The sequence below is a fragment of the Trachurus trachurus genome, assembly GCF_905171665.1.
Source record: "Trachurus trachurus genome assembly, chromosome: 17".
Lineage (NCBI taxonomy): Eukaryota > Metazoa > Chordata > Actinopteri > Carangiformes > Carangidae > Trachurus > Trachurus trachurus.
The window spans coordinates 3,699,425-3,766,818 of NC_139900.1; the positions used below are offsets into that span (position 1 = coordinate 3,699,425).

The 67,394-nt window shown below is 41.3% G+C and overlaps 2 protein-coding genes across 4 annotated transcripts in view; one reads left to right on the plus strand and one right to left on the minus strand.

The window, feature by feature from the left end:
• The window catches only part of LOC311000065 (verrucotoxin subunit beta-like), a gene marked incomplete at its 3' end in the record, with an annotated part of 11,480 nt that extends 5,240 nt beyond the window's left edge, over positions 1 to 6,240 (plus strand). Inside the window, exons 2-3 of the mRNA XM_083990700.1 lie at positions 2,615 to 5,413; positions 6,104 to 6,240. Coding sequence (XP_083846826.1) covers positions 2,615 to 5,413; positions 6,104 to 6,240 — 2,936 coding nt within the window. The remainder of the gene's footprint in view (positions 1 to 2,614; positions 5,414 to 6,103) is intronic.
• Positions 6,241 to 35,319: 29,079 nt separating this feature from the next.
• Positions 35,320 to 60,391, minus strand: slc39a6 (solute carrier family 39 member 6). 3 transcript variants are annotated; one of them, XM_083991995.1, is made up of 12 exons: positions 60,293 to 60,391; positions 52,123 to 52,349; positions 49,933 to 50,452; positions 48,677 to 48,815; positions 46,888 to 46,980; positions 46,610 to 46,779; positions 45,363 to 45,551; positions 43,943 to 44,027; positions 42,674 to 43,072; positions 41,111 to 41,191; positions 39,917 to 40,107; positions 35,320 to 36,659 (listed from the first exon to the last, which is right to left on the minus strand). In XM_083991995.1, the coding sequence occupies exons 2-12, from the start codon at positions 52,347 to 52,349 to the stop codon at positions 36,507 to 36,509; spliced, it is 2,247 nt and encodes a 748-aa protein (XP_083848121.1). In that variant the 5' UTR covers positions 60,293 to 60,391; the 3' UTR covers positions 35,320 to 36,506. The 3 variants fall into 3 exon arrangements, with proteins under 3 accessions (XP_083848121.1, XP_083848120.1, XP_083848122.1); XM_083991994.1 differs by lacking the exon at positions 60,293 to 60,391 and adding an exon at positions 59,915 to 60,067; XM_083991996.1 differs by lacking the exons at positions 52,123 to 52,349; positions 60,293 to 60,391 and adding an exon at positions 59,915 to 60,020.
• Positions 60,392 to 67,394: the final 7,003 nt, after the last annotated feature.

Sequence of the window (67,394 nt, forward strand, 5' to 3'; positions counted from 1 at the left end):
TTATTATTTTGGAAAAAAAATAAATAATTAAAATTCACTTTTCATCAGGGGGGGCGGCGCCCGAGCGCCCTCTATTGACCAGCCGCCACTGCACAATAGTAGTGTCAACATTTTATAAAAGCAGTTAGCAGCTGATTTTGTCTTGTGGGACTTCACCTGATAATCTGTCAGGAGGAAACTGGCGTGTATTAAAGAGATTACTGAAGACCTGTAGTCATAGAGTGAGAGAGTGAATCACTTGTAGAGGGTTAACATTTAACCTGTGAAGGATTTCATGAATGACCGAGGAGTCTGTCATTATTTCAGAAAGAATCATTTTGGGAAAACAACTCGTATATTCTATGTTCTCTGATAACCTACCATCTCATTTCTACAACTCAACTATTTTGCTCCTTTGTGCAGCTTTACTTAGAATTGACCCAAACTCCATAAATTGGCAACATTAGAGATGGTTAGACCAGCAGAAAGCTCTACAGATACACAGATTACTGGGTAATACAAATAAATATTACAATACATGGCTGTTAAACTCTCCTGAAACCAACTCGTGTAACTCTACAGCTTGAGTTACATAAATTGGTTGGTTTTTGGCCAGTTTGGCTGCTTTGTTGAAAAAACATTCATCAGGTGATTTAATTTCAATTTTGGATTTGGATTTAATTAAGGATTTAGAATCTGCCTAAAGTTTCATTGTTCACCTCTTTGGTGGAAGAGAATAACTTGTGAAATAAGTACGAGTTGACTGTAATGTAACAACCGTTTTCTCTATCACACTACCTCTCATATATCACATTAAAGCAGAAGTAAGCGATCCGGTGTTTTTGGCTAACTTCTTGTCAGCCGATGGAGTTAGCAGTCCCCGCCCTCGTCATGGATCTATTGGTCCTCGTCCCTACGTCACCACATTCACGCGCATCCCTTGGCTGCACACACAGAGAGGACTGCCCCTTTATGCCGTTCTCTCTCCTCATTGGATAAAGGTTGTAGGATACAAGGAAAGTTTTCTCCTCGGCTTACAGCAGAGCAGTGACTGACAGACCCGTGTTTCAGACCAAACACTCTATGTAAGTGATTGCCGTCGGAAGATATAACTATTTATCTCATTGAGTGCCAACCACGTAATTTCTCGTTTTTCGTTCCCATGCGTTGAGTGCCAAAAACGTAATTTTACGTTTTTTGCTTTTTTTTTTAAATTATGAAAATAGACTTTAAAGGAGCATTAACGCAAATCCAAATTCTTAATTCGGCCACCAGATGGAGCCAGTGGCGGAGCATATCAGATATAAACAAGTGGGCAGCTGTCAGAGAGAGAGCAGCCTCGTTTGGTGATAAGAAAAACAAGTCCCCTCCCTTCCCCTCCTCCCTCACCAAGCTGAATGAACGTGCAATTGGGGAAAGGAAAACCAGACCACAGTGGGACGACTCCTCAGTCCATGAGTTTCATGTCTCAGACCGGATCATGCAGCTGCAGACACACACACACACGTCTGTGTGATCACGTCTGGAGAGAAGCAGCCTCTCGCGGTTAATGTGCTGTTAAAATCATTTTGCGTTAACGCGTTAATAACGCCGAGAGGACAGCTGAAGAAAGACACAGGGACGTGGAGAGAAGTGTTCTACCGAGCGAGTCAGTGACTGTAAGCCGCCTAACACTGCTACATTACAATTTACTATTGCATTTTTCCGATTCGGAGGTCAGATTTGCGAGTTCCGAGTGCAATCGAACGCAGCAAGCGCCGGGCCGGCTTGTATCATAACAAAGACAAATTCTGCATTTGCCTCACGGACACTACACTGTTGGCTATTTTTTTTGTAGGTTTAGTTATGGCTCCCCCCAACCTATCTTTTGCATATTTCAGCTTATTTTATGCTATTACTGCTGTATTTGCGTCAATGCTCCTTTAACACACCTTTATGTGTAAATTTGGGGACTCTACGACGAGCAGAACTGAAGTAGATGACGATCAAAAACTCATGACAGCTCATGATCTGGAAGTTTTTATAATGACTCGGCTTTTGCAAACGGAGTTCTGCATGTGGATGCAGCGCAGCTGCTCCGCTCTCACCCGCGAGGCTGCAGCAGCTCGGAGCCGAACAGGAAGCTCTCAGCCGACAGTCCCGCCCGGTCTTCATCTGGAGCAACACCGTGTCCTCCCCAAAGTCCTCCCGCGGTAAAATGTGATGGTCTCTGGGCCAAAGCAGGCCGCCGGCACCACCGACCGGTACCACAGAAGGACCGGGACCACCGGTGGGACAGGTGTTCCCGACCTGCTTTTGGCCGAGAGACCATCACATTCCGCTGCAAGAGGCTGTGACACGGCACGGTGCGTCTGTGTCATTGTTGTTTAGTGGCGTTTCACCTTTCAAATGAGCCACAGTATGTGTTGGTGGCAATAATATAGAATGCGCTGTGGCTCTACAAAAATCGTCAAAAAGGTCTAAATTGCTGGTACACTTGACTAAAACTTTGCAAAGGAGCGCGGTACTCAATGAGTTAAGACTTATATTAACACAAACATTCCGCTTACTTCTGCTTTAATTTAACATTTCTCTGTCTAAACCTTAATGTCGCCATAAAAGACAACAAAAAACGTATTCTTTTCTTTTCTTACAGGAATGACACTGTGGGACCGTGATGTCCTGGAAAAAGATGCAAGAGAAAAAACAAAACCTTACAGTGACTTTGAAATTGTTGCATCTGAATCAATTGAGGATAAATCTTCCTCTCTTAATGTTGAAGCTTCTCTGAAAGCAAGTTTCCTGTGTGGACTGGTTAAGGTTGATGGATCTGCCAAATACCTGAATGATAGCAAGGATTCCAGAAACCAGGCCAGAGTAACAATGAAATATGAGACAACCACAACGTTCCAGCAGCTGTCCATGAATCATCTAGGAAGTGGCAATGTGAAGCATCCATATGTTTTAGATAAAGGAATAGCCACACATATAGTCACAGGGATTCTTTATGGGGCACAAGCTTTTTTTGTCTTTGACCGTGAGGTGTCAGAAAACGAAAACCATCAAGACATTCAGGGAAACTTGAAAGTGATGATTGAGAAGATCCCATGCATTTCTATAGATGGTGAAGGTTCACTGAAGATGGACGACAAGGACAAAGCAAATGTTGACAAATTCTCCTGCAGATTCTATGGAGACTTTTCTCTTGAGAAACCTCCAACATCCTTTGAGGATGCAGTAAAAGTCTATCAAAGTCTCCCACAGTTGTTGGGACCCAATAAAGAAAATGCTGTACCAGTGAAGGTCTGGCTGATTCCACTGACAGTTTTAGACTCTACTGCTGCTAAACTTGTCCGTCAGATCAGTATAGAATTAGTTCAGGAAGCTCAGAGCGTCCTAGAGGACTTCAATGAGCTGGAAATGAGGTGCAACGATGCAGTGAGAACAACAACTGTACAACAGTTCCCACAGATTGGGAAAAAACTTAAAGGTTTCAAACTAAAGTGCTCATGGTTCAAACTGGAATTTCAACAAAACTTGGCAAAGACACTTCCTTCAATCAGAGGAGGAGGTGAAGAGGAGGTCGTGCTCATAGAGATCCTGAAGAAGATACACTCTTCTCCTTTCAACAGCGAAAGCCTGAATGAGTGGGTGGACTGGAAAGAGACTGAAATCTACACCTTGATGTCTTTTACCAACATGATGAAGAACACAAAGGTCGTCCAGTCTCAAAGTCATCTGCACAAAGAAATCCTAAGTGTGGATCATGCTGTGTGTTTTGTCTTCACCTCACTGGGAAGTCATGAACCGTTCCTCTCAGCTTTATCAACCTACTTAAGAGGAAAACGCAAAGCAGACGATGCTCAACATCCACAAACTGGTGATGTGGAGAAGGAACAGTGGTTTGCCTCAAAAGAAGTAGCAGGTGAAATGAGGCATAAAGCAAAGCTGTTCATTGACTTTGCAGAGGCCAACAAGGAGAACGAGAACATAACGTTCCTGACAGTCGGTTTGACAAGTGAGACAAAGAAAGGTTCAAGCATCTACCTTTATAAAGACGGCTTCTCTGTCACTGAGAACTTTGAACCTCCTTCAAAGCCTGAAACTGTGACAGTGAGTGACAGAAACCACAACAGTGTGACTCTGAAGGTTTCTCCACCCAGGTTTGGAGCAGAGGACATCAGCTCCTACTCTGTAGAGTACCGTGTCAGTGGAGAGGATGGATGGAAGCAGCAGACAGCAGCAGAGGCTGGAGAAGTCACAGTGAGTGATCTGAGTCCTGACACAGAGTATAAGTATGTGTTCAGATGCAGAGCAGTGACCTCAGTAGGTGTTGGACCAGTCCTTGAAGTCACTGGTTCCACTAAAACTTTGCCTTGCAGCCCTCCAGGAAAACCCCAAGTTGAATCAGACTCCAGAGATATATCAGTCAAATGGCAGAAACCTGCTGAGCTTGGACAAGATGTGCAGGTGTTGAGCTACATGGTGGAGTACGCCCAAACACACAGCGAGGGGAAAGAAGAAGATCTCCAATGGAAACAACTGGTGTCGAGGGCTGAGGAGGCGATCATTTCAGGACTTCAGTCAGAGACTGGATATGCAGTCAGGGTCACAGCTGATTGTGGAGCAGCTGGCAGAAGCAAGGAAAGCATCACTGTTCAGGTCTGCACAACAAAACCCAAACCTCTCATAGAAGAACTCAAACGTACAAGTAAAAGGATAAAATCTGAATCCCCCTCAGTTTACAAACTGCCTCTGACAGAAGAAAGAATCAACATTCCTGGATGCCGGAGGTATAAGTTTGGCCCAGAAAGCTCAAGGAGAAATCGCACTGTGATTCTTCTTGGAGCAACTGGTGCTAGTATATCAACTCTGATCAATGGGATGATCAATTACATTCTAGGTGTTGAATGGAAGGATTCTTATCGGTTTAAGTTGATAGATGAGAATCAGTCAAAGTCACAAGCTGAAAGTCAGACCTCTGAAGTCACAGCGTATAAAATCAACCATCAGAATGGTTTTAACATCGACTACTCTCTGACCATCGTTGACACACCAGGCTTTGGAGACACAAGAGGCATAGAGAGAGACAAGATGATCGTAGAGCAGCTACGTAATCTCTTCTCCTCTGAACAGGGTGTCAGTGAGATTGATGCTGTGTGTTTCGTAGCTCAGGCTGCTTTAGTACGACTCACACCAACACAGAAATATGTGTTTGATTCAGTTCTCTCAATCTTTGGAAAAGATGTGGCAGAAAATATCAGAGTTCTGGTGACATTTGCAGATGGCCAACGTCCACCAGTTCTAGAGGCGATCAATGCTTCAGGTGTCTCATGTCCTAAAACAGAAGATGGACTGCCAGAACACTTCAAGTTCAACAATTCAGCTTTGTTTGCTCACAACAAGTCGTCTGCAGCAGAGAGCAGCAGTGAGGATGATGATGATGAAGACGGAGGTTTTGATAAGATGTTTTGGAAAATGGGGACAAAAAGCATGAAGAGGTTTTTTGTTGCTTTGAATCAAATAAAGACCAAAAGTTTAACGATGACACAGGAAGTCCTCAGAGAAAGAAAGCAGCTTGAGAATTCAGTTGAGAATTTGCAGAAGCAGGTTAAACTCGGATTAGCAAAGCTAGAGGAGATAAAAGAGACAAGTGAACAACTGAAAGAGCACGAGGCAGAGATCAGCAGAAATACGAACTTTGTGATTGAAATCACTGTCACAAAACCTTTTCAAGGGGACATTTCTGGTACTGGAGATTATCTCACCAACTGTCAGCAGTGTCATTTTACCTGCCATTATCCTTGTGGTATTTCAAATGATGACGATAAGAAAGGCTGTATGGCAATGGATGAAAATGGATATTGTACTGAGTGTCCAAAAAAATGTTACTGGAATGTACATTTTAATCAGAAGTACACATGGGAGTACAGGGAGGTAAAAGAAAAGACAACAGTGACAGAGCTTCAGGAAAAATACCTTAAAGCCACAGAGGCTAAGATGCCTGTGCAGGCACTGATTGAAAGGCTGAGGAAGGAATATGATCTTGTGCAGGATGAGGTGGTGAAGTTGATGGAAAAATCAGGCCAGTGTCTCAACAGACTTAAAGAGATAGCACTGAGGCCAGATCCTCTCTCCACTCCAGAGTACATCGACATGCTGATTAAAGGAGAGAAATCTGAGGCCAAAGCAGGCTGGAAGAGACGAGTTGAGTCCCTGATGGACATGAGAAAACAACATGAGTTCATGGCTAAAGTAGAGAGAGGAGAGAACCTGCTCTAGAGTTCATCTACTGACCTCAGTGATCAAATCGAGGCCAAACACAGAAAAAGAAGTTAAATGACAACACAGACAAAACTGACACCAACACTGGGGCGGCGTTTAGCTCACTGGGTAGAGCTGCCGCCCCATGTTGAGGCTCAGTCCTCGGTGCATGCGGCCCCGGTTCGAGTCCCTTTCCTGCGTGTCATTCCCCCACTCTCTGCCTCCCCATTTCCTGTCTCTCTCTCGACTGCACTATCAATTAAAGGCAATAAAAGACCCATAATATACTTTAAAAAAAAAAAACTGACACCAACACTGACATCAGTGAAAACCAGGACAAGGACTCTGATACCAAACAAGACCAAAACTGATGCAGACCAACAAGACAGAGACTGAACACAGTTGTAATGCAGATCCAGAGCTCGTTCAAACCAGAAGCCACGAAAAGACCGAGACTGATCGTAACAGAAGTGACACTTAAATTCATTCTAACCCAGACAAGATTAATCAACTATAGCATGATGGCAAAATGCCACTTTGTTGGATGATGATGTTTGTTGTTATTGTTACTATTGCTTTTCTAATTAATTTCTAAGTAACTGTATAATCAGTTAATTACTAATACAGTGAAATAAACACAGATGCTGTCGTATCCAGCTAATCAATATTCAATTTAAATCAAATAACTGACAGGAAGGTGATAGTGATTATAACATTATTATTTAGTTAATAAATTATTTATAGTGCAACAGAGCAGAACAAAGAATGAAAAACAGCTTTTCACAAGAAGCCATGACTCACAGGAGTAAATCATAGTAACGATGTACAGATGATATAAAGGCAAAGTTTAATATTTGCTCTTTTTTGTTAGTTTGTGTGGTTTAGAGATCAGTATAATCTTGATTTGATGTTTCTCTACTGTCTTATTGTTTGCAAAAAATGTTTTAATCATACTTATAATATACAGACAGGAAGGTGTGAGTGATGATGAAATTATCATTAAGTTGAAAAAAATATATAGTACAACTGTGCAGAGCAAAGAATGAAAAACATATTTTTCATAGTAACGCTGTACAGATGATATAAAAGCAAAGTTTAATATCTGCTCTCTTTCTTTGGTTTGAAGTGGTTTAAAGTTTAGTTTAATCTCGATTTGATGTTTCTTTTTTGTCCATGTTGTTTGCAAGATGTGTATCATGCTTTCTCAACTGCAAATAAAATAAAATTAAATACATTACGGACTAAGCAGAAATAAAACAACCTGAATCTGATCCTGAATCCTGTGGTTTCATTATTCAATTTCATTATTGATCACAGTTTTCAGTGTTTTTCTTTTCCTCATGAGTCAGTTTTCATCCTCGTCCTCACCAGTGTTAGATCTGAGTCGATCCTACAGGCTGATGTTCACACAGCTGGAATCTACATCAATGCAGAGACATTTTTTTTATTGAACAATAGATTCACAAACAAGATTTTAATTTGCCTGTTTTTCTTCAGCTTTCATCAACTTTTTAACTGATGGGATTCAGCAAATATTTATAAGTGGTCACATATCCACTGCCAACTTGTTTTTATTTCAGACGTTTGGGGGGTTGAAGGTTTTACTATTTAAATATTTTGCAGATGTGAATAGAAACACCTTGTATTTTGTGTGAGCAGATTAATTAAAGCGTCCTGACAGCTCTGCAGCGTCAAACAGTAACGACTTCTTAAGAGTAGACTGGCTAACACTGGCTCACTCACAGTTTGTTTTACTGTTGATTAGTGTTGCAAGGTCCCTGTCAAATAGACCAATAAATAATAGAAATAAATGGAGCAGTGAAGGAGATGAAAATGTAAAGTGAAACAGTGTTTTCTGGATTTGATTTTCTTTATTTTTGGCGTCTTCACGTCACAGTGAGTGAAACTACAGTCGACAACTGAAACCAATGAAACAGAAACTGGTACAGTGATGTACAGAAATATAAACATATAGTATCATATTGTACATGTCATATACACAGTGAGGTTCATTATTGTTTTTTGACCTAAACATCAGAGCAGCCGCTAAAACAAACTAAACTCAACAAACATGTTGGACATTTACAGTCTGTGGTGATGAACGGTGTCGAACACTGGAACAAACATCCGTCAGTGTTGAGCTGCCACATCTTCAACAACACAATAAAACACACCGACACACGTTTCACTGAAAGGTCAAAGGTCAAGGAGTTACTGACGCTACTGTCCTGTCGCCGGTTGGTTTCAAGTTTTATTATGAAAGCAGGAAACATGACGAGTCCAGAACTACGACAAGGTGCTGAACTTCGGCCCGGCGGCGGCTCGTTGTGGGCGTGTCCTGAGGCCTCGTCATCGCCAACAGAAACGTGAACAAACACAAAGAGTGAAATCTGAAACTTCCTCCTTCATCAGGCTCGTTTACTGGACGGACTTCCTGCCGACTTGTCAAAATAAAAGACACTTCACACGTGACGTCATGTTTGTGATGAGGAACATCTGCACAGCTGATGTTCGGGCTCCGAGGCCTGTGATTGGTCCAGGTCAGTGGTGGGACATCTGTCATCACCATCACCACTGCAACGATGTGACAAGGTTGGTGTCATGACAACAGCACCAGGTAACAGCTGTCAATCAGCTTCTGTCGTCATGTGACAGGAAAGGAGACGAGCTAAACACCAGGCGGAGCTCTTCCAGCTTCCTCCATAATCAATGAGATGATGAAGACCTTCTGAGACTCACATCATCAATAAAGTAGATTTTCCTCAAGAATCAGTCACATGTTTTCTTCAGTCCATGTTCCAGGATCTGATCTGACAGTTTCCTGGTGAAAAGTCCAGAGTTTGATGTTCAGAGCAGAGCAACACGAGTCAGTCTCAATCTGTTCAGCTTCCTCAACAATAAAACAGCCTTTTCACTTTTACTATAATTTCCTTTCACCCTTTACACCAACATTTTGTTTGTGCTGAGTTGATAAAGAGTAGATCACACACTCTGTCTCCTCAGTCTGAATCCAGAGCTGATTCAAACTGGTTGTGACTCTTTTTGTCTGACGACAGAGACAGACACAGGAAGATAATCAGGATGATTTTCTGTGTGCTGTGAAGGAATTCACTGTGGGAAAGTGGCGCCACCTGCAGCTCAAATCTGATACTGCACCAGCACCTTTATGGATGAACGAGACCCGAGACCACAATAAGACTTTCAGGCCTAAGACAGATCCACCAGTTTCTCCAACTAGTCCTAAAGAGCTTAAAACATCAGACATCAGAGTTTTAATCTTTGTTGTGCTCACTAACCCTAGCCCACTTCCACCAGCACTGGGAGATCTTCAGAGATTTTAACATTTAAAAAGTTGAGATGCCCAAAGACAATTTCAGTATTTAGGAACAGCTTGATCTGGTGTTGGTTTCACGCTGATGAAACTTAAACATGATGCATTCAATGTCCTGCAAAAGTGGGGGACAAGACCTGAAGGCCTGTGCATATTCTCATTTGTCCAGGTCATAGTATCTCAAAGGAGGTTAAATCGAAAGCAACTGGACTTAGTTATTTGTCTAGGAAGACGTTTCACCTCTCATCCAAGAGGCTTCATCAGTTCATGTAGCATCTGACCAGGCTGGGACTGGTCCAACTATCTGGTGTGGAGACCCAGGTATATAACCTGTGGGACAAGACAGTGATCATCTTTGAGCTTGTCTGGTGTTTATGTGTGGCAGCGTTACAGCGCCACACACAGGCCTGGTGGATGTACTACAGCATTTAGAGCCGTTTTCAGTGGATCCATGTGGACGTAGATATTTCTTTAAACGATGCTGGTGGTGTTTACGCATTTTTGTGTGGATAAGGCTTTTGTCTCTGCTAGTGCTTTAGATTTTGTAAAAATGAAAGAATGTGACTCTCGTGCACAGCGTTGCTGATGGTACCAGAGATGACGGTGTCAGCGGTGGGTGATGTCCTGCATGTGTGGTTTGACAGACTTCCTCACACATCCTTCATCAATGTGACAAAGCCGGTGTTGTGCGGAAAATAGACTCCTTGCCGAAAAATGACTGACCCGGGAACGCACATCGGCGATTATGCATTTACCCATGCATTTTCCTCTAAAACAACTCTGTCTCGTAACGTTCCGTTATTATTTTATAGCGTGGTGAATGTGCAGGTCACAACTTGTCCCACTCTCAAGTGAAAATACATTTAAATAATGCACATCTTTCACAGTAATCTGTTTAAACATTCACACTGAAACACAATAAAATGAATGTGTTATAGTATTTCAATACCCTTGTAACGCCGCATTATGTAATAATGACGCATTATGTAATAATGTAATAAATCTTCACGTCATTATGTAATAACGCCGCATTTTGTAATAATCTGCCGCATTTTGTAATAAAAATCTTGAACGCAATATGTAATAAACTTTGCCGCATTTTGTAATAAGTTGTTACATTTTGCATCACTTATTACATATTGCGGGTGTTACACTTTTTTATGAAAAAAATGTAATAATTTGGTGCATTATGTAATAAACCACCAAAATGGATGTCTTAATTAGAAAAAAAAGACATTAGGACCATCAGAATAACACTGACTTTAAGCATACCAGCATGCATGAATCATAAATATGAATTTACGGTCAAATCTAACTATCTATCTATCTATCCCACTGACCAGGTTGAGCACCCTGGGTGCTCCCTGAGGGGCACGCCACCAGATGCGCTTTTCTCCGTGCCGCTCGGCAGGCGCCTCGGCCCCTCAGATGTGTGTGTGTGTGTGGGTATGTGTATCATGTGTAGCCCGTATGTGTGTGTCGCCTGTGTGAATGTGTGTGTTAAATCTCGCTCGCGCTCTGTTAAGATGAATAAACAAATCGCTGCAGAGCACGAGCCTGGCACAGAGGTGCGCGCTCTGAAAAAAGCGTCAAATAATCCAGCCCTCTCCCTCACGTATTTTACCCGGGCGGCGATGCACCATTCTTGGGGAGCGCTCTGGCAGGGCCCCCTCTCTGGTTCTCCGGGCCTGGAGCTTCTGGGACTGGTTCTCGTTTTACAGCTGCTGCTTGCAAATGATGATAATTTTTCAGTAGTAATGTAAATGGATCAGCTGGGCAAATTTTGATAAAATGTTAAATCTGGTGAAAATCAGAGGCAAAATCACTTCCAGCATCATCAGCCCGATTAAATCCCACATAATGACGTGAAGATTTATTACATTATTACATAATGCGTCATTATTACATAATGCGGCGTTACAACCCTCTTCTCATATAATACTGTTAAGTTGACTACCTTTAAAAAATCTTTTATCCCCAACCGTCATATGGACATGCAGTGCTGCACGGAGCCCCGCTGTAACTCAGAGAAGCCACGGAGGACTCTGAAACTTCTCCCAGCCCTTAGTCCACATGAGGGTGAGTAGATAATTAGTGTAATTTCAATTTTGGGTGAACTATCCCTTTAACCTGTTTTTTATTCACTGGGTTACACCATACAGAGTATGGACTTCACCACTGTTCCACTCAATCAATAATCCATTTTTTGATCAATATAGATTGATGTTTCTCTGTGGAAAATAACTGCAGCATCATGATCAGTATGGGTGGAGAAAATGCAGCTAGTTTACTTTCACTTTCAGGTTTGGTGTGTGTGTGTGTGTGTGTGTAGACTGCAGCTTCATAAAGCAGCAACAGAGAAAACAGAGCCAGTTCCTGCTCCCTCGCTGATCAATGGTGAGTACCTGAGTCAATGTGATGTTGATGGTTTCATGTTAATAATATGATGCTCCTGAAGTCTTGTTTATTGATCAAATGATGAAATGTTGTTGAACACAGATTCATTAGTGTCAGGGGACGAGTTCAGACTCTTCTCCATCAATGTCTTGTAAAAATGAACGTCGTTTTCATGTGTTTTTTTTCTCTCTCTTGATTTAAAAAGTGAAGAGTACAGAACAAGAGGGGTTTGTATTTGAGCTTAGATTGACAATGGGGGCTGATTACTTGATGCAGTATTCAGCATTTTCCAATTTGTTTAAAGAGAATAAAATAACAAACTAAACAGATTAATCTAAAATGCACAACTATTGGTGGGTCCTCTGTCTGTGGTCACAGACTGGAGCAGCTGCAGTCAGTGATAAGACAGTAGAGCCAAGCCCAGATGGCAAAGAGCAAGGGAGGGGTTCACCCGGACAGGTCACCTCTTTATCACAAGGGGGATTGGAGAGCCCAAAGAGGGAGAACATGCAAACTAATTTAATTAATTTTTTACTTGGGTGTTTATGACCTGTGGGAAAGGAGTCATATACTGATTGTTAGCAGGTTGATCCGCTTTCAAAAAACCTGCATCAACCTTCAGTGGGAAAGTGGCATAATTCTTCTCTCTGGATTCAGAGAGGCTACAACTTGAGCCTCATTCTGTCAGCATATAAAGTATCTGTTGAACGGTCTCTTCTAAAGACAGGACAATGGAAGGTGAATCTGGAGAGACGATGGAGGTGGCAGCTCTTGGGCGGCCTTTCAGCCTCGGGATGTTGTACGACTGCCGCAAAGACTCACTGATACCTGGTAAGAATTAACATGTGAAGATAATGTCTGCATCACAACTAAAACTTAAAAGTCTTTCATGACTGGTTTTGGGGAAAACAGCATTTAGTTCTGCTGACCCAATTGATTGAACTTTATACAAAAGGACCTGAAACTGTCTGATTTTATTCTGTACAAGGCTTTTTGCTCTATATTGACAGAAAATGTGAGACCACTGGACAGTGTCCACGTTTTAAAGCAATACTAACCTCAGTTTTGGTTGAGTTTGGCGGCGCCAGTGGACCAAAGCGGTAGTGTTTTGCCTGAAGGAAGACCCCATTTCCCATGAGCACCGGCACGTAGCATCGTAAACATGCTGATCTCCAGTCGCGTGCAACAACTCGGTGCTGACCTGTTGATCTGCCTGTTTAGTGATTTTACAATCAGTATCTCCTCGTTCATGGTGTCGACGGGGTGAAATGGTGTCTGATAACCTCTGACCTGTTGACTTCTGGCCTCAGCCCACTACAACGTTTTCAAGGTGTAGTGCAAGAAATATGATTTGTTGTAAACACGGTGTATTTTATTCTGAAAATTAACCGGATGTTTTGTTTTGTATTTTGTACACAATTTCCTGTCCCGCGCGAGCTGCTCTGTGCTGAATTCATGCACCGTGCTCCAGCTGGTCATGGCTGCTGGGATGCCAGAGCTGTGACACAGCGGAGCAGCAGCCGGTGGAAGCTCACACACTGACCAGAATAGAAACGTATCGGCTGCAGCTGTTCCACATCCAGTGGAATTTTCCCATTAGTCTCCCTCTTTGGTTTTTTAGTCTCCACAGACAAAACTTTTAATTTCTTGGGTTTTCTTGCTGCTTCTGCCATGACAGCGGTAATCCCACATAGGTATTTGCATTGACTTCCATCTTTTTAACGAAAGAGGAAAGGATGAAGTGACGTCTGTCGTAAAGCAGTCAGCTGTAGCTTTTTGTGTGCAGGGGTTCCTACCATCCACCTGGAAGCTGTTTAGTGCCAGTGAAGGCGATACAGACCCTCAGGCCATGACAGAGGTGTCATTCAACCTGTTGTAAGTCGATGTACCATCACAAAAGTTCTGAAAATACTATATGAAGGTTGAAAAGTTACTTAGTGTTGGTTTAAGTCATTATTCAGAATCAAAGCTGCTGCACTTTTTTCTCAAATCTACAGTATTTCACAAAGGTGAGTACACCCCTCACATTTTTGTAAATATTCTATTATATCTTTTTCATGGGACAACACTGAAGATATGACACTTTGATACAATGTAAAGTAGTCAGCATACAGCTTGTATAACAGTGTAAATTTGCTGTTCTGTCAAAATAACTCAACACACAGCCATTAATGTCTGAACCGCTGGCAACAAAAGTGAGTACACCCGTGAAATGTCCAAATTGTGCCCAAAGTGTCAATTTTTTGTATGGCTACCATTTTTTCCAGCACTGCCTTAACTGTATTGGGCATGGAGTTCACTAGAGCTTCACAGGTTGCCACTGGAAACCTCTTCCACTCCTCCAAGATGACATCATGGAGCTGGTGGAGGTTAGACACCTTGCGCTCCTCTACCTTCAATTTCAGGATGTCCCACAGATGCTCAGTAGGGTTTACGTCTGGAGACATGCTTGGACAGTCCATCACCTTTACCCTCAGTGTCTTTAGCAAAGCTTCCTTTCATCACAGGAACACCATCACAGGATGGGGAAAAGTGCCCTCTAGCGTAAACAGTGAAAAAAGAAAACTTGTTTTTGGCACTAAATGACTTGTAGCTGAAGGTGTTTAAATGCATGATAAAAAACAACAACACAATAGTAGTGTCAACATTTTATAAAAGCAGTTAGCAGCTGATTTTGTCTTGTGGGACTTCACCTGATAATCTGTCAGGAGGAAACTGGCGTGTATTAAAGAGATTACTGAAGACCTGTAGTCATAGAGTGAGAGAGTGAATCACTTGTAGAGGGTTAACATTTAACCTGTGAAGGATTTCATGAATGACCGAGGAGTCTGTCATTATTTCAGAAAGAATCATTTTGGGAAAACAACTCGTATATTCTATGTTCTCTGATAACCTACCATCTCATTTCTACAACTCAACTATTTTGCTCCTTTGTGCAGCTTTACTTAGAATTGACCCAAACTCCATAAATTGGCAACATTAGAGATGGTTAGACCAGCAGAAAGCTCTACAGATACACAGATTACTGGGTAATAAAAATAAATATTACAATACATGGCTGTTAAACTCTCCTGAAACCAACTCGTGTAACTCTACAGCTTGAGTTACATAAATTGGTTGGTTTTTGGCCAGTTTGGCTGCTTTGTTGAAAAAACATTCATCAGGTGATTTAATTTCAATTTTGGATTTGGATTTAATTAAGGATTTAGAATCTGCCTAAAGTTTCATTGTTCACCTCTTTGGTGGAAGAGAATAACTTGTGAAATAAGTACGAGTTGACTGTAATGTAACAACCGTTTTCTCTATCACACTACCTCTCATATATCACATTAAAGCAGAAGTAAGCGATCCGGTGTTTTTGGCTAACTTCTTGTCAGCCGATGGAGTTAGCAGTCCCCGCCCTCGTCATGGATCTATTGGTCCTCGTCCCTACGTCACCACATTCACGCGCATCCCTTGGCTGCACACACAGAGAGGACCGCCCCTTTATGCCGTTCTCTCTCCTCATTGGATAAAGGTTGTAGGATACAAGGAAAGTTTTCTCCTCGGCTTACAGCAGAGCAGAGTGACAGACAGACCCGTGTTTCAGACCAAACACTCTATGTAAGTGATTGCCGTCGGAAGATATAACTATTTATCTCATTGAGTGCCAACCACGTAATTTCTCGTTTTTCGTTCCCATGCGTTGAGTGCCAAAAACGTAATTTTACGTTTTTTGCTTTTTTTTTTTAATTATGAAAATAGACACTTTAAAGGAGCATTAACGCAAATCCAAATTCTTAATTCGGCCACCAGATGGAGCCAGTGGCGGAGCATATCAGATATAAACAAGTGGGCAGCTGTCAGAGAGAGAGCAGCCTCGTTTGGTGATAAGAAAAACAAGTCCCCTCCCTTCCCCTCCTCCCTCACCAAGCTGAATGAACGTGCAATTGGCGAAAGGAAAACCAGACCACAGTGGGACGACTCCTCAGTCCATGAGTTTCATGTCTCAGACCGGATCATGCAGCTGCAGACACACACACACACGTCTGTGTGATCACGTCTGGAGAGAAGCAGCCTCTCGCGGTTAATGTGCTGTTAAAATCATTTTGCGTTAACGCGTTAATAACGCCGAGAGGACAGCTGAAGAAAGACACAGGGACGTGGAGAGAAGTGTTCTACCGAGCGAGTCAGTGACTGTAAGCCGCCTAACACTGCTACATTACAATTTACTATTGCATTTTTCCGATTCGGAGGTCAGATTTGCGAGTTCCGAGTGCAATCGAACGCAGCAAGCGCCGGGCCGGCTTGTATCATAACAAAGACAAATTCTGCATTTGCCCCATGGACACTACACTGTTGGCTATTTTTTTTGTAGGTTTAGTTATGGCTCCCCCCAACCTATCTTTTGCATATTTCAGCTTATTTTATGCTATTACTGCTGTATTTGCGTCAATGCTCCTTTAACACACCTTTATGTGTAAATTTGGGGACTCTACGACGAGCAGAACTGAAATAGATGACGATCAAAAACTCATGACAGCTCATGATCAGGAAGTTTTTATAATGACTCGGCTTTTGCAAACGGAGTTCTGCATGTGGATGCAGCAGCTGCTCCGCTCTCACCTGCGCTGCTGCTCCAGCTGCTCGGAGCCGAACAGGAAGCTCTCAGCCGACAGTTCAGCCCGGTCTTCATCTGGAGCAACACCGTGTCCTCCCCAAGGTCCTCCCGCGGTAAAATGTGATGGTCTCTGGGCCAAAGCAGGCCGCCGGCACCACCGACCGGTACCACAGAAGGACCGGGACCACTGGTGGGGCCGGTGTTCCCGACCTGCTGTGGCCGAGAGACCCTCACATTCCGCTGCAAGAGGCTGTGACACGGCACGGTGCGTCTGTGTCATTGTTGTTTAGTGGCGTTTCACCTTTCAAATGAGCCACAGTATGTGTTGGTGGCAATAATATAGAATGCGCTGTGGCTCTACAAAAATCGTCAAAAAGGTCTAAATTGCTGGTACACTTGACTAAAACTTTGCAAAGGAGCGCTGTACTCAATGAGTTAAGACTTATATTAACACAAACATTCCGCTTACTTCTGCTTTAATTTAACATTTCTCTGTCTAAACCTTAATGTCGCCATAAAAGACAACAAAAAACGTATTCTTTTCTTTTCTTACAGGAATGACACTGTGGGACCGTGATGTCCTGGAAAAAGATGCAAGAGAAAAAACAAAACCTTACAGTGACTTTGAAATTGTTGCATCTGAATCAATTGAGGATAAATCTTCCTCTCTTAATGTTGAAGCTTCTCTTAAAGCAAGTTTCCTGTGTGGACTGGTTAAGGTTGATGGATCTGCCAAATACCTGAATGATAGCAAGGATTCCAGAAACCAGGCCAGAGTAACAATGAAATATGAGACAACCACAACGTTCCAGCAGCTGTCAATGAATCATCTAGGAAGTGGCAATGTGAAGCATCCATATGTTTTAGATAAAGGAATAGCCACACATATAGTCACAGGGATTCTTTATGGGGCAAAAGCTTTTTTTGTCTTTGACCGTGAGGTGTCAGAAAACGAAAACCATCAAGACATTCAGGGAAACTTGAAAGTGATGATTGAGAAGATCCCATGCATTTCTATAGATGGTGAAGGTTCACTGAAGATGGACGACAAGGACAAAGCAAATGTTGACAAATTCTCCTGCAGATTCTATGGAGACTTTTCTCTTGAGAAACCTCCAACGTCCTTTGAGGATGCAGTAAAAGTCTATCAAAGTCTCCCACAGTTGTTGGGACCCAATAAAGAACATGCTGTACCAGTGAAGGTCTGGCTGATTCCACTGACAGTTTTAGACTCTGATGCTGCTAAACTTGTCCGTCAGATCAGTATAGGATTAGTTCAGGAAGCTCAGAGCGTCCTAGAGGACTTCAATGAGCTGGAAATGAGGTGCAACGATGCAGTGAGAACAACAACTGTACAACAGTTCCCACAGATTGGGAAAAAACTTAAAGGTTTCAAACTAAAGTGCTCATGGTTCAAACTGGAATTTCAACAAAACTTGGCAAAGACACTTCCTTCAATCAGAGGAGGAGGTGAAGAGGAGGCCGTGCTCATAGAGATCCTGAAGAAGATACACTCTTCTCCTTTCAACAGCGAAAGCCTGAATGAGTGGGTGGACTGGAAAGAGACTGAAATCTACACCTTGATGTCTTTTACCAACATGATGAAGAACACAAAGGTCGTCCAGTCTCAAAGTCATCTGCACAAAGAAATCCTAAGTGTGGAGCATGCTGTGTGTTTTGTCTTCACCTCACTGGGAAGTCATGAACCGTTCCTCTCAGCTTTATCAACCTACTTAAGAGGAAAACCCAAAGCAGACGATGCTCAACATCCACAAACTGGTGATGTGGAGAAGGAACAGTGGTTTGCCTCAAAAGAAGTAGCAGGTGAAATGAGGCATAAAGCAAAGCTCTTCATTGACTTTGCAGAGGCCAACAAGGAGAACGAGAACATAACGTTCCTGACAGTCGGTTTGACAAATGAGACAAAGAAAGGTTCAAGCATCTACCTTTATAAAGACGGCTTCTCTGTCACTGAGAACTTTGAACCTCCTTCAAAGCCTGAAACTGTGACAGTGAGTGACAGAAACCACAACAGTGTGACTCTGAAGGTTTCTCCACCCAGGTTTGGAGCAGAGTTCATCAGCTCCTACTCTGTAGAGTACCGTGTCCGTGGAGAGGATGGATGGAAGCAGCAGACAGCAGCAAAGGCTGGAGAAGTCACAGTGAGTGATCTGAGTCCTAACACGGAGTATGTGTTCAGATGCAGAGCAGTGACCTCAGTAGGTGTTGGACCAGTCCTTCAAGTCAGTGGCTCCACTAAAACTTTGCCTTGCAGCCCTCCAGGAAAACCTCAAGTTGATTCAAACTCCAGTGAGATATCAGTCAAATGGCAGAAACCTGCTGAGCTTGGACAAGATGTGCAGGTGTTGAGCTACATGGTGGAGTACGCCCAAACACACAGCGGGGGGAAAGAAGAAGATCTCCAATGGAAACAACTGGTGTCGAGGGCTGAGGAGGCGATCATTTCAGGACTTCAGTCAGAGACTGGATATGCAGTCAGGGTCACAGCTGATTGTGGAGCAGCTGGCAGAAGCAAGGAAAGCATCACTGTTCATGTCTGCACAACAAAATACAAACCTCTCATAGAAGACCTCAAACGTAAAAGTAAAAGGATAAAATCTTATTCCCGTTCAGTTTATAAACTGCCTCTGACAGAAGAACAAATCAACATTCCTGGATGCCGGAGGTATAACTTTGGCAGAGAAAGCTCAAGGAGAAATCGCACTGTGATTCTTATTGGAGCCACTGGGTCAGGAAAGTCCACTCTGATCAATGCAATGATCAACTACATTGTTGGTGTAGAGTGGAAGGACCAAGTCAGATTCACATTAACTGATGAGGATCAGTTGAGATCTGAAGGTGAAAGTCAGACCTCTGAAGTCACTGTGTACAAAGTCAACCATCAGGAGGGTTTTAACATCGACTACTCACTGACCATTGTTGACACACCAGGCTTTGGAGACACAAGAGGCATAGAGAGAGACAAAGAGATCGTAGAGCAGCTACGTAATCTCTTCTCCTCTGAACATGGTGTCAGTATGATTGACGCTGTGTGTCTTGTAACTCAGGCTTCTTTACCACGACTCACACCAACACAGAAATATGTGTTTGATTCAGTTCTCTCAATGTTTGGAAAAGATGTGGCAGGAAACATCAGAGTTCTGGTGACATTTGCAGACGGCCAACGTCCACCAGTTCTAGAGGCGATCAAGGCTTCAGGTGTCCCATGTCCTAAAACAGAAGATGGACTCCCTGTTCACTTCAAGTTCAACAATTCAGCTTTGTTTGCTCACAACAAGTCGTCTGCAGCAGAGAGCAGCAGTGAGGATGATGATGAAGATGGAGGTTTTGATGAGATGTTTTGGAACATGGGGACAAGAAGCATGAAGAAGTTTCTTGTTGCTTTGAATAAAATAACGACCAAAAGTTTGATGATGACACAGGAAGTCCTCAGAGAAAGAAAGGAGCTTGAGAATTTGCAGAAGCAGGTAAATCTCAGATTAGCAAAGCTAGAGGAGATAAGAGAGACAAGTGAAATACTGAAAGAGCACGAGGCAGAGAGGAGGAGAAATGGGGAGTTTGAGATTGAAGTTACTGTCATGAAACCTTTTCAAGTGGACATTTCTGGTACTGGAAATTATCTCACCAACTGTCAGCAGTGTCATTTTACCTGTCATTATCCCTGTCCTTATGCAAATGATGCAGATAAAATACACTGTCGTGCAATGGGACCAGATGGATACTGTACTCAGTGTCCAAAAAAATGTTACTGGAATGTACATTTTAATCAGAAGTACAGATGGGAGTACAGGGAGGTAAAAGAAAAGATAACAAAGAAAGACCTGCAGGAGAAATACCTTAAAGCCAAAGGGGCTAAGATGTCTGTGCAGGCAGTGATTGACAGGCTGAGGGAGGAATATGATCGTGTGCAGGATGAGGTGGTGAAGTTGATGGAAAGATCGGGCCAGTGTCTAAACAGACTTAAAGAGATAGCACTGAAGCCAGATCCTCTCTCCACTCCAGAGTACATCGACATGCTGATTGAGGGAGAGAAATCTGAGGCCAAACCAGGCTGGATGAAACGAGTTGAGTCCCTGATGGACATGAGAAAACAAGCTGAGTACTTGGCTAAAATAGAGAGAGGAGAGAAGCTGCTCTAGAGTTCACCTACTGACCTCAGTGATCAAATCAAGGCCAAACAAAGAAAAATGAGTTAAATGAAAACACAGACAAAACTAACGCCAACACTGACATCAGTGAAAACCAGGACAAGGACTCTGATACCAAACAAGACCAAAACTGATGCAGACCAACCAGACAGAGACTGAACACAGTTGTAATTCAGATCCAGAACTCGTTCAAACCAGAAGCCACGAAAAGACCAAGACTGATCGTAATAGAAGTGACAGTTAAATTTATTCTAACCCAGACAAGATTCATCAAATATAACATGATGATAAAATGACACTTTGTTGGATGATGATATTAGTTGTTGTGACTATTGCTTTTCTAATTAATTTCTAAGTACCTATATAATCAGTTAATTGCTAATACAGTGAACACAGATGCTGCCGTATTCAGATAATCAATATTCAATTTAAATCAAATAACTGGCAGGAAGGTGTTAGTGATTATAACATTATCACTTAGTTAATATATAGTCTATAGTGTAACGGAGCAGAACAAAGAATGAAAAACAGCTTTTCACAAGAAGCCATGACTCACAGGAGTAAATCATAGTAACACTGTACAGATGATATAAAAGCAACATTTAATATTTGCTCTGTTTTATTTATTTTTTTTGGTTTGAAGTGATTTAGAGATCAGTATAATCTTGATTTGTGTTTCTCTACTTTCTTTGTTGTTTATACTTTACTTAATGAAGCGTGTTTGAAATCACAGTGTTAAAAAAATTTGTTCTCAGTTTTTCAAATTAATTTATAATAAACTGTATAATAAATACAGCAATATTCAATCAAATAACTGACAGTAAGGTGTCAGTGCTGAAATTATCAAGTTTAAAAAAAATGTTTATAGTGCAACTTGTCTAGAACAAAGCATGAAAACAGCTTCTTCATAGTAACGCTGTACAGATGATATAAAAGCAAATCATGAAGCAAAATCTCTTTGTTTGTTTGAAGTGGTTTAGTGTTTAGTTTAATCTCGATTTGATGTTTCTCTATTGTCCATGTTGTTTGCAAAATGTGTATCATGCTTTCTCAACTGCAAATAAAATCAAATTAAATACATTACGGACTAAGCAGAAATAAAACAACCTGAATCTGATCCTGAATCCTGTGGTTTCATTATTGATCTCTGCTTTCAGTGTTTTTCTGTTCCTCATCAGTCAGTTTTCATCCTCGTCCTCACCAGTGTTAGATCTGAGTCGATCCTACAGGCTGATGTTTACACAGCTGGAATCTACATCAGTGCAGAGACCTTTAAAAAAAAAAAAAAAAAAACAGGTTCACATACAGGTTTTTATTTGCCTGTTTTTCTTCAGCTTTTATCAACTTTTTAACTGATGGGATTCAGCAAGTATTTATAAGTGGTCACATATCCACTGCCATCTTGTTTTGTTTCAGACGTTTTGGGGGTTTAAGGTTTTACTATCTAAATATTTTGCAGGTGTGAATAAAAACATCTTGTATTTTGTTTGAGCAGATTAATTAAAACGTCCTGACAGCTCTGCAGCGTCAAACAGTAACGACTCCTTAAGAGTAGACTGGCTAACTCTGGCTCACTCACAGTTTCTTTTACTGTTCATTAGTGTTGCAATGTCCCTGTCAAATAAACCAATAAATAATAGAAATAAATGGAGCAGTGAAGGAGATTAAAATGTAAAGTGAAACAGTGTTTTCTGGATTTGATTTTCTTTATTTTTGGCGTCTTCACGTCACAGTGAGTGAAACTACAGTCGACAACTGAAACCAATGAAACAGAAACTGGTACAGAGTTGTACAGAAATATAAACATATAGTATCATATTGTACATGTCATATACACAGTGAGGTTCATTATTGTTTTTTGACCTAAACATCAGAGCAGCCGCTAAAACAAACTAAACTCAACAAACATGTTGGACATAATTTACAGTCTGTGGTGATGAACGGTGTCGAACACTGGAACAAACATCCGTCAGTGTTGAGCTGCCACATCTTCAACAACACAATAAAACACACCGACACACGTTTCACTGAAAGGTCAAAGGTCAAGGAGTTACTGACGCTACTGTCCTGTCGCCGGTTGGTTTCAAGTTTTATTTTGAAAGCAGGAAAAAGTCCAAATCTACGACAAGGTGCTAAACTTCGGCCCGACGGCGGCGGCTGACTGGCGGCTCGTTGTGGGCGTGTCCTGAGGCCTCGTCATCGCCAACAGAAACGTGAACAAACACAAAAAGTGAAATCTGAAACTTCCTCCTTCATCAGGCTCGTTTACTGGACGGACTTCCTGCCGACTTGTCAAAATAAAAGACACTTAACACGTGTAATGTCATGTTTGTGTCAAGGAACATCCGAGGCCTGTGATTGGTCCAGGTCGGTAACAGCCACCAATCAGCTGCTTGTGAGATGAGCTCTGATAAACGCCGCCAGAGCCTCGAGCTCGTCAACAGAAAACAGAACAATGAACAATAATAAAACACCTACTCATTATTGTTTTTAAAGCACAATAGTCAAAGTTTCCTGGTTTCAGCTTCAGCTTTTTTTTTTTTCTTTCTTTCTTTCTTTCTTTGGATTTGATTCTGGAGTGAGACGAGTTTTAACAAACCAAAGTGATGGAAAAGCCAGAGATCAATGTCGTCAAATGATTTGTCAAAACAACATTTGATCTCTGGAGGAACGAGCTGCAGTTTAAACACCGATTTCAATCGTAGTGTTAAGCTTTATTTTGAAATATTTACACCACAGACCCTTTTACTTTGGAGGTACTTGTTTGCATCCTCACGCTAATCCTCTCTGTCTGTGTCGTGGCACTGAGTCGATAACACTGATCCTGCAGCACAAACACTTCAACGTGTCAGCTGAGTAAAAAAAAGTAGAAAACATCATAAAATAATAATAATAAAGTGGGGGAGGGGGCGTGGCAGTTACTAATTTTTCCACCTGCGATTAGGTGTCTCCGCCTACATGATAAAGCGGACTGACACAAATAAAACACTAAAGACACTGGAATGGACAGGAATCTCAGAACTGGACCAGATACCCACAGAAAAACTGATGTCCTCAACATGGTTGTTCTTCAGTGCTAATTAGTGGATTTGAGCTAATTAATCTAAGACAATAAGTAATCAACAATGGGTTAATATTTCAACACACAAAAAACAGATCTAAATTTAACCACAGCTTCTGAAGACATAGTAATGCCATTTCAGTGATCATGTGACTGTGACCAGGACAACACAGAATTCAAACTTTAGGTTAATGACAGAGCAACAGCCTCTTTCCATCTCATTATCTGTTCTAGCTAAATAAATCACAGTTTGTTCAGCCTCACAGAGCTGCTGGCCTCATACAGACTCTGATCTGTCTGTTTTATTACTATAGCTCCATATTAACAGACCTTTTTACAGGGTAGGCTACACTGTGCCAGGTACATCATCCCTTCAGTCAGCCCATATAGTAGATCATATGAAGGAAATTAGGTGGAGTTTGTACCTCCGAGACAATAAAACAGTACAAACAGCTCAGAAGAAACAAACGTTGTTCAACGCCAAATAGTCTGATACTTTTTAGATATGGTGGTGCTCCAGATTATGGGGTCTTTGGGCTAAAAGGGCTTTCTTTTTTAGTTTATAATGAACTGAACTTAGTCAAATGTCTCATATAAAGTAAAAGTTATCAAACTGCCAGCCCTTCTGCCACTCGTTCAGTCAGTCAGGTGGACTTTGTCCCTCAGAGACGATAAAAAGGCAGAAGCCACACGGTGGTCAGGTCCAGACCACAAAACTGTTGGACTGGAAGCACTGGCGTTGGTAGGCTAAGGTAACATGACCTTCAGCATAATTTAGTAATATATAGCTCTGGATTCAGCTCATTAGCTGTGGGCTACAACTTGAGCCTCATTCTGTCAGCAAATGAATATCTAACTCTCTCTACTAAAAACAGAACAATGGACGGTGAATCTGGAGAGACGATGGCGGTGGCAGCTCTTGGGCGGCCTTTCAGCCTCGGGATGTTGTACGACTGCCGCAAAGACTCACTGGTACCTGGTAAGAATTAACATTTAAAGGGATAGTAGGGGGGTACACACATAAAGATTTTATAAATCTCAACCGATTTTTTATCTGTGAGAGACCCCACACATGAAGATAAAAAATCTGTGATTGAACAGTTTTGATCGTATTGTGTGTGGTGTGCTGCGATATTCCAAACACAGCTCACCACACACATTAAGATTTTTCAGAATCTTGACCCTCCGGTCAGAAAACTCAGAAAGAGGTCCGCGGCATCACCAGCGATACCAGGGGTATTGCTGTAGTTACTCTTTCGGGTCTGTTACCGGAATGGACAATGAGAGCGATGTAATTTTTAATGAGAGCTCAGCAAGCAGGTACTTCTCCGCACAACACTGGCTTTCCACACACAAGATGACTTTTGATTGAAACGGCCACGGTTGTCGGCCCCGATAATCATAAATATTGAACATGTTTAATACTTACGATTATCGGCGCCAAACGTTTTCCGAGCCGATTGTCGGGGGAATTTTGACTCTTAACACACCACACACTACAAGAGAATCTTATAAAATAATCTTAAGAGCTTAAGATAATCGGGTGATATCTGTCCGTGGTCGGAAGGGGGAAAATTGGGGCAAAATCAGCCCGATTATCTTTATGTGTGTGGCAGGCTTAAGGGCTGGGAGAAGTTTCAGAGTTTATCCGTGCCTTCTCTGAGTTACAGGGGGTCTCGGCGTAGTAGTGCATGTCCATATAACGTTTGCAAATGGATACCAACTGTCTTAGTAACAAAAAGACACACCAAAAAACATCCAAATACCTCCATGCTGCTCGTACGTAATGTCCGTCTTGTATTGAAGCCCCGACATGAGAAATTATTCCGAAAAAAAAGTCTATATTTCAAGCTTGTTTGCAGCGGAAGCTCCTCTTCCTGGTCCGTCCAAATCTTGCGAGATTTGCGCCGGCGTCAGTAATCGCACTGACTATATGGACATGCACTGCTACGCCGAGAAGCCACGGAGGACTCTGAAACTTCTAACAGCCCATAGTCGGTGTGAGTAGATAATGAGTGCAATTTGAATTCTGGGTGAACTGACTGGTGTTAGGGAAAACAGCATTTAGTTCTATTGACCCAACTGATCCGAACTCGATACAAAAGGACCTGAAACTGTCTTTTCTCATTCTGTACGAGGCTTTTTGCTCAGAAAATGTGAGACCATTGGACAGTGTCATTATTAAAAATCAAAGCTACTGAACTTTAAAAGAAAAGTCTACATGTTTCAATTGCTGCTCTTCATCTTGTAAATTATTTGGACATGAAAATGTGGTAATGTTAAATGTTGTTAATGTCTTTTATGACGTGTGCTGCTGCTTTCTTGGTCAGGTCACCACTGTAAAACAGATTTGGGTCTCAGTGGGTTTCACCTGGTTAAATGAAGGTTTAGTTTAAAAAAAAAAAAAATGTAATCACTCATGAGAGGCTGATTGCTCAAATTTTTCTAGTATAAGACTCCATTCCCCATGAGCTCTAGCGCGTATCGCCATAAAGACACTTATCTGGCTCGCGCGTCAGGGCTGCAGAAACTAACTTTGTTGTGAGCAGTTTGAGGCACACTTTGGAAATGTATTTAAAAACCAAAGCGAGTCTGGGTCAGCCTGCCGCGGAGTGTGAGACAGACGGTGGAGCAGCAGGACTACTGAGGTTAGTGACACAGAGCTGCTACTCTGCCTGTCTGTCTCCGGTGTGGAGGAGCTTCCATCTCCGTGGCTGCAGCTGTAGCATGACATGGTGTCTGCAGGAGTCTCCTGCTGCAGGAAGTTGTCACCGTTTGTGTGGTGACAGTAAAATGTCCATTTTCAGTGCAAAATAAAGAAGAAAGCTGTGTCTGGTCTGAGCGCCGTAAATCATTTTATCCATGGTCTGACCCGACCGCGAGCTCCCGTTTTACCGGTTTTCACAATTTAGAAATAGCTCATGTTCACACAGATGGGCTCATCCGCTGTTGCATGTGACAGAGAAACATCAGCGGAAACGAGAGACTTTTTCAAATCTAGTTAAAAGTTCCTTACAGGAACTTTAAAAACTGAATAGAGCGACACTTAGACACAACCTAAGTGTGTAATTTTGTTTTTTATTGATTTAAGTCAGATATCAATAAATTGCTGACTGTTTCTTTCTGGATCCAGTGCTTATGCTGAAGATGTTTAAATGTATCCAAATAAAACATCACAATAGGGAACTAGTGTCAACATTTTATAAAAAGCAGTTAGCAGTTGATCTTCTGTTGTGGGACTTCACCTGATAATCTGTCAGGAGGAAACTGGACTCTATCCCTTCATGTAAAGACCTGTAGTCATACAGTGAGAGCCTGAGTCACCTGTGCAGAAAGTTAACATTTAACCTGTGAAGGATTTCATGAATTACTGAGGAGTCCGTCATCATTTCAGAATTGGGAAAGCAATCCATATATTCTATGTTCTCCAATAACCAGTTTTGGGTAGTAACGCGTTATTAGTAACGCCGTTACGTAACGCTGTTACTTTTTTCAGTAACTACTAACGTAACGCGTTGTTTTTTTTAAAATCAGTAACTCTGTTTCCGTTACCAAACGCTGCGTTACTCCGTTCCTTTCCGTTCCTTTGGGTGAGGTTTTACAGCGGCACACACTTTCCATAACATTCTAGTGATCAATAAAGTTTTATTGAATTAAAAGAAAGACAGAGCACACTGCAACCCTGTGAAAAACAAAGCGCTTTGCGTCCGCCCTCTAGCGTCCCACACGTAATCAAACACGCTCCATGAAGACTGAGGACTGAACAGGTCAGAGCAGGGCATGATGGCGAGCTATTACGTTTGCTAACGCAGCATCCGAGAACGAACAGCTCGAGACACAGAGAGACACACAAGCACCCACTCCACCCGAGCAGCAGCGATATTGGAGTCCGACTGACGGACGCCTGAAACGGTAAACACAGCTGATCGCTCGATAAAAAAATACCGCTGGAGTGAGTCATTGAAAACAGGTTCTTGAATGTAGCCTAACTCAGTCAAAGTAAGACATCCTCAATATATTTTTGCAGTTCTGTTAGGTCAAAGCGCTGTAAATGCTGACACCCGTGCAGCATGATGATGATGGTAAAATTTTACAGATAAAAACACGTTCTTTCATCGGCATCAATACAGAACTGAAATGACAGTTAGAGGGGAATTCACTCAACCTTTATTTAATGGGAGCATTGGGGAAAAAAACGTTTTAAAGTAACGAAAAAGTTACTTTTTCAGTAACGCATTACTTTTTGGTTTAAGTAACTGAGTTACTAACTGAGTTACTTCTTTAATAAAGTAACTAGTAACTGTAACTAGTTACTATTTTTCAGTAACTAGCACAACACTGCCAATAACCCTCCATCTCATTTCACAGCTCAACTACAATATTTTGCTTTGTGCAGCTTTAATTAGAACTGACACAAACTCCCTGAGTTAATTTCTGAAATGACAAAATTAGAGAGATGGTTAGACTGGCAGAAAACTCTACAGATACACGGATAACTTAGTAATAAAAATAAGTACTTCAACACATTGAACTCTCCTGAAACCAACTCATGTAACTCTACAGCTTGAGTTACACAAATTGGTTGGTTTTTGGCTAGTTTTGCTACTTTGTTGATAAAAAAAACATTCATCAGATTTAATTTTGGATTTGGATTTAATTCAGGCTTTGTTGAAAACAAATGCACACGACTGGGAGGAGGCTTAGGAAAACAGTGGAGAAATAAGCCCTCATGTGGCGGCCATTACGATTGAAAGAGACAACGAGGAGTTTCTATTTGGTTATAAAAAAGTCTCACGTTAATGTGGATGAATGTCCGCTACCCACACTTGTTAATGGGCCCATTTTCGATAAATATATCGTTTTGTCTCTATCGTTATTTTGTTATTATTAGTGGTGGTGGAAAAGCTGGGCGAGCCGACCAGCTTTCTTTACTTTTGGTTTTGCGGCGAGTCATGAGAATAATACAGCCGAATCACCGTTTATGGTGGGAACTACGACGGTATGTGATCGTCTTCCAACCTCTGACTTTAATTCTTGATGAATGAAAACATGAGTCTGTCTTGCGCCGCTCAAAGAATTTTACGATGCACGGGGAGGCTCATAAATGTAGTGTGCAAACGCTTCGCTTTTTCCAAAACTCCTCGTTGTCCCTTTAAACAGGAAGTGAAACCTGTCAAATTTTCTTAAATTACTTGACTCAGACTAAATATATTTTTCAATGGAAAAGAAATACTTGCATTGCGCACCCCTCTAAATGCCCCATGTATGTATTACATATACAACCTAGTTGACTATAATATAACAACTGTTTTCTGTATCAGACTACCACCTCTCATACATCAAATTCATTTTAACATTTCTCTGCCTAAACCCTAATGTCGTCATAAAAGACAATAAAGTAGATTATTTTCTTTTCTTGCAGGAATGACACTGTGGGACCGTGATGTTCTGGAAAAAGATGCAAGAGAAGTACCAAAACCTTCCAGTGACTTTGAGATAGTGGCATCTGAATCAATTGAGGATAAATCTTCATCTCTTAATGTTGAAGCTTCTCTGAAAGCAAGTTTCCTGTGTGGACTGGTTGAGGTTGATGGATCTGCTAAATACCTGAATGACAATAAAATATCAAAAAACCAGGCCAGAGTAACGATGAAGTATGAGACAACAACAAAGTTCCAGCAGCTGTCGATGAATCATCTAGGAAGAGGGAATGTGAAGCATCAAAATGTTTTTGAAAAAGGAATAGCGACGCATGTAGTCACAGGGATTCTTTATGGGGCAAAAGCTTTTTTTGTCTTTGACCGTGAGGTGTCAGAAAAAGAAAATCATCAAGACATTCAGGGAAACTTGAAAGTGATGATCAAGAAAATCCCATTAATTTCAATAGAGGGTGAAGGTTCACTGAAGATGGACGACAAGGACAAAGAAAATGTTGAGAAATTCTCCTGCAAATTCTACGGAGACTTTTCTCTAAAAAAAAATCCAGTTTCTTTCAAGGATGCAGTACAAGTCTATCAAAGTCTCCCAGAGTTGCTGGGACCCAAAGGAGAAAATGCTGTACCAGTGAAGGTCTGGCTGTTTCCACTGTCAGTTTTAGACTCTGCTGCTGCTAAACTTGTCCGTCAGATCAGTATAGGATTAGTTCAGCAAGCTCAGAGCGTCCTAGAGGACTTCAATGAGCTGGAAATGAGGTGCAACGATGCAGTGAGAACAACAACTGTACAACAGTTCCCACTGATCGGTCAGAAACTTAAAAGTTTCAAACAAATGTGCTCAGAGTTCAAGCTGGGATTTCAACAAAACTTGGCAAAGACACTTCCTTCAATCAGAGGAGGAGGTGAAGAGGAGGTCGTGCTCATAGAGATCCTGAAGAAGATACACTCTTCTCCTTTCAACAGCAAAAGCCTGAATGAGTGGATGGACTGGAAAGAGAGAGAAATCTACACCTTAATGTCTTTTACTGACATGATGAAGAACACAAAGGTCATCCAGTCTCAAAGTCATCTGTACAAAGAAATCCTCAGTGTGGAGCATGCTGTGTGTTTTGTCTTCACCTCACTGGGAAGTCATGAACCGTTCCTCTCAGCTTTATCAACCTACTTAAGAGGAAAACCCAAAGCAGATGATGCTCAACATCCACAAACTCATGATGTGGAGAAGGAACAGTGGTTTGCCTCAAAAGAAGTAGCAGATGAAATGAGACGTAAAGCAAAGCTGTTCATTGACTTTGCAGAGGCCAACAAGGAGAAGGAGAACATAAAGTTCCTGACAGTCGGTTTGACAAATGAGACAGAGAAAGGTTCAAGCATCTACCTTTATAAAGACGGCTTCTCTGTCACTGAGAACTTTGAACCTCCTTCAAAGCCTGAAACTGTGACAGTGAGTGACAGAAACCACAACAGTGTGACTCTGAAGGTTTCTCCACCCAGGTATGGAGCAGAGGACATCAGCTCCTACTCTGTAGAGTACCGTGTCAGTGGAGAGGATGGATGGAAGCAGCAGACAGCAGCAGAGGCTGGAGAAGTCACAGTGAGTGGTCTGAGTCCTGACACAGAGTATGTGTTCAGATGCAGAGCAGTGACCTCAGTAGGTGTTGGACCAGTCCTTCAAGTCAGTGGTTCCACTAAAACTTTGCCTTGCAGCCCTCCAGGAAAACCTCAAGTTGAATCAAACTCCAGTGAGATATCAGTCATCTGGCAGAAACCTGCTGAGCTTGGACAAGATGTGCAGGTGTTGAGCTACATGGTGGAGTACGCCCAAACACACAGCGAGGGGAAAGAAGAATATCTCCAATGGAAACACCGGGAGTCAACATCTGAAGAGGCGATCATTTCAGGACTTCAGTCAGAGACTGGATATGCAGTCAGGGTCACAGCTGATTGTGGAGCAGCTGGCAGAAGCAAGGAAAGCATCACTGTTCATGTCTGCACAACAAAACCCAAACCTCTCATAAAAGACCTCAAACGTCTAAGTAAAAGGATAAATTCTGAATCCTCTTCAGTTTACAAACTGCCTCTGACAAAAGATGAAGTCAACATTTCTGGTTGCCGGAGGTATAAGTTTGGCAGAGAAAGCTTCAAGAGTAATCGCACTGTGATTCTTCTTGGAGCCACTGGGTCAGGAAAGTCCACTCTGATCAATGCAATGATCAACTACATTGTTGGTGTAGAGAGGAAGGACCAAGTCAGATTCACATTAACTGATGAGGATCAGTTGAGATCTGAAGGTGAAAGTCAGACCTCTGAAGTCACTGTGTACAAAGTCAACCATCAGGAGGGTTTTAACATTGACTACTCTCTGACCATCGTTGACACACCAGGCTTTGGAGATACCAGAGGCATAGAGAGAGACAAGATGATCGTAGAGCAGCTACGTAATCTCTTCTCCTCTGAACATGGTGTAAGTGAGATTGATGCTGTGTGTCTCGTAACTCAGGCTGCTTTAGCACAACTCACACCAACACAGAAATATGTGTTTGATTCAATTCTCTCAATCTTTGGAAAAGATGTGGCAGAAAACATCAGAGTCCTGGTGACATTTGCAGACGGCCAACCTCCACCAGTTCTAGAGGCGATCAAGGTTTCAGGTGTCCCATGTCCTAAAACAGAAGATGGACTCCCTGTTCACTTCAAGTTCAACAGTTCAGCTTTGTTTGCTCAGAACAAGTCGTCTGCAGCAGAGAGCAGGAGTGATGATGATGATGATGAAGATGGAGGCTTTGATGAGATGTTTTGGAACATGGGGACAAAAAGCATGAAGAAGTTTTTTGTTGCTTTGAATCAAATGAAGACCAAAAGTTTGACACTGACACAGGAAGTCCTCAGAGAAAGAAAGCATCTTGAGAATTCAGTTGAGAATTTGCAGAAGCAGGTTAAAGTTGGTTTAGCAAAGCTAGAGGAGATAAGAGAGACAAGTGAACAACTGAAAGAGCTCGAGGCAGAGATCAGCAGAAATGAGAAGTTTGAGTTTGAAGTTAAGGTCACAAAACCTTTTAAAGTGGACACTGGTACTGGAGTTTATCTCAGGAACTGTCAGCAGTGTCATTTTACGTGTCATTATCCTTGTAGCACTGGAAATGATGCAGATAAGATGTGTAGTGCAATGGGATCAGATGGATACTGTACTCAGTGTCCACGTAAATGTTATTGGAGTCAACATTTTAGTCAGAAGTACAGATGGGAGTACAGGGAGGAAAAAGAAAAAATAACAGTCAAAGAGCTGCAGGAAAAATACATTAAAGCCACAAAGGGTAAGGTGTCTGTGCAGGCACAGTTTGGAGAGCTGAAGAAGGAATATGATCTTGTGCAGGCTGAGGTGGTGAAGTTGATGAAAAGACCAGGCCAGTGTCTAAACAGACTTAAAGAGATAGCACTGAGGCCAGATCCTCTCTCCACTCCAGAGTTAATCGACATGCTCATTGAGGGAGAGAAATCTGAGGCCAAACCAGGCTGGAAGAGACGAGTTCAGTCCCTGATGGACATGAGAGAAAAAGCTGAGATTATAGCTAAAGTAGAGAGAGGAGAGAAGCTGCTCTAGAGTTCACCTACTGACCTCAGTGATCAAATCGAGGCCAAACGAAGAAAAATAAGTTAAATGACAACAAAGACAAAACTGACACCAACACTGACATCAGTGAAAACCAGGACAAGGACTCTGATACCAAACAAGACCAAAACTGATGCAGACCAACCAGACAGAGACTGAACACAGTTGTAATTCAGATCCAGAACTCGTTCAAACCAGAAGCCACGAAAAGACCAAGACTGATCGTAACAGAAGTGACAGTTAAATTAATTCTAACCCAGATAAGATTAATCAACTATAGCATGATGGCAAAATGCCACTTTGTTGGATGATGATATTTGTTGTTGTTACTATTGCTTTTCTTATTAATTTCCAAGTAGCTGTATAATCAGTTAATTACTAATACAGTTTTAGTTAAATTAACACAGATGCTGTCGTATTCAGATAATCAATATTCAGTTTAAATCAAATAACTGTCAGGAAGGTGATAGTGATTATAACATTATTATTTAGTTAATAAATAGTTTGAAGTGCAACAGAGCAGGACAAAGAATGAAAAACAGCTTTTCACAAGAAGCCATGACTCACAGGAGTAAATCATAGTAACGCTGTACAGATGATATAAAAGCAACATTTAATATTTGCTCTTTTTTTTTGTTAGTTTGAAGTGGTTTAGAGATCAGTATAATCTTGATTTGATCTTTCTCTACTTTCTTTGTTGTTTGCAAATGTTGTATCATACTTTACTTAATGGTAATGAAGCTTGTTTGTAATAACAGTTTAAAAAAAAATATGCCAGGAGTGCACCTTTGATTTGTTCTCAGTTTCATTACTTTTCAAATTATTTTCTAATTAACAGTATAATCAATATTCAATTCAAATCAAATAAGTGACAGGAAGGTGTTTGTGATTATGAAATTATGATCAAGTTTTAAAAAATTATAGCACAACTGTGCAGAACAAAGAATGAAAAACATCTTTTTCATATAACATTGTACAGATTATGTAAAAACAAAGTTGGGTTAGAGATTAGTATAATCCTGATTCGATGTTTCTCTATTATGTTGTTTGCAAAGTTTGTATCATGCTTTCTCAACTGCAAATACAATCAAATTAAATACATTGCACACTAAGCAGAAATAAAAACTGAATCTGATCCTGAATCCTGTGGTTTAATTATTCAATTTCATTATTGATCTCTGCTTTCAGTGTTTTTCATCCACGTCCTCACCAGTGATAGATGTGAGTCGATCCTACAGGCTGATGTTAATTAATGACAAGCTTGTTTGTAATAACAGTGTTAAAAAATATGCCAGGAGTGCACCTTTGATTTGTTCTCAGTTTCATTATTTTTCAAATTATTTTCAAATTAACTGTATAATCAGTATTCAATTCAAATCAAAAAACTGACAGGACGGTGTTTGTGATTATGAAACTATCATTAAGTTAAAAAACAACTGTACAACTGTGGAGAACAAAGAATGAAACACAGATTTTTCATAGTAACACTGTACAGATGATGGAAAAGCAAAGTTTAATGTTTTCTCTCTTTCTTTAATCTTGGTTTGAAGTGGTTTAGATTTTAGTATAATCTTGATTTGATGTTTCTCTATTGTCTTTGTTGTTTGCAAAATGTGTATCATGCTTTCTCAACTGCAAAAAAAATCAAATAAATACATTACAGATTAAACAGAAATAAAGCAACCTGAATCTGATCCTGAATCCTGTAGTTTCATTATTGATCTCTGCTTTCAGTGTTTTTCTTTTCTTCATGAGTCAGTTTTCATCCACGTCCTCACCAGTGTTAGATCTGAGTCGATCCTACAGGCTGATGTTCACACAGCTGGAATCTACATCAGTGCAGAGAGGTTTTTTTATTTAACAATAGATTCACATACAGGTTTTAATTTGCCTGTTTTTCTTCAGCTTTCATCAACTTTTTAACTGATGGGATTCAGTAAATATTTATAAGTGGTCACATATCCACTGCCAACTTGTTTTTGTTTCAGATGTTTTGGGGGTTTAAGGTTTTACTATTTAAATATTTTGCAGATGTGAATAAAAACATCTTGTATTTTGTTTGAGCAGATTAATTAAAACGTCCTGACAGCTCTGCAGCGTCAAACAGTAACGACTCCTTAAGAGTAGACTGGCTAACTCTGGCTCACTCACAGTTTCTTTTACTGTTCATTAGTGTTGCAATGTCCCTGTCAAATAAACCAATAAATAATAGAAATAAATGGAGCAGTGAAGGAGATGAAAATGTAAAGTGAAACAGTGTTTTCTGGATTTGATTTTCTTTATTTTTGGCGTCTTCACGTCACAGTGAGTGAAACTACAGTCGACAACTGAAACCAATGAAACAGAAACTGGTACAGCGATGTACAGAAATATAAACATATAGTATCATATTGTACATGTCATATACACAGTGAGGTTCATAATTGTTTTTTGACCTAAACATCAGAGCAGCCGCTAAAACAAACTAAACTCAACAAACATGTTGGACATTTACAGTCTGTGGTGATGAACGGTGTCGAACACTGGAACAAACATCCGTCAGTGTTGAGCTGCCACATCTTCAACAACACAATAAAACACACCGACACACGTTTCACTGAAAGGTCAAAGGTCAAGGAGTTACTGACGCTACTGTCCTGTCGCCGGTTGGTTTCAAGTTTTATTTTGAAAGCAGGAAAAGTCCAAATCTACGACAAGGTGCTAAACTTCGGCCCGGCGGCGACGGCTCGTTGTGGGCGTGTCCTGAGGCCTCGTCATCGCCAACAGAAACGTGAACAAACACAAAAAGTGAAATCTGAAACTTCCTCCTTCATCAGGCTCGTTTTACTGGACGGACTTCCTGCCAACTTGTCAAAATAAAAGACACTTAACATGTGTAATGTCATGTTTGTGACAAGGAACGTCCGAGGCCTGTGATTGGTCCAGGGTGGTAACAGCCACCAATCAGCTGCTTGTGAGATGAGCTCTGATAAACGCCGCCAGAGCCTCGAGCTCGTCAACAGAAAACAAAACAATGAACAATAATAAAACACCTACTCATTATTGTTTTTAAAGCACAATAGTCAAAGTTTCCTGGTTTCAGCTTCAGCTTTTTATTTTTTTATTTCTTTCTTTCTTTCTTTGGATTTGATTCTGGAGTGAGACGAGTTTTAACAAACCAAAGTGATGGAAAAGTCAGAGATCAATGTCGTCAAATGATTCGTCAAAACAACATTTGATCTCTGGAGGAACGAGCTGCAGTTTAAACACTGATTTCAATCATAGTGTTAAGCTTTATTTTGAAATATTTACACCACAGACCCTTTTACTTTGGAGGTACTTGTTTGCATCCTCACGCTAATCCTCTCTGTCTGTGTCGTGGCACTGAGTCGATAACACTGATCCTGCAGCACAAACACTTCAACGTGTCAGCTGAGTAAAAAAAAGTAGAAAACATAATAAAATAATATTAATAAAATAATAATAATAATAATAACAACAATAAAAAAGTGGGGGAGGGGGCGTGGCAGTTTTAGCTACAGTACATCACTTCTTCTCTTCTTCTACGTCTACATGATGTTTAAACACAAAACTAAAATCAAGCAGACTGACTCTAACAGAAACACTACAGACACTGGAATGAACAGGAAGCTCAGAACCGGATCGGACCGGATCGGACCAGACCGGACCGGACCGGACCCTTCAGTATCCCAGGTCCAGCTGGATCTTGTGCTCGAAGATGGCGATGAGCAGCATGATGCCGAAGCCGAGCAGGATGCCGGCGTTCTGCAGCAGGAAGAAGCCGCAGTGGCTGAAGCCGTGGTCGCCGGCGTTGTTGTGCAGCATCTCGGGAACCTGGACGGATGGACGGGGTGGGAGGGGTGGTGGGGGGGGCAGCGGATTATAGGAGCGCAAGCAAGCAGAACAACACCATTAATAAATCACTTTCCAAAAAAACAAAAAAGAAAGATTATCTCTGAATCAAATCGACTCGACTGTTTCATTCATTTTCATTTTATTTCACCTTTATTCAGGGAAGGTCAATTGAGAGCGAGCTCTCTTTTTCAATGACACCCTGATTACAAAACAACACAAATACACACAATACAACCACATACGGACTGCAGAACACTCGATAGTATCATGTGTATCATGCAGCATTAATAACTGCAGTCTTTATGAGAGAGTTGGCCGGCCTTCTCTGCACAATCGTAGATGGGAACACTGGTATTAAGCCTGTGCATATTCTCATTTGTCCAGGTCATAGTATTTCAAAGGAGGTTAAATCGAAAGCAACTGGACTTAGTTATTTGTCTAGGAAGACGTTTCACCTCTCATCCAAGAGGCTTCATCAGTTCATGTAGCATCTGACCAGGCTGGGACTGGTCCAACTATCTGGTGTGGAGACTCACTATTTAACCTCTGGTATTGTTTGCTTTATGAGGCCGTCCTGTGTGACTTGCCTCCTTATTTATGTTCTCTCTTGGCTCCTAAAGTCAACACCAGAAGCTGTAGTCTCAGCCTCCATAGATTGATAATATACGCTGTTCCTCGACTGTCTTTGGGGAAAGTGGCTTCAAAGCATTCGCACCCTCGTCCTGCTATAAACTACAGACTCATCTTAAATTGGATTATCTCCCACGTATGAAAGACTTTAAAGCTATAGGATCAAGGACTATTTGACAACTGCATGCACATGTTCTCTCACCGAACGCAGCTGGTTTATTATTATTATACTGTAATGATGTGATTTGACAAACTGTTTTAACTGTTTTTTATGTTTGTTTTGTTGTTGTTTTTTAAGTGTGTATTTTATGTGGACCTACTCGGACCAAGCACCCAACTTGGGGGGGACAGAGTCTTCTCCGTCGCCGCCCCCACCCTCTCGAATTCACTCCCCCCACCCATCAGAGACCTTCCACATTGTTTTTCTATTTTAATTGTGTTGTTATTCTGCATTGTTTCTGTATTTTAATTGTGTTGTTATTCTGCATTGTATCTGTATTTTAATTATGTTAAATAAAGGTTAAATAAATTAAATAAGAAGATATCAAGATAGATCAAGATAAATAAGTTTCAGACAGTTCTGTACGTTATTCCACAGTCTTCCCAAATTCTGATCTGATGGTGTGTGTAAAACCACTGTGTCCTGTGAACGAGTGTGCAAGTGAGATTAAGATGGTAAGATAAACTGGTAAAATTTTCAAGAAAAAGCTAAAAATTAAATTACTTAGTTTATATATATATATATAAGCTGCAACATCTGAACCATAATAAATTTAATGTAAATTGAATTATCATCTGCTTTTTTATCTACATGTTATGAAAAGCTTCTGTTGGTACGCTTGGGGTCCACGTTGTCTAATGTCTGTTAATGTTTCATGTATTGTAAGTTTTGTACGTGCTTTATTGTTGTATGTGTGTGTGTGTGTGTATTCATACTGTTAATGTTTCATGTGTATTGTAGTCTTGTATATGCTGTATTGTTTTGTGTTATACTGTATGTATCCAGGCTCCCGCAATAAGCTTTTGGTAGCTTCAATGGGAGACCTGATTCACACAAAATATGTGTTGTATGTGTCTGTGTGTATGTGTGAATAAACCTTTCAAGTTCAAGTTCATGTTCAAGTGAGGCTTTGTAAATAAAAACCATGCAATGTTGCTCCCTCCTTCCATCTATCCTCGTTAAAATAAAGAACACAGTGACTTTGTGTTTCTGGTTGAACTGTAGGAGCAGCACAGCAGAGCGACCACCAGAGGGCGACGTCACACAGCAGCAGCAGGACAGGCCCTCGGCAGTCTGTGTGTGTGTGAGTGAAGAGGCCACCTGGTGCTGACGGCGGCCGCTCTCAGGTTCAAACACCTGTGGAGTCGACAGCAGCTGCAGCTGACGGAGCTGTGCCGTGCTCTCACTGACCTGGGGTCTCATTTATAACCGTTGCATACGCACAAAACGGGGCTGAAAGTGGCGTACGTGACTTTCCACGCCAAGGTCGTGATCTATAAAAAAACCAAACTTGACGGGAGAATGTGAGCAGCTCTAAGCAAAAGGGGAATGGGCGACACAGATGGTGTGGTGGTGAACTGAAGTCAGACTCAGGAAATGTAGAGTGAGAAGAACGACTATGTTCTTCTTAAATTCAAAATCAAAATTCCTTCTCTATATTTAATCACCACCATCTCTCCGTCATATTGTCCACTCCCGGAGCGCAGGAGGAGGAGAGGAGGCGCGGCTGCATGGGATAAATACATGGTGTAAATAACTATATGTTCCTATGATACTGTGTGAACATATGATCGAGAGTCAATTAAATCTCAGCCTGGGGAAAAAAAATCCAGTAATCGTTCGCACAATTGTTACATTCTGTTTTCTTGTTATCAAGAGAAGTGTCATGTTTGATCATTCCTCAGAATGTAACTGATTCTGCCGATGATTCAAAGTTTTATCGATCAGTCTAATTACTGTAACACGCACCTTATTTTTCTACACAGTTACACACATTGCACATTTTCTTCTTGCACTAAAATCAACGCTGCCAATTTGTTTTTGTATATAATTTTGTACATCACATTTTATTTTATTTGCTATTTTATTATGTAACGTTTGTTCTTTATATTTTACTATTTTATTATGTATAGTTTATGTTCTTATTCTTTATATTCTTATGCTATATGTTGTTATCGTCACTGTGTGTCTGTGTAATGCTGCTGCTGCACTGTAATTTCCCAGATTGGGATCAATAAAGTATATCTATCTATCTATCTATCTATCTATCTATCTATCTATCTATCTATCTATCTATCTATCTATCTATCTATCTATCTATCTATCTATCTATCTATCTATCTATCTATCTGTCTTTGAAGTGTGCGTACGCAGGGATTTTTTTATCTGAATATTTTTTGGCGCAAAACTTGGCTTTTGGGCGTACGTACCCTTTTAGTAACGATCCCACGCACAGTTTTATAAATGAGACCCCTGCTCCTCTGTGTTTGACTGTCTTCACTACCCAGAATGCCTTGTTCTCTCTCTCTGTGTGTGTGTGTGTGTGTGTGTGTGTGTGTGTGTGTGTGTGTGTGTGTGTGTGTGTGTGTGTGTGTGTGAGACTCACCATGTCCACCAGGGCCACGTACATGAAGAGCCCGGCCGTGAGGGCGAAGATCCACGTGGAGATGTTGTCGGCGTAGTGGCCGATCAGGATGCCCGTCACCATGCCCAGGTAGGCCATCATGGCCGACAGCACGTTGTAGAGGATCGCCTGGCGCACCGTCATGCCGGCCTTCAGCAGCACCGCAAAGTCGCCTAGGAGACGGGGCGGGGCTTATTAATATTATTTTATTGTTATATACTTTGGCAACAGGAATTTTAGGATTTTTATGGTTTTTATGTGAGATCTTTTAATGTGAGTTTTTATGTTGGTGTCTGTATGTTCATGTTTAACTGAGCCCAAACTGATGACAATTTTCTGTCCCTGTGACAGACAATAAAGTTTTTTTTAATTGAATTTGAATTGAATAAGCACTGTCTTGTCATGCCAATAAAGCTATTGAAATTGAAATTGAGAGAGATAAGGAGGAGGAGAGAGAATGAGGAGAGAGAGAGATGGAGGAATAGGAGGAGGAGGAGGAGGAGGAGAAGGACAAAAGGAAGAGGAGAGAGAAGAGGGAGAGGAGGAGAGAGAGGAGGAGAGAGAATGAGGAAGGGGGGAGGAGGAGAGAGAACAGGGGGAGGGGGAGAGAGGAGAAGGAGGAGAGAGAAGTTGGGGAGGAGGAAAGAGAATGAGGAGGAGGAGAGAGGAGAGAGAATGAGGAGGAGAGAATGAGGAGGAGGAGGAGAGAGAGAAGTGGAGTAGGAGGAGGGAGAGGAGAGAGAATGAGGAAGAGGAGGAGGAGAGAGAGAAGGAGGAGAGAAGAGGGGAAGGAGGAGAGAGAAAGAGAGAGAAGGAGGAGGAAGGGGGAGGAGAGAGAAGGAGGAGGAGGTGAGAGAATGAGGAGGAGAGAGAGAGAGAGAAAGAGAATGAGGAGGAGGAGGAGAGAGAGGAGGAGGAGAGAAAGAATGAAGAGAGAAGAGGGGGAGGAGGAGAGAGAATGAGGAGGAGGAGAGAAGGAGGATTTATTTAAAGATGTGCAGTCTGTGGAAGGTGAAATCCAGCGATCTGATTGGTTGTTAGCTGTGGTGTAATGAGCAAATTTTCATTTTCCAGGACTGGTCACTTGGTCAACCGTTTTCCAGGTTTTCCAGGACTTCCTCCTAACCAACATGCAGCAGGACCAGCGGAGGTCAGAGGTCAGAGGTCAGAACTCACCCAGCTCGTGCGGCAGCTCGTGGCAGAAAACGGCCACGGAGGTGGAGAGGCCGCTGGACAGACCCTCCGTGAAGGCAGCACCTGCAACACAACAACACTGTTATAACAACGCTTTTATTTTGAAATTCTCCTCCTGGCAGGTCTGATCTGATCAGTACACACTCCTCCTTTCCTCTCTTCTCTCTTTCACTTCTCTCCTTCTTCCCCTCTCCTCCCATCTTTCCTCTCGTCTCTTCTCTCCTCCTCCCCCTCTGCCCTCTTCTGTTGTTCATCCTCTTTCCTTTCCTCCCCTCTCCTCCTCTCTCTTATCCCCCCTCTTTCTTCTTCTCCCCACCCCTTACCTCTCCTCCTCTCTTTTCCTCCCCTCCTCCTCCTCTCTTTCCTTTCCCCTTCTCTCCTCTCGTCTCCTCTCTCCTCCTCCCCCTCTGCCCTCTTGTGTCCTTCTTCTTTTTCCTCTCACCTCCTCCTCTCCCCCTTTTCCCCCTCTCCTTCCCCTTTCCTCCCTTCCTCTCCTCCTTTTTCCTCTCATCTCCTCTCTCCTCCTTCCCCCTGCCCTCTTCTGTTGTTTTTACTCTTTCCTTTCCTCCACTCTCTCTCTTTTCCCCCCTCTTTCTTCTCCTTCTCCTCCTCCTCCTTTCCCCCCCTCTTCTTCCTCTCCTCCCCTCTTTCCTATCCTGCCCCCCCTCTCCTCTCCTCTCACCCTCCCTCTTCCTCTCCTCCCCCTTTTTCCTCTCTCCTCTCGTCCAATCATTTACTCTCCTCTCACCTCTCCCTCCCCTCTCCTTCTTCCTCTCCTTCTACTCCCCTCTCCCCTCTCTCCTTCCCCTTTCCTTCCTCCCCTCCTTTTCCCTCTCCTCTCACCTCCTCCCCTCTCCTTCCCCTCTCCTCTCCTCTTTCCTCTCCTCCTCTCCCCCTCCCTTTTTCTCCTCCTCCCCCTCTCCCCCTTTCTCTCCTTCTTCTTTTTCCTCTCCTCATCCCCCTCTCTCCTCCTTCCTCTTCTCCTCCCCTCCCACTTTTTCCTCTCCTCTCTCTCCTTCTTTTTCCTCTCATCTTACCTCCTCCCCTCTTTCCTCCTCTCCACCTCCTCCCTCTCCTCCTTCTTTTTTCTCTCCTCTTCCTCCTCCTCTCTCCCTCTCCTTCCTCCTCCTCCCCTCCTTTTTCCTCTCTCCTCTCCTTCCCCTTTCCTCCCTTTCTCTCCTCTCCTCCTTCTTTTTCCTCTCTTCTCCTCCTTCTTTTTCCTCTCCTCTCCTCTCACATCCTCCTCCCCCTTTTTCCTCTCTCCTCTCCCCCCCTCTTTCCTCCTCCCTTCTCCCCCCCTCATTCCTCTCCTCCTTCCTTTTCCTCTCACCTCCCTCTCCTCCTTCTTTTTCCTCTCATCTCCCCCTTCCCTTTTTCTCCTCCTCCCCCTCTCCCCCTTTCTCTCCTCTCCTCCTTCTTTTTCCTCTCCTCATCCCCCTCTCTCCTCCCCTCCTCCTTTTTCCTCTCTCCTCCCCTCTCCTCTCCTCTCTCTCCTCCTTCTTTTTCCTCCCCTCTCCCCCTCCTCCTCCCCCCCCCCCCCCTCACCGATGGCGAGTCCGTCGCTGAAGTTGTGCAGCCCGTCCCCCATGATGACCATCCAGGCGAGCGTGGCGACGCCGGCGTGCTGGAAGTGCTGCTCTGAGTAGGAGTGCGCGTGGCTGTGTGGGTGGTGGTTCTGGGAGTGGTGGTGGTGCAGGATGTGGTGGTAGTCGTGGTGATGGTGGTGCTCGCTGCCCGCCTGCCCCACCGTGTCGTGGAAGTGCGAGTGGCATTTGTTCTCGCAGTCCTCGGCCGTGTAGCCGTCGGCGCCGTAGCCCTGCTGCGGCGTCACCACGGAAACCTGCGGCGTCAGCATCACCTGCTCCTCCTCCGACACGTCGTTGCCGTCGCCGTGGCGCCGGCCGGAGCGGTCCCCGAACGCACCGGCGCCGTTCGTCTCCACGTCTACGGAGGAAGAGGACGGATCAATACTCAATACTCTCATCTTCCTCCTCCCTCCTTCCCTTCATCCCCCTCTCTCTTCTCCTGCTCCTCCTCTTCCCTCTTCCTCCTCCTCTCTCCTCTTCCTCCCCCTCTTTCCTCTTCCTCCTCTCTCCTATGCCCTCTCTTCTTCCTCCTCCCCCTTTCTCCTCTCCTCTTCCCTCCCATCTCCTCTTCCTCCCCCTCTCTCCTCTTCCTCCTCTCTCCTATCCCCTCTCTTCTCCTCTTCCTCCTCTCTTTTTCCTCCTCTCCTCATCTCTCTCCTCTTCGTCATTCTCTCCTCTTCCTCCTCTCTTCTTCCTCCCCCTCTCTCCTCTCCTCTTCCTCATTATCTCCTCCTCCCCTCTCTTCTTCCTCCTCCTTTCTCCTCTCCTCTTCCCTCCCATCTCCTCTTCCTCCCCCTCTCTCCTATCCCCTCTCTTCTTCCTCCTCTCTCTTCTCCTTCTCCTCCTCTCTTTTTCCTCCTCTCCTCTTCCTCCTCCTCTCTCCTCCCCCTCTCCCTCCCCCTCTCTCCTCTTCTTCCTCTCTCCTATTCCCTCTCTTCTTCCTCCTCTACTCTTCCTCTCTCCTCTTCCTCCTCTCTCCTATCCCCTCTCTCCTTCCTCCTCCTCTCTTCTTCTTCCTCCCCCTCTCTCCTCTCCCCTTCCTCCTCTCTTCTTCCTCCTCTCTCCTCTTCCTCCTCTACTCTTTTTTCACTCTTCCTTTCCTCCTCTCCCTCCTCCTCTCCTCTTCCTCCTCTCTCTTCTTCTTCTTCTCCTCCACTCCTCTCCTCTTCCTCCCCCTCTCCCCCTCCATCCCTCCTCCTCCCCCTCCCCCCCCCTTTCCTGTTCTTACCCTCCAGCGGCTTGCGGTCCGTCTCGCTCAGCGCCGGCTGCTTCTCTGGGTCTGACTTGTCGTTCTGGTCCCACTTCTTCTGGATCTGACGGGACGACACACAAACGCCTCGTTTTAAAAATCTGTCGACTGTCGTCTTTCACTGAGATGTGAAATGATTCGACTGTGGAACCGACTAAACTACACGTCAGAGGAGAATAAATAAGAAAGAAATCATACGGGGAAAACTGTTGTGTTGTAATGCTAACATTAAAAATAAACTACAAACTCTTCTCTCCTGGTTTGTGTGAGTTTTTTCTGTGTCTTATCAGTCAAAACAAGAAAATTCATTCAATTCATTTATGTAAAAATTTGATTTTTTACTCTGGAACTTGATGATTTTATCCTCATTGTGTCTCATCTCTCCTCTTTAGTTTGTTTTATTTTTACAAACTTCTTCATTCTGCTTTTTGTATGAAAAACACTGTAACTCCATTTTGTGCTGTGTCAAATAAGTTGAGTTAGTAATGAATGATTTCTCATATTCTCATCTTGCTCACTGTTCGTTAACGTTGTTGTTGTTTTAAAACCTGTCGACTCCGTCTTTCACTAAGATGTGAAATGATTCGACTGTGGAACCGACTAAACTAAACGTCAGAGGAGAATAAATAAGAAAGAATTCATACGGGGCAAATTGTTGTGTTGTACACTTTTAGCGAAATTTGAAGAAAAATAGATGAGTAGTTTGAAAATGTTCTATCAAAACTAAAATCAAGGACGTCGTATATGCAGATTAAATACAAATTTGGCCCTGATCTATTATGTCACGTCAAAGATCTTTGGTTGCACAGCTGAGATATTCCTGAGGATAACAGAAAATGTGTTTAAATGTGTGAGTTGGATGAAGCGGAAACTGAATCTACAGACAGAATCCTGAAATATTTTGCTGCTCTGTTGATATTAGCACTAATAAACACATTGAAATGAATCAATGTGTTTATTAGTGCTAATATTGGACAACTTTGAACAACTTTTGATGTCGATTACGAACTCTTCTCTCCTGGTTTGTGTGAGTTTTCTCTGCGTCTTATGGGACAAAACAATAAAATTCAGTTCATTCATTCATGTAAAAATCGGATTTTTACTCCGGAACTTTTATCCTCATTGTGTCTCATCTCTCCTCTTTAGTTTGTTTTATTTTTATAAACTTCTTCATTCTGCTTTTTTGTATGAAAAACACTGTAACTCCATTTTGTGCTGTGTAAAATAAGTTATTGCAATTCTTATGTCTTTAACTGTTTCAGTGAGATGCAGAAGTTATTTTTACTAATAGTTTTAGAAGTTAAATCTTCTTTTTCTAATTCTAATCTAGTCTTGTTCACTGTTCGTTAATGTTGTTGTTGTTGTTGTTGTTGTTGTTGTTGTCTATTTGACCTCTGACCTTCTGCTTCTTGTCCTTGTACATCTTCCCCAGCGTCAGGAAGTGTTCGATCAGGAACATGAAGTAGACTCCGCTCAGCGCCGTCAGACCTTTCCACACGCCGTCCAGGTTCTCGTCATGCTCCCCGTGGCCGTGGTGACCGTCCAGATCCATCCCAGAATCCCCGTGGTGGTGGTGATGGCTCTGAGACTGAAGCAGGAACAAAACCACAGAAATAAAACAACTAACATGAAAAACTAACATGAATCTGTCCGGTGAGGTCATTGACTGGACAAAACTAACTAACTAATTAACTAACAGAATAAATAAATGAACATGTTTTACATTAGATATTTGGCATAAAGGTTCTCAAACTTTTTCACATCAAGGACCCTAAATCGACACAAATTAGGCCACGGACCCTCATTGGAAAAAATTTGGAAGCAAAAACCAGAAATACAAAAATATTTGTTCTGAAACTGAAGAGCGTTCCTTTTTTAGTCAATGTACGTTCAAGTTAGGGGCAATGGTGTGAATTTTTGGAAATATTGTAGAGAAATTTCTGGGGAAAAAATGGCACAATTTCTCCAAAAACATTTAAACATTTCTAAAAAAAATGTTGTTAAAAATTCTCCCCTCCAAAAAAAAGTTAAAAAAAAAGAAGATTGAAAAAATTGGTAAGATTTCTTAAAAAAAAGAAAAGTGATAAAAATGTCTCAAAAAAAAGTTATTAAAAAAATTCTAGAAAAAATTGGTAAGATTAAAAAAAAAGGAAAAAAAAGTTTCAAAATAATGTTGAAAATAAAAATTGCAAAATTAAAAAAAAATCTTGAAAAAAGTGGTAAAATGTCTCGCAAAAAAAGTAAAAAAAAAACTCTAGAAAGTGGTAAAATTACTCAATAAAGAAAAAAAAAGATTTAAATTTTAGAAAAAAAGTGGTAAAATTTCTCAAAAAAGAAAAAAAAACATAAAATTTTAGAATAAAGTGGTAAAAGTTCTTAAAAAATTCTAGAAATAATTGGTAAGATTAAAAAAAAGAAAAAAAAAAGGTTCAAAATAATGCTGAAAATAAAAATTACAAAATAAAATCTTGAAAAAAGTGGTAAAATTTCTCGCTTAAAAAGTTAAAAAAAAAAATTCTAGAAAAAGTGGTGACATTTCTCAAAAAAAGATATAAAATTTTTGAAAAAAGTGGTAAAATTTCTCAAAAAAAGGAGTGTAGCGTGTGACGTGTGACGTGTAGCGTGTAGCGTGCGGCGTGGACTCACGTGTGGGATGAGGTGGAGGAAGGCGTCGCCGCTCAGCGTTCCGACCGCCAGCGCCACCAGGAAGCTGAGCAGGAACTTGAAGAAAACTCTGTTCATGAGCGGGATGAGGACGACGCCGGCGAGCGAGAGCAGGCTGATGATGGTGATGGAGATGAAGCCGCCCACCCAGGCTGCAGCACACACACACACACACACACACACACACACACACAGGTTAACGTCTCCTTCAGGCGCTACAACGTGGACTAAAACAAGTCTCCTCCTCTCCGATTTTTCACCTGTTGCGATGTACTTTTCTCCACCCGTGTGGTTGCCGTGGTCGTGGCCCGAGTGGTTGTGGTTGCCGTGGGCGTGTTTATGATGTTTATGGTCTAGAAATAACAACAACAAAAAAAAACAAAAAAAACAACAAGATTCAATGAAGCAAAAATCACACCCATCACACCTGAGCAGCGGTGGCTCAAACAGGTAGAACCAGAATGACCGACTGTCCCTGAACACACCACGCCGTCATCATCATCATTATCATCATCATCATCATCGTCCTCAGGGCAGAAGTCTAATCCAGGAAACCGGTTCATCTCCTCGCTCCTCCCCGCTGCAGGTGAGTCATGGTGCATTCAGGGTCGGCTCTGGAAAAACCTGTTTCCTCCCGTTCCCTGTGTGTGTGTGTGTGTGTGTGTGTGTGTGTGTGTGTTGTGTGTTTACTTCACTGCTGATAAACACCCGCGTCATCTCAGCAGGTTTCGCTCAGATCGATCGACAGTGATGCATTGTGGGGGAAAAAAGCCAGTCGAGCCAGATTCTTTTATAATCTGTCAGAGCAGCGGCCATGTTTCATTCCTCGACACAGATTATACAACTTTTCATTCTGACAAGAATTTTTAATTTCATTTTAGTCTTTTAGTTTTGTTTTGTTTTAGTCTGTGGAAATCAGCTTTACTTTAGTCTCATTTTAGTCTTTTGATGTAATTTAATAGTTTTGTTATAGACCTTTTCAGAGAGTATAAACAAATACAGGTGTTACCAAGGATACTAATTAAGGCTCCATTCCATTTAGTGTACCAGAGCGTTTTCTAATGAGCCACACCTGTCTTTGTTTATACTCTCTGAAAAGGTCTATACTGTAATAGATTTTGCAAAAGGATGTTGTCTCGGTAGTGAAAACTCCCGACCGGCAAGCGTCAGCCGCTTCGTCACGTTTTTACTCGTCAGTTCATAATGAACAGAGATTTTGTTTTAGTTTTTGTTGTCAGTACTTCTTAAATTTACGTTCTCGTTACAAATTAGTCACGGAATACAGTTTTAGTTGACAAAATGAAAACTGAATTGACAAACTCGACCTCAGAAAACACCTTTAGCCATAGAAAACATGTAAATAAGAGGATAAACGGTGGTGCAGGGTTATTATAGTTCACTAAAACTAAAAGTAGCAGTGGAAAAATAATTTAGTAAACTGAAATAAAAATAAAAATGAATTAATAAAAAAAGCAAACTGAAAAAGATTGTGATTGTAATATCCCTAAGCGTAGCTCTGCCTTTGCTCAATCTGCCTTTTCTTTTAAATCTGTCGAATCATGGAACAATCTTCCAACTAATCTGAAACTTTGTACAGACTTCAATGTTTTCTCCCGGGAAGTCAAACAATGGATCGTAAGAAATCAGTCATGTCAGCATTAATCATGAGCCTAAATTATTTTTAACCTTGGCAAAGTGTGAAGTATTTTAATAACTGTATGTTTCTTTCTGATATGAAATAGGACTATGTCCTGAGTGTTTGTGATGTGTGAGAGGGTGTATATGCATATGTGTATGGATGTTTAGAACGCTATGTAAATTGATCATTCTTACCTTTCTATTGTTTTTACTCACCTGCCCAGGGACGACGGATGGAAAGTAGCTAGTAAGCTAAATCCGCTACAAGGCATCTCTTCTCATCTCGAGACTAATGTTATTTTGTACATTGTCCCTGATACAAATAATCTTATTAAACTAAACTAAAAACTTCTCTAATAATCAATAATCATTTCATCTGTGATAGAAACAGTGATCACGCCTCCGTCCTACCTCCGTCTCCGTGGGCGATGCACGCCCCGGCGTCGATCTGGTGCAGGAGCGCGGGGCAGAGGAGGCTGAAGTCTCCAAGGGATACGCCCATTTCCTGAGACATCCCATGATAGGAGAGGATGCTGGAGGCGTTCAGACACTGAAGGCAACACACACAGAGAGGAGGACACTTGAACGCACCGCAGCAGCAAAATGTGAAACTATGATTGATTGATTGATTGATTGGATATACAGCAAAAATATAAAATCATGATTTTATCGCAATTTCTTACATTGATTTTAACTATTGGCTTTTGACTATTCTGCAATGGATGGATGGATAGAATTTTTTTTACCATTTTTTTCCAGAAATATCTCCACAATATTTCCAAAAAATGTTCCTAATTTGAACGTACATACAAAGTAACATTATATATTTATTATTAAGCATTTCTGGTATTTGCTTCAAAATTTTGTCCTCTGGGCGTCCGTGATCTAATTTGTGTTGGGGGTCCTTAAATAGATGAGAACCAGTGATGTTGATAGGTTTTCAATGTAGTGAGTCCCTGGGACCCACAGGTGGTGATTTGGGTGGGTCCCTGGGAAATTCAATGGGTCCCCAATAGGGTTGTCATGATACCAGAATTTCAGTAAATTTCCACCATTCTCGATACCACAATTTTTTTTTAAAAACTAGGGCCTAGGGATGCAAATTATCGATTTTTTTTTTCTTCAATTAAGCTCTGGTAGCAACCGGCTAAAATACGGCAGGCAGGATACTGTAAAACGGTGCAGATCCGGTGTGTTTATCAAAGCTTGGTCGCTGTGCTGAGGCTCCGGGTCGGTTTGAGCTGCGTTCAGGCTGCATTAAAACTCCTCATGCAGTGATCAGTGTCGGCGGCTTTTTGACTCGTTAAATACTTGTGCTCTAGTAGCCTGAAACTCATCCAGCGAGAAACGTTGTGCAAAAAGGAAAGTATTTTTTCGGTACTCGCGCTACTTGGTACCTACAGTAGGCCTAAGTGTTGGTCCTGGTGACAACCCAACTAGTTCCCATGATTTTAAACACGAGTTGTTGTTAACAATGTATCATTTTTCATGTGAAAATGAGGTGCGTCCCCGCATGGATAGTGAGTTTACTGCGTCCTTTCAGATTTTAATGTGTCAGAGATGCAGGACGCGTAGCTACCTAGCAACATCACTGGAGCTACACACTTTACTCTGCCACATCGCCGACCCCGAGAGGAGAGCTGTGTCGTCAGAAGTTAATGTCGTACCTCCACGTTCAGGCTGCTGTTGTCGTGGTCGTGGCCGACAGCGGCTGCAGCCGTCGGCTCCTTCACCAGCAGCTGAGCGCTGTACACAGGCGTCGTCACCACCTGAGCCGCCGCCGTGGTCTTCTTGTCGAACAGGTTGTGGCGGTTCTCCTTGTCCTCCGTCCTCTTCTTCCCCCCTGTTACCATGGCGGCGGCGTCCTGACCGCTGCTCTCTCCGGTCTGGGGAAACTTCCCCGGCTGCGGCGCTTCGGCCTGAACCTGTTTCTGGAGCTGGGAGCTGTTGCTGTTGTTGCTGCTGCTGCTGTTGCTGCTGCTGCTGTTGCTGTTGTTGCTGTTGCTGCTGCTGCTGCTGTTGCTGCTGTTGTCGTGGTGATGATGGTGATGGTGATGATGGTGGTCGTCGTGGTGATGCCCCGGCTGCTCGTGGTGCTGCACCGTCACTTTCCTGATGCGCTCCAGTCCGACGCTCTGCAGGAGGCGCCGCAACCCGGCCAGAGAGATGGAGCCGTTCTCTCCGTACCTACGGGAACAACAACAACAACAACAACAACAACAACAACAACGTCAGTCGATGAAATCCCAGATAGGTTGTTTTTGTATATATGGAGAGAGAAAATCATTTAATCTATGTAGCCCACATCTAATCATATTTTGAAGATAGAGGGATCTTGATCCAAGTTCCCAACACTGCTTTTCAGAAACTTGGCCTATTAAAACATATTGCAGTGGGAGGAAAATGCTGAAACAGAGACTACGGTGCATCCAGAATGAAACCGTCACAACATTTCACAGACCGGTGTGAGAGCGTGAGGCCGAAGGAGAGGAGATTAAAAAGGAACACGTAGCTCGTCAGTACTAGGGTTGTTCGGTACTAAATTGGTACCGGGGTACTGAGGCATTTAAAAAGGTACTATACTGCGCTTAGATGGGACCGGTACTTTCATTTTGCGCCACCGGCAGCGGTGACGTCGCTCAGTGAAGTCGCTGCATTGTAACTTGAGCCGAGGCGAGTGAGCGAGCCACAAACGAAGCAAGCTGCTTTTTTTTTATTACACCAAATGGACGAACCGGGAAGAGAAGCTTCCGCTACAAACAAGCCTAAAATATAGACTTATTTAATTTTTTTCGGGACAATTACGCAATTTGGGGCTTCAGCACAAGACGGACATTACATACGAGCATCATGGAGGTATTTGGATGTTTTTTTGTGTGTGTTTTTTTACGAAGAGCTCTGGTGTCCCTTTGCAACCGTTGCATTGAAATGCACTGCTACGCCGAGACCCCCTGTAACTCAGAGAAGGGACGGTGGACTCTGACAATTCTTCCAGCCCTTAGTCAACATGAGGGTGAGTAGATAATGAGCGAAATATCATTCTAGGGTGAACTATCCCTTTAAAAAGAAAAAATAAGTCATGTGACATTAAAATGGACTTTGACGTCTTATAGGACGAATCTCCTTGTTGTTTACAACTACTTCCGGGTAGAAAACCAGCATGAGAACAATAGTGACGGACGAGAGTTTCACTATATTTATCTAATTTTTCATGTCACTATATCACCGTTTAGACTAATCTGATGTTTGTAAAGTCTATAAAACCAATGATTGGACAAACATTACTATTTACGTGTGCACATTTTTGTAATTAGTCATGGTTATCATAGATTAGCCGGGCTAACGGTTAGCTACCTGTTTAACTTTAATAACGCAGTGACTCAATAAACGCTCCATGAACAAATATTTTCTCCAGCGGATATCTGAGTTCCAACATGACTGAGCTAACTGGAGTAGTTTCATGTCGTGTCCCACAACGGGAGGGTTTTAACAGCTGACGTCCTGGTGTTAGCTTAGCTACCGCCGTTAGCTTAGCTACCGTTAGCTTAGCTACCGTTAGCTGTCCCTGTCAGCTGAGCCACTGATGCTTTCTAGACACTGTGATTCCCTCAAACTGAATAAATACATAGCAACACAAAACACACACACAGAAATAGTGATGTTTCTTCAATCATTTCAGATTTGTCTAAACAGTGATAGGGCGTGAAAAATATGATATATATAGCTAAACTCGTTTGTTACTATTGATCTCATTCAAATTATGTGCTGGTTTTCTACCCGGAAGTAGAATGTAAACAACAAGGAGATTCGGTCTATAACGGACTGAGCAGAACCTGCTGTGACATGGTGGCGCTCACCTGTTGAACAGCGCCTCCAGGTGGCCTCTCTGGCTCTGCGCCGCCTGCTGAGCGTCCACCACGGCCGACAGTAAACGCACCGGGCCGCCGGCAGCAGCGGCGGCGGCGTTGGACGTGCTACAGTCCGGACTGACTGAGAAGTCGGCGCCGGACAAACCCACAGCGAGGAGGAAGGTGACGGCGGCCAGGAAGGCTCCACTCCTCCTCTTCTCCTCCTTCTTCATCATCTGTGGAGGAAACCAAACAGAAACAAAAAAAGGTCTTTGAACGCATCACGGTGTGTTTGAGGAACCTTGGCTGCGTTTCAAAAGCAGATTGAGTTTCCCTCGCTCACTCGCTTTACGGTGAAAATTCAATACTCCATAATATCAATATTAGGGATGTCACAATTACTTGTTTTCATTAAACGCCATCCCTAAATACCGTCACTTTCCAAAAAAAGATAAAGTCTGAATCTGTATCAGCAGATGTGCGCCAAAGTAAAAGGTAAAAATGCACATTTACTGGTCCATTTAACAAACGTAACACTGAATTGGTAGGAGTTTAAATGCTAGAGTGTCATTTGTAATTTAAAAAACAGATTAAAATAAACGTAAACATTTGGTAGGCTACAGATGACAATTAATGACTTGAATATTTCAAACACTTCCCCTGGGGAACTTTATAATGGAGTATGTTAATTTATAGGCTACTACAGTATTTGTGTGCAAATAATTGTTAAAATGTAGCAGTTTACCTATATATCTATATCTATATCTATATCTCAGAAGCCTGTTTATTCTATACTCTTTCACTTTTGCAGTCCAGGCTTTTGAAAAGAGAGTAAACATATATTGCTGCTTCATAAATCTTAGAAAACTGTGTATTTTTGGGGGGAAATATGGTTTGTAGACCATGTCTGTAGACAATCATAATCATTCAACTGTTCACACAAAAATGCGGACAAAAACATCGCATTCTCAGTATCGATATAGAATCGCAATTGAAATCAAATCGGCATCCAAAAAAACCGTAGAAGAATCGAATCGGTAGAAAAGCGTATCGTCCCAGGACTATTATATTTACCAAAGATATTCAATAAATGGAAAGATCCCCCATGAGAGGCTCCAATGATAGAAATGGTTTCACTTCCTGTCTCTCTAAATGGGCGTGGCCAACCGTCACCACCTCGTCTGTGAACGTGTGTGTGGATTTATACAATTTGTAGGTAGATGAAAGTGAGATATTTATATTTTCTTATGATAACATTAAATATTTACACTACTAACAGTCATATTTAGCATGACGAAAATTAGTTAAATAATTTTCACGGGAGTTCGCGGCCGTTTGTTTGACGTTGCCTAGGACAGTGGTTGTCAAAGTGGGGTCCGGGGACCCCAAGGGGTCCTTGAGAGGGTTCAAGGGGGTCCCCAACTTTTTCTTGAAATTTTACCACTTTTTACTAGAAATTTATTCTTTTTTAATTATTATTTTTTTAACTTTACTTTTTTTTTTTTTGAAATGTTACCACTTTTTCTAGAATTTATTTCTTTTTTTTTTACTTTGAGAAATTTTACACGTTTCTTCTAGAATTTTTTTTAAACTTTTTTTTTTGAGAAATTTGACCTTTTTTGAGAAATTTCACCACTTTTTTCTAGAAATTTTTTTACTTTTTTTTTTTTTTTTTTTTTACATTTTTTCAACTTTTCTCTCCAATATTTGCAAAAAATGAATGCCATTGGCCCTAATTTGAATGTACATTGACTAAAAAAGAGAGTGTGTCGTAGAGACAGAGACAGGTCTGGAACAAAGTGGATTTTCTCCTGATGTGTCCGTCTGAAAGTTGCCATTTTGGTGTCAAACTGTTCAGAAGAGATGTGGCTTGTGAAAAATGAGTCCAAAATGTACTTCAGTGACTGTGGGGAGAAAGACTCGACCATAATCTGTGTTCACGTTCAATTTTCCCATTGGAATCAATACACTCCAGGCTGCCAGCTTCCTTGCCTCATCATACAGGAAGCTGACTCGTCATGGAAGGTCTTGGTTTATAAACCGTCTTTGTCGCCACCGCGTGGATGTATTTTTCGTGCACCACTGCAATGCATTGTGGGTGACACATCGATGCTGACTCGGCCGCTCAGCCCTCAAGGAGTCGATCTCACAAGTCAAGTTCACTTCAGCTGTTCAGAGAAATGGGAACGGCCCTTATGATGGCGGCGGCGGCGGCGGGGATTCCCCAAAATGGCAAAGTGAGCGAAGGCGACTCGATCCGCTTTTGGAACGCAGCCCTTGTGACACAGTAGTTACGCAACAACGCTCTCGCTCTGGTGGTTTCACAGCCAGGTCCGTGACTCAGCAGCGAGTCGTGGTCGGACTCGGCCGCTGCCTCTCACACCCTCGTGCTTTTTATGAATTCCTGTGGATTATCTTAATCTGCTCTCGTAATTCATGTGGAGCAGAAACGGATCGAGACTGACAGGATTATCTCTCCCTCACAGCTTCCGCGCCGCCTGGCAGCTGTTAATTAAATATGGCAGCTGTTAAATAAAATAAAATAAAATAATAAAATAATAAAACAATAAAAGCAGCCGACGTTCAAGGTTCTGTTTTCCTCTGTGGTTTATGGACGGATCAGCTGATTCAACGACTCCTCGTTTCTTCAGAGGAGGGAAGTGAAACAGACGCTGACTAAGAGCAGAGCGGGTTTCTACGTGTTTCTACGGTGGCCACGAAGGCTCAACTCAACAATATAAAAACACATGCAAAGACACAAAACAAACAAACTTGACTTGAGAAGTTTATCTCCTCCAATTGTTAACATATTTTATGTTTCCTCATCTTTAATTCTCCATTGTGTGAAATAGTGTCAATGCTTGGTATCTAAATTATAACTACAGAAAGAGGCAGGTGTCATAAGCTTTTCTTCATCCTGCTCCTTTCCATTTATGGTGTTATGTATGTAATTATGAAATGTATGTAAACCATGAATGGACTGAATAGATATGAGTCATGATCTGTTGTGTTTTGACTGTTTAAAAAAACATCACATTTTAAACAATGTGAGGAAAAAAGGAAGAATAAACTCCATTAGAAATACAAGTTTTATAATTAGGCCTAATAGTAATCAGGGCAGCATAAAATGGTGTGAATGCTCATTTTGCTTCATAAAAATTTGATGATGTGATGTTTGTCGACTATACTACATTTATATACTATACTAGTATATCTTAACTATGTAGTTTTAACACAGCAGCTTCTGTCTTTCAAATATTGGCCCTTTAATTACATTGTGATTAAATTAATTAATAATTTTACCACTTATAGGAGGATTGTCTTATTAATTACAATAAACAGCTGAGATTACACATTGCATCTTTTGTTGTGTTATTCAGCTTAATTCAGTTTATTTACAGGGTTTTTCTTCCACTTGCTCATCATCTGCTGCGTCAAAACTAAACGTAGTGTGGGAGTTGAACTTCAGTGAGGAGAAAGAGGAAGAGGAGGTGAATCAGCTGGAGTCACAGTGACCACATGTGTGACATGTCGTTATCATCACAGTGATGTCAGCCAGATGTTCACACACAGTGGAAAACACCGTTACACAACATGTGTTAGTGGATTGTGTTGAATGGTTGAGGGGCTGCAGACAGACAGACTGACAGATTTACAGCTAATTCCGGATGTGGATTAAAACCAGGTGTTGGGCAGTAGCGGCGTTAGTAACTTAACTACATTTCTCAGTAGCGTTTCTACATGAAATAGCTTTTCAGTAGTTAAAGGGATAGTAGCATTTTTTTTAAAGTGGGGTTGTATGATCTACAAATAGCCCCTAAGTACTTTAATTGCAGTAGAAGACTCTCTGCACTCCTCCCGTTAGCAACGCCAGCCCATAATAGCCCTGCCCAGAGATTTACAACATACATTGTTGTGAACAGACCCAAAGAAACGGCCTATTTTCACGGCCTAAAAGAGGTTTTACCTGAAAAAAAAAATACACAGTTCCATTGTTCACTATAATATATTTTTTTCCAGCCCTTCAAAGTGCAGGAAAAACACAGTTTTTATTTGGAGCTAACCAACTGCTGATCGGCGGGCGCTAACCCTGGGCGGAGGGATACGCGAGTTGATTAGGTCCAAATAAAAACTGTGTTTTTCCTGCACTTTGAGGGGCTGGAAAAAATTATATTATAGCGAACAATGGAACTGTGTATTTTTTTTCAGGTAAAACCTCTTTTAGGCCATGAAAATAGGCCGTTTCTTTGGGTCTGTTCACAACACTGTATGTTGTAAATCTCTGGGCAGGGCTATTATGGGCTGGCGTTGCTAACGGGAGGAGTGCAGAGAGTCTTCTACTGCAATTAAAGTACTTAGGGGCTATTTGTAGATCATAAAACCCCACTTTTAAAAAATGCTACTATCCCTTTAAGCTATTTTACTCATAGATATAGATGACTACACTCTTAATATCCATGGGGTTAAATTTTCCGAAATGTGTCTACTAGGGAACTTTACTAATTCCTATCTTAAAAACAGATTATGCCAAGAAACTTACAAAAATCCTTCTGACAATTGCTAAGAAATGTGTAGCAATAAAGTGGAAATCTGACGCCCGCCCTTCCAATTAAAACGTGGCTTGGTGAAATCAATAGCTGTGTGCGCATAGAGAAAATAATCGACCATAATCGGTGTTCACGTTAAATTGTCCCATTGGACATAGGGAGACCAGAGGCAGCCTGGAGTGTATTGACTCCAATGGGACAATTTAACGTGAACACAGATTATAGTCGAGTCTTTCTCCCCACAGTCACTGAAGTAAATTTTGGACTCATTTTTCACAAGCCACATCTCTTCTGAACAGTTTGACACCAAAATGGTAATTTTCAGACGGACACACCAGGAGAAAATCCACTTTGTTCACGACCTGTCTCTGTCTCTACGACGCACTCTCGCCAGATTTGGCACAGATCTCCTAGGCAACGTCAAACAAACGGCCGCGAACTCCCGTGAAAATGATTTAAATTATTTTTGTCATGCTAAATATGACTATTAGTAGTGTAAATATTTAATGTTATCATGAGAAAATATAAACAACATCTCACTTTCATCTACCTACAGATTGTATAACTTTGTTGGACTTTTGTATTACATCACTTCTTTAAATTATATTAATGTTGCACTGTATTTTAACTTTTAACTTATATCTAGGTTGCTCCTTTGTCGTGTATATGCATTGTCTAGACATTGCGGGATATATTTTCCTCTTTGTATCCTATTTATTTTCTTTAACTAAGTTATTTTCCTCTGGAGCGGCCTGGGCGAATAATTTCCTTCGGGATGAATAAAGTTCTATCTATCTATCTATCTATCTATCTATCTATCTATCTATCTATCTATCTACAGGGTATATACAGGAATCTTGAAGTTAATTCTAATACCCTTTAAGACTTTTTCAAGACCTTCTCAATATTTTTCAATACCTCACCGCCGCTTCAAGCTGTAACCATTTATATCAGTGACACTTATAACATAACAGTTTTAGTTTGTGATAAAGACTATAGACCACTATGATGCTACAGAATTCAAAATAGGCTGGGATAAGGCAAAGTTTATAAAAAATAAAAAAATAAAAACATTTCTCCACTCTCAAAAAACAAAAAAAACAATCTTCTTTTCTTTTTCATGTACCAGTTCATCTTTGTTTTTGTTTTTAAATGAATAAAGTCACACACTTTTACAATGTTTTTTAGGACTCAAACTCTTGGACAGCTAATTCTGACAAATAAAACGTCAAAATGTAAGACTTTATAAAGTTGTGAAAAGACTTAATACTTTTTAAGGGTCTTAATTTTCCCCAAATTGATTTATTACCTTTTAATACTTTTCAAGACCCCGCGGATACCCTGATCTATCTATCTATCTATCTATCTATCTATCTATTGTATAAATCCACACACACGTTCACAGACGAGGTGGGGTGACGGTTGGCCACGCCCCTTTTAGAGAGACAGGAAGTGTAACCATTTCTATAATTGGAGCAGCCTCTCATGGAGTATCTTTCCGTAGCTATAGACCAGAGCGGCATTTTTATGCAAATGATAGTGACTGGGGCATTCTGGGTAATTTAGGGGCAGCGCCTGGCATCCCTCCATTGAAAAGTTCAGCCTAAATTGCTTAACAAACTAACTAACAAAAAGTTGGCTATTAACAGGCTATTTACAGACAACACTTAGCCAAAACCTCCCGGTGATTCGACCAAATACGTGTAGATGTCTGGGTCAGACATTTCTGGCCACTTTGTGGGGTCATTGATCATTGTGGGAGGCTAAATGAGCATACCAGTAGATTAATTAATTGTAATTTTTCAAGATAGCGTGGACTGTGGGTTTCAAAGAGGGTGTCAAAAATAATTATGAGACATAGTGCTACAAAAGAAACACAAAATAAAACATTCAAATTGATTGTTAGTTAGTCTACGCTCCATCAAAACACAAAAAGCCACTGAGTGCAATGTAAAAAAGCCGGGTGCTGCCCCTAAATTACCCAGGTTGCATCAGTCATTCTCATTTGCATAAAAAAAGCCGCTCTGGTCTATCTTTCCGTAGCTATATTGAATGCCTTTGATAGAAGCTACATTTCCCCAGGCATTTTCTAGACCATAAACGCACCGCTCCCATATGACGTCATGTACGTGTCCTCCTGCTGATGCCCGGCGGCTGCAGCACGCGGCGGCCGGCGGCAGGTGACAGAGAGAGAGAGAGGTGAAGCCTACTACTCAGAGTTAAGTTTGTGAATCATGGCCGTACATATTCACATAAAAAAAATATATATAATTAAGTTTTATTGATCACTAGAGCAATGACTTGGGGAATTAAGTTGGTTTGATGTAGGCTAGTTAGTGAAGCTTCATTTCATGTAGAGTATCTTGTAGTTTATTAGCTCACACTACATTTTCCAAGTAGCTTGCCCAACACTAAAACAGCATGTAGTCGTTATAAACAGCTTATGGTTGTAATCCGCTCTATTGTTTTTTACTTTAGACGGATAAAACACGACTTAACAGCTGCTTTCTTTCTTTTGTTGGAGCTCGAGACTAATTTTTTTTTTTTTTTTAAAGGCCACTACTAACACATCAGTTGGGTTATTATGGGATGTGAACAGTGACGTTTAATTATGTGTTTTCTCTGAGGGGGTTCGGCTCGTCTGAAACGAGACGAAATCAGCGAATGCCGCGTCGCTCTCATTGGGACTACATTGGAGCGAAGGCGGTAGCTTCGCTCCGCTAAGCATGCCGGGATACCTAGCGGCGCGAACCAATGTAATCCCAATGTGAGCGACGCGGCATTCCGCGATGTCGCCGCCGCCGCCGTAACGTATAGTGTTCGCTTGAGTCTGAGCGTATGTATGTATGTAGTGTATGTGTATTTACCGAGTGTGTTTAACACTCGGTAAATTATTCATTTATTTATTTTAATAGCGGATGTTCAGGGTGAGCTCCTTCATAGTGTCACTTTTATTTTGTAAAGGTCGGTTAACGTTAGCTCGCGTGCTCGCTGCGGTTGTTCGGCGATGTCGTCACCGTCACCGTCGTAGTTCATAGTGTTCGCTTCCGCTTGAGTCAGTCATGAGTGAAGATTTACGGTGTCATTTTCGGTGTAATAAATTCTTTGAAAATGGCGACAGTTCAACATGAGCTCCTTCGCCGCGACACTTTTATTTGTAACGGCCGGTTAGCTTAACTAAGCTAGCTGCGTTAGCTCGCCTGCTCGCCGCGGTTGCTCGGATACATCAGACAGAGAGACGGTGGATAACGTACATTTCTCGTAAGGATGCTGTGTCGGCCCAGGCCCTGGCGGCTTCCTCCTCATCCTCCTCCGGCCAAAGACCAGGAGCCATAAAACCATAAAAAAAGAAAAGAAAAAGAAAACTGCTGCTCCCGTGGTTCGCTTCTGCCCTGCCCCGCTCCGCTCGCACACTCACCGGAGATAAATAAACAGAAACACGTTGAGGTTGTGCGCTCTGCACTAGCCGCGGTGCTCGGTGCCGTGTGCACAAAAGATGTTCAACCCGGAAACTGGGAACTGGAAGCTGAAGAGCCGTGTGGAGCAGAGCGGAGCGGAGCAGACACGCTTCATCCCCACAGTACCGGCGGACACCGGGCGGGGGGGGGGATCAAACCCCGTGGTTAACTTACCACGACTCGACTTTCTTACTGCGACTGAAGTGCTGTGTTTGATTCCCTCTCCTCCTCCTCCTCCTCCTCGGGTTGATGTGTGGCGCGCGGCCGTTTGCACGCGGTGCTGCTGTGTCTGGTACTAGAAGAAGCTGCTGGACTGTGACGCATTTAGGGGCCGTCGGAAATCTGACGATCACTCCGGAAGAAAGAGAGCAGAGCAGACACGGAGGAGGGGCGGGGGGGCTGCGTGTGGAAAAACACACAAACAAACCACGTATTAATACATGAATTAACAATAAAAATGGATTTAAAGTAAACATTAGTTAAAATTAACAAAGTTTTTCTTTTTTTTAAAGCCATCTGGTTCCTGTAGATACTGTCACATTTAAGTATGAATCTTCAGACAGAAATGACACAATAAGCCACTTTTTAATTACCTAAACAAAAAACAACCATATATTAATCCAATTAAAATATTGTATTGTATAAAAACAAATATAACATGAACTAAATGGATTTAAAGTAAACATAGTATGGACCAGTATAGTACAGTATTGTATAGCCTTTATTGTCATTGCAAAACAACAAAATGCAGCGAAATTTGAAGTGCTACGTCTATTTCATTGTTTAAAAGGACATCAAAGAACTCAAAAAACAGAAACATCAACGGCAGTCATACATTTAATACAATAAATATATAAAATAAACCTATATATAAGTCCTATTTATTTAGCCTAAGTGAAAACCAAGTTATCTATGCGTTTTATTAATCTTCAGACATGAATGAGCCACTTTATATTTATCACAGTCTTAAAGACTTAAATCATTCTTTATTACAAACATACACTTCAAACCTCTCTTATGTTTTCAATTTATATTATTAAGTTAATAAAAAGGTTAGTTTGGGTTAGTTTATTTAAAACACCATTGTTCTGGGCCATAACTTAAATGCCTCCTTCATCTTATTTTCCACAGTTGTTTAGTGTTTCCTCAGTGTTTTTAATTCCTCTGTGTTGTGTGTGAATGCATGTGTGTGAGTGTATTTGTTTGTGTTCTTTGCTTCTTGTATGAAACATGCAGACAAATAAAGTTTGATTGATTGATTTTTCCAAATTATTACAGATTAACACAATTCTTCAAAGTCCAAAGTGGAGACCGAGGCCTCCACAGCCAGTGAGTATTTTCCAAGTCGGCCCTGAACGCCTCTCAGAAGAGGACTTGGAGGAGCAGATGCTGTGCAGGAGGAGGAGGACAGGTCAGATACATGTGACTGGGCTTTGGCAGCATGTGAGGGTTCAACAGGTCCGTGTGAAAGCAGAGAGACGGAGGAGATTAAAGAGTTTGACAAAGATCAGTGATAATTATTATAATAATAATAAAGGGCCTTTAAACTAAAACTGTCCCCGCTCCTCTGACCGAGTCTGATGATGAACTCGGGTCAGCGAATGTTGCTGTGAAAGTGACTTCAAGACAAGATGCGTCTTGTTTTGAAGGAGTAAAAAAAACCAAAACAGCTTCACTTGTTTTTATTCAGTGACTCGATGCAAAATCATGTGGCGGCGCTGAGATAAACCGAATGTGTGCTGAAGCTGTTGAATGTCCCACAGTGGAGATATGAACACACACACACACACACACACACACACACACACACACACACACACACACACACACACACACACACACACACACACACACACACACACACACACACACACACACACACACACACGCAGCTGCTGCTGCAGACACTGGAAAAAAAATGAAATGAACTGAACATGAAAAATCACTGCCTGTCTGTAGTATATTATATAATAATGTAATACATTTTTACCTCATGATGTAACAACGCAGCATTTTCTAATACAATTCTTGAATGCAACATATAATTAACTCACACATTTTGTAATAAATTGTTACTAGAGCCGCAACAATTAATCGAACAACAATTAATTGAACAATAATCGATTATTAAATTCGTTTTTTAAGAAAAAAGTCAAAATTCTCTAATTCCAGCTTCTTCAATGTGAATATTTCTGGTTTCTTTGTTCTTTTATGACAATAAACTGAGTCTCTCTTTAGTTCGTGGACAAAACAAGACATTTGAGGACGTCGTCTGGTGGTTTGAGCAACCCTGATTGATGTTTTTCAACATTTTTATCATTTTGTTGACCAAACAACTGGCATTTACATGATCAACAGATTTATCAATGATGAAAATAATCATTAGTTGCCCTAGTTGTTACATAATGCACCACATTATTACATTTTCTTCATAAAAAAGAATGCAACACCTGCATTTTGTAATAATTCGGTGCATTATGTAACAACTACAATTACAAAATGAGGCAAAGTTTATTACACATTGTGTTCAAAATGACAAAATGACAAAATGTGACAGATTATTACAAAATGCGGCGTTATTACATCATGAGGTGAACATTTATTACATTATTACATCATGTGGCGCTACAGGGAGTAAATCTTAAAATCTTATAGCTCAATCCACAATTTTAGAATTAAAAAAAAAGTATAAATCCAACATATAATTGACAATTACAGTGTTTTATCATGGCACATTGCAGAAATGTAAGCCATGATATTTGTTCTGTCCGGTTTTGCCTTATTTTGGTTTTGTTTGTTTTTTTGCTTTTTGTCTTCATCCTGTAATTGTGAACATCTTGATGTAAAGAATGTATAGGCACAATAAGCCACGGCTTCAATGCATTGTTCTATTGACCAAATAAACTCAAACACCGAACGCTGCTCCCTGAGAACAAACAGAGCTCAGGTCTCTGTTTGTGTGTTCTGGACTCTCAGGTGTTTGGGTGTGAAGGTGCAGACGCAGCGTGTGTTGTTGTTTCAGGTTGTTGCTGCTCTGAGTCGACTGATAGGCTATGTGTAGAGACGGACTCACACACACACACACACACTCAGACACATGTGAAAATGATTAATAAGAGTCAATAACACACAGATAAACGGCAGTGAGTCAACACACTGAATCTAAAAACAGCTGCTCACTGTAGATAAAACTTAAAGGGGACATATTATGCAAAACTCACTTTTTCATTGCTTTAGTAGCCTGTGTGTATTTGTGCCTCCTCACCCCTTAACCCTCTATGGTCCCATGTTGCCCTCAGGCAGCATACCACTTTTTGGCCTGTCACATCTCCACAATTCATCCCATTTAATGCTGTAATACTTTAAAAAAGAGAGGAGACCTTAGAGAACCAATAACAATGCTTTAGTTTATCACATGACTTTCAAGAAGCCACACTGAAACCCTTTTTTGCAGACTTTTTCAAAGGAAACAGGTTTGCCACTTTGCTCCACTAAAACGGTCTGAAAACATACAGTAACTTCCTGGCCCTTTTTCGTCTGGAAAAAAATATATATTTACACTAATAGATTAGTAAAATTAAATTTTTAATAGTTCCATGCAATTTATTTACTTATTAAATAATGGAAACTTGTTAAAATGCACCTGTTGCCCCAAAGCAACAACGTACCATTATAGAAAATTGCAATGTTGCCTTGAGGCGACAGTGGACCATTATGGAATTAATATTTCATTATGAGACTATGGTAGTGTGTGTTTAGGTGTAAATATAATGTTCAAAAACATATCATTCATCATAATTTTGTTTTTTATACTTAATAAATTAGATTTTGGATGCAGTAAAGTAAACATCAGGCTATTATGATGATGATGAGGAAGATGAGAATGAGAATTGGGATGAGGATGAGGCCAGTGAAGGTGAAAGTCTACAGAGACTGGTGTTTCTAATACAGTAGATGATGAACCGTAATGGTACAATGTTGCCTACAGGCAAAAAATCCCAAAATCTTCCAAAAATAAATAATTTAAAAAAATTTATTTAGATCATTTAGTCTATTTTGAGACATAAAAACACTCCAAACATTTTTTCCCCCACTGGCATCATAATGCGTACCATAGAGGGTTAAACGTAAGTTTTGACAACTATGTCAACATTTTGTAAATTGCCATAATCAGAAAATGTGTCTCTGAACAAGCCGTTTTAATTTCACCCGGCTTATTACATCACAAGCCGGGTGATGTGAATATTCAAGCCCTCACTCCCACGGTTACCGTGGTTACCTCAGCTACCAGAGCAAAGGTTCTAAACCGACCGTTCAGAGCAGGGCTGTGAAACTGGTGTGTAGAGAACCCAGCTGTGCTCAATCTGTTGGTTTTTCTGACCAAAGCATGTTACTAACATTACTTTTAGACATCAAGGTACCATGTCAAGAAGCAGAGACGAGCATAATATGTCCCCTTTAAAACATGAGACTTTTCATTGATCAATTCACTTGCAACAAGTAAGGAATAAGAATATAAAGAATTCACTATATATAGGCTACTGTATATATATATAGGCCTATATATATATATATGAGACAAATATACTGTATGTACTGGTACAGAACCTACAGTAGGCTATACATACACATTGTTTGGTTGGAGATAATATAGTATAAATTGTGCAGAAGAGAAAAAACAAGCGAGTGAAATGGAAAAAGTGGCTTGTGCAAAAGTTAGTTATAAACTCTTCATCCTTTAGTTTAACTAGGGGAACTTATTAAAAACATTAAAGCAGAGACTAATTTACAAAGTGATAGAGAGAAGGAGAAAGTTAAAAGTCTTAAAAGTCTTAACAGTGTCGATCTAAAAAATAAATCAGTAAACAATAACAAAACTGGAAAAAAGGAGCAATAAACAACGATTAAATCCAGAAAAAGAAAATGCATGTGAATGCTGAATGACATTGGTGAAGAAATGCTAAACGAGCTGAAGAAAATGTTAAAAACAAAGAAAGAAAGTAAGAAAGATGAAAAAGAGAAAGAAAAGACAGAAAGAAAGAAAGAAAGAAAGAAAGAAAGAAAGAAAGAAAGAAAGAAAGAAAGAAAGAAAGAAAGAAAGAAGAAAAAGACAGGAAAAGAGACAGAGAGAGTAACTGGGTCAGAAGACCTTCCTGAACGTTGTGATGTGCATTAAATGTTTGCAGGGCAAAAACTTTTCTCAGTATCGCGAGTTAGCGCGTGAGCCACTGGAGCGGATCTAACCGCACAAAGAGGTTCACTGAGACAATTCTGTAAGTCTGTCTGCTGTTCTGAGCACATCACATGAGACACGACAAGTGTGGCTACAAGCGAGGAGAAAATCATGTGTTTAGAGTTTAATATGTGGCCGTGCTGGCAGTTTATCCAGAAAAAAATCTAGTATGTTTTTTCGCTCTCTCTCACTCTAACGATGATGTCACGCACTCTAAGCCCTGCTCGTTAGACGCAATACACACCCATTATAAAGCTGGATTTTCTCAAAATTTTTTAATGATTTTAAAACTGCCAAAAATCTGAAACTGTGGAAGATATCAATAAGATGAGTCATACTGGAATAGATTAAAAGTTTGTCTACAGTTTAAAAGTGAAATGAAGTCTGTGGGAGGAGGTATGCTGAAGTTTTAGAGGTTCGAAGAAGTAAGAAGATTTGAAGAGTTTGATTGAATGCATTCCTATGGGACAAAAAAATAAGAACTTTTTAAATATTTTAAAAAGTATAAATAGTATGAAAGAGAAAAGATATAGCAACACTGTCCTGAAAAAGCTGCACGTTTTGATATATGAATTATTGAGGTTTTCTTAGAAACCCGGTAAAGTAGCATGACATGTTTATTGTAACTTAGTGTAACACCTGTTTCCACTTCCTGTTTAGTTTTCCCCCAGTTCAGTTTTCTTCGGTTCCCAGTTCTCTCGCTTTCTCCCAGTCTATGTATCTTTGTGTTTGACCTCTTGTTTGTATTTTCCACCCTGCTCTTACTTTGCCCTGACCTTTGGGTCTGTTTTTTTTAGAAACCCAGTAAACATGTTTATTGTAGCTTAGTGTAACACCCGGTTAATCTTCATTCACAATGCGTAGGGGTTAAGGGGGTTAAGGTTAATCTATTAGCGATAATACTGAATATACAACGGGCTCGACTTCGGTTAAATAAAAAAAAAAGAAAAGATTGAAACAGCACAAAGTATGAAGGAGGAGTTAAAGGACAAAAAAGAGCGGAAGATTCAGAATAATAAGTATAAAGAAAATGGCGGAGAGGGACACTAAAAATAAAAATAAAAAATAAATAAAAAAACGGGTCGTCATGTGAGGAACGATTTAACGGATAAAAGTGATAAAAGTTGTGGAATGAAAAAGTCATACCATACACAGCACTATTCAAATCTGGAGTCAAATATCAAGACAACTCAAACTTAGGAAACTATCCTTTACACAAGTCCATCATTCACCCCTTCTATTGTTAATGGAGGCTATAATAGATGGAAAGAACTAACGACGTTAGTGGTTCATTTGCGTCATTTCAACAACTACAGGAGAAATATGGTCTGTCAAAAAGTGTTTTTTGTTTTGTTTTGTTTTTTAGATATCTCAGAGTCAGAGATTTTGTAAGGACACAAGAGCTTGACAGGTGTCTCAGAGATTGCACGACGGAGAGGAATTCAGGTTCAGTTATATATGATTCATTTCAGGAGCTAGACCAGGTGAATACGGAATACATAAATGAAGGCTGGGGAAAATAATTGGGTATGGGGATAGCGGAGGATATACTGTATGGAAGGAAAGTCTGAGATTTATCAACACTTGCTCCCTGAATGCTAAACACTGTCTGATCCAGTTGAAAATTCATTACAGCAACATCACATAGAATATTCCCAGGAATATCACCCATCTGTGAAAAATGTAACCTAGCTGAGGCAAATCTACTTCACAGTTACACATTATGTCCCAGACTAGAAAAAATCTGGACAGCAGTGTTTTCATTTTCCTCAAAAGTCTTCAAGACTACATTACGACCAGATCCACTCTTGGTTATACAGGGACATCAGGTTAAGCCCCAAAAAATAGGGCTTTGACTTCACGTCATGATGCAAAGGTCCGTACCTTAGGGTCATACAAATAAATCTATCCAAAGACACAAGTGAGATCACACTTTGTATCCGAAATAAACACGTTTTTTTTTTTTTAGAAATTGGCCACCGACCATACTGAAAGGCCTATATCTTTGCTTCTGTCAAAGTGTACATTTTTGGGGTCAAGGAA

Bases quoted from the DNA above. Each gene is read 5' to 3' on its own strand.
- slc39a6 (XM_083991995.1), bottom strand. From the start codon at position 52,349: ATGATGAAGAAGGAGGAGAAGAGGAGGAGTGGAGCCTTCCTGGCCGCC. The intron at 50,453-52,122 runs GTGAGCGCCACC...TTGTTCCCGTAG, and splicing joins CTGGAGGCGCTGTTCAACAG to GTACGGAGAGAACGGCTCCA. The intron at 41,192-42,673 runs GTGAGGGGGGGG...GTTGTGTTGCAG, and splicing joins CAGCGACGGACTCGCCATCG to GTGCTGCCTTCACGGAGGGT.